The 72089-nt window shown below is 42.4% G+C and overlaps 1 protein-coding gene across 8 annotated transcripts; it reads right to left on the bottom strand.

Annotated features, from left to right (window-relative positions):
• Positions 1–19228: 19228 nt before the first annotated feature.
• Positions 19229–55848, bottom strand: SEMA6D (semaphorin 6D). Of its 8 annotated transcripts, none has more exons than XM_024200715.3 (19): positions 55601–55848; positions 34851–35006; positions 34387–34498; positions 33758–33818; positions 33612–33674; positions 33423–33524; positions 33088–33178; positions 32714–32833; positions 32118–32206; positions 31194–31411; positions 30951–31082; positions 30577–30732; positions 30315–30488; positions 29328–29468; positions 29153–29230; positions 28127–28218; positions 27725–27781; positions 25430–25597; positions 19229–22833 (listed from the first exon to the last, which is right to left on the bottom strand). In XM_024200715.3, exons 2-19 carry the CDS (start codon positions 34957–34959, stop codon positions 21530–21532), a joined length of 3267 nt encoding a protein of 1088 aa, XP_024056483.1. In that variant the 5' UTR covers positions 34960–35006; positions 55601–55848; the 3' UTR covers positions 19229–21529. The 8 variants fall into 8 exon arrangements, with proteins under 8 accessions (XP_024056483.1, XP_024056520.1, XP_024056545.1 ...); XM_024200752.3 differs by having other exon boundaries at positions 28127–28188; XM_024200777.3 differs by lacking the exon at positions 25430–25597.
• Positions 55849–72089: the final 16241 nt, after the last annotated feature.

The following is a 72089-nucleotide window of genomic DNA, read 5'->3' as shown; positions in this document are numbered from 1 at the left end:
CATGAAGGACAGAGGCCATAACAGGGACGCGCGGCAGTGCCGCGTGAAAATTAAGGAGCTAAGGCAAGCCTACCACAAAGTCAGAGACGCAAACGGAAGGTCCGGGGCAGAGCCGCAAACATGCCGCTACTACGCGGAGCTGCATGCCATTCTAGGGGGTGCAGCCACCACTAGCCCAAGCGTGTTCTATGAGTCCCTCTCTGCAAACGGGGAAGCGGGTTCGGCGGACGAGGAAGATGAGGATGGAGAGAACATAGATAGCTCACAGCAGCAAGGAAGCGGAGAAACCAGTTACCCCAACAGCCAGGATATGTTTGTCACCCTGGACCTGGAAACAGTAACCCCCGAACTGACCCAAGACCCTGAGGGCACACAGGGGACCTCTGGTGAGTGTACCTTTGTAAATATTACACATGGCTTAAAAACAAGCGTGTTTAATGATTAATGATTAATTTGCCCTGGCAATCGCGGCCAGTACAGCTACTGGAAAAGTCTGTTAACGTGTATGGGGATGGAGCGGAAATCCTCCAGGGACATCTCTAGAAAGCTCTCCTTCATGTAATCCCAAAGCCTTTGCAAAAGGTTTCTGGGGAGGGCTGCCTTATCCCGTCCGCCATGGTAGGACACTTTACCACGCCAGGCCAGTAGCACGTAGTCTGGAATCATTGCATAACAAAGCATGGCAGCGTATGGTCCCGGTGTTTGCTGGCATGCAGACAACATCCATTCCTTATCACTCTTTGTTATCCTCAGGAGAGTGATATCATTCACGGTCACCTGGTTAAAATGGGGCAATTTTATTAAGGGGACATTCAGAGGTGCCCCTTCCTGGTCTGCTGAACAGAAATATTCCCCGCTGTTAACCACGCGGTGGGGGGGAGGGTTGAAGTGACCATCCCAGAGAATTGGGTGTGAGGGGGAGGGGAGTTAGTTGGGTTTGTGCTGCATGTTAAACCTGAAATCGCAGCCCCTCCTTTTACATTGCAAACCCATTTTAAATGGCACGGGTGCTTGGTATGGGAAATGAGGGCAGAACTGTTTGAAACCATCCCCACATGTTAAGAAGGTTAAAAAAGCCCAAAGACTATATGTCTTACCATGGCTGCCTGCAAGCTGAAATCTGTGTCCTGGCACTGCGTGAGTGATCTCTCACACCAAACCAGGAGACTCTCAATATAAGAGGAAAAATGCGACCTTGTAACGAAAGCACATGTGCTGTGTGATGTTGTGAACAGCAAAATCTAACGTGAAAGAGTCTACCCATTGTTCTCTAAAATGTATCTTTTTTAACAACCTCTCCCTTCTCCACCAGCTGCAAATCTTACTCCTTCGCAGAGGCTAGTGAATATTCGAAGAAGGAAGCGAAGGACGCGTGACGAAATGTTTACTGAACTTCAGACTGCCTCCCACGCTGACAGAGCACAGCTGAATGCGTGGAGGCAGTCAATGACTGATTTTAAAAAAGCCCAATATGAGCGAGAGGAGAGGTGGCGTGCTGAATCGCGGGCTGAAGAGGAGAAGTTGCGTGCTGAAACGCGGGCTGAAGAGGAGAGGTGGCGTCAACTTGTAATCAGAAAGCAAGAGTCGATGCTCCGGCTGCTGGAGCATCAAAGTGATATGCTCCTGCGTATGGTTGAGCTGCAGGAAAGGCAGCAGGAGCAGAGACCGCCGCTACAGCCCCTCTGTAACCAGCAGCCATCCTCCCCAAGTCCCATTGCCTCCTCACCCAGACGCCCAAGAACACGGTGGGGGGGCCTTCGGCCACCCACTCACTCCACCCTAGATGATTTCCATAGCAATAAGTTTTAAAGTTTTAAATTGGAGTGTGTCCTTTTCCTTCCCTCCTCCCCCACCCATCCCGGGCTACCTTTCCAATTATCCCCCTAGTTGTGTGCTGAATTAATAAAGAATGCATGAATGTGAAGCAACAATGACTTTATTGCCTCTGCAAGTGGTGCTCGAAGGGGGGAGGGTAGTGGGGGAGGGTGGGGTGGTTGGTTTGCAGGGAAGTAGAGTTAACAGGGTGGTGGGGGAGGGGCAGAGGGTTCATCAAGGAGCAACAAACAGAAGTTTCACTCCGTAGCCTGGCCAGTCACAAAACTGGTTTTCAACGCTTCTCTGATGCGCACCGCGCCCTGCTGTGCTCCTCTAACCGCCCTGGTGTCTGGCTGCGCGTAATCAGCGGCCAGGCGATTTGCCTCAACCTCCCACCCCGCCATAAATGTCTCCCCCTTACTTTCACATATATTGTGGAGCGCACAGCAAGTAGCAATAACAATGGGGAGATTCTTTTCGTTAAGGTCTGAGCGAGTCAGTAAGCTGCGCCAGCGCGCTTTTAAACGGCCAAATGCACATTCCACCACCATTCGGCACTTGCTCAGCCTGTAGTTGAACAGGTCCTGACTGCTGTCCAGGCTGCCTGTGTATGGCTTCATGAGCCATGGCATTAAGGGGTAGGCTGGGTCCCCAAGGATCACGATAGGCATTTCAACATCCCCAACTGTTATTTTCTGGTCTGGGAAGAAAGTCCCTTCCTCCAGCTTTCGAAACAGAAGAGACTGCCTGAAGACGCGAGCATCATGTACTCTTCCCGGCCAGCCCACGTTGATGTCGGTGAAACGTCCCTTGTGATCCACCAGGGCTTGCAGCAGCATTGAAAAGTACCCCTTGCGGTTTATGTAGTCGGTGGCTTGGTGCGCCGGTGCCAAGATAGGGATATGGGTTCCGTCTATCGCCCCACCACAGTTTGGGAATCCCATTGCAGCAAAGCCATCCACTATGGTCTGCACGTTTCCCAGAGTCACTACCCTTGATATCACCAGGTCTCTCATTGCCCTGGCAACTTGGATCACAGCAGCCCCCACAGTAGATTTGCCCACTCCAAATTGATTCCCGACTGACCGGTAGCTGTCTGGCGTTGCAAGCTTCCACAGGGCTATCGCCACTCGCTTCTCCACTGTGAGGGCTGCTCTCATCCTGGTATTCTGGCGCTTCAGGGCAGGGGAAAGCAAGTCACAAAGTTCCATGAAAGTGCCCTTACGCATGCGAAAGTTTCGCAGCCACTGGGCATCGTCCCAGACCTGCAACACGATGCGGTCCCACCACTCTGTGCTTGTTTCCCGGGCCCAGAATCGGCGGTCCACGGCATGAACCTGCCCCAGTAACACCAAGATTTCCACATTGCTGGGGCCTGTGCCTTGTGAGAGGTCCATGTCAATTTCCTCATCACTATCGTCGCCGCGCTGCAATCGCCTCCTCCTCAGCTGGTCCTGGTTTGGCTTTGGCATGTCCAGGAGGCTCTGCATGTTTTCCAGGACAATGCGCGTGGTGTTCATAGTGCTCAGAATTGCCGCGGTGATCTGAGCGGGCTCCATGATCCCAGTGCTGGCTATGGCGTCTGGTCTGAAAAAAGGCGCGAAAGTAGTATCTGACGGACCAGGGGAAGAAGGGAGGGAGGGAGAGAGGGAGGGAGGGGCGAGTGACACCGCGTACAGGTACAGGGAATTAAAATCAAGAAAGGTGGCTTTGCATCAGGGAGAAACACAAACAACTGTCACACAGAATGCCCCCCCCCCAAAGATTGAACTCAAAAGCCTGGGTTTAGCAGGAGGGAGGGGGGAAGCAAATGAATGGAGAATAAATCTATTTTTTACATCTTAAGACGACGGCGCAGCATGACTGATAGCCCTTGGCATTTTCTGGGTGCTTGGCAGCAAATACTGGGCGCTTGGCAGTAAGCCTTCAGGTCTATTGCACGATCTGATGCCCACTGCAGTATGACAACGATGGATACCAGTCGTAATATACTATCTTCTGCCCAAAAGGCAAGGGGTTGCTGCTGTATAGCAATGTTGCCCCATCCTGCGAATAATACATCTGATAACCATCATCATCAAGGCAAGGGGGCTGGTGCAATGCAGCCCCACGGCTGCCAGCCCCATGTCTGCCAGCACCCAGATAGCCCTCGGCCTCTTCTGGGTGCTTAGCAGACAATATTGGGCACTTGGCAGAAAATAGCATACTACGACTGATAACCATCATTGTCTGCCCGGGTGCCCATGATCGACAGCCACTGCAGTACGATGACGACGGTTACCAGTTGTAATATACCATCTTCTACCAAAAGGCAAGGGGCTGGTGCAATGCAGCCCTACGGCTGCCAGCCCCACAGCTGCCAGCACCCAGATCGCCAATGAAGGCTACCAGTCATGCTGCACCGTCTACCGCCAAAAGGCAGTAAGCTGCTGCTGCTGTTTAGCAATGCAGTCCCACGTTTGCCGGCACCCGGAAGAGATATGGTGACGGTGAGCTGAGCTGAGCGGGCTCAATGCTTGGCGTGGTATGTTGTCTGCACAGGTAACCCAGGTAAAAAGGCGCGAATCTATTGTCTGCCGTTGCTGTGACGGCGGGGGAGGGGCCTGACGCAATGTACCCAGAACCCCTCGCGGCACTGCTTTGCATCATCCGGGCATTGCGATCTCAACCCATAATTCCAATGGGCGCCGGAGGCTCCGGGAACTGTGGGATAGGTACCATAGTGCAATGCGCCGGAAGTCGACGCTAGCCTCGGTACTGTGGACGCGGTCCGCCGACTTCATGCACTTAGAGCATTTTAGGTGGGGACACACACAATCGGCTGCATACAACCGGTTTCTATAAAACCGGCTTCTATAAATCCGACCTAATTCTGTAGTGTAGACATAGCCTTAGGCTGCAGCTGTCATTGTATCTATTCTCAGCCTCTCGTTACATGTTTGCAAATAGCATAGGCTGCAGTTTAGCTGCTTTTTAGTTTATTTCTCTTCCATATCTAGTCAAGAACATTTCATCTCCAGAACTCCTTGGCTCATTTCTTGTTCTTGCTTTCTAACCATCATAGCTTTATTATCCTATTTATATATGCTTATCAAGGTTACTCATCTGTTCCTTTTATAAATCCGGCTCTCTTTTACCCTAAAGCTCCTTAACTTGAGCCTTTTCATTACTTTTTTGACATGCAACACCAAACACAGGGCTAGATCTTGATGCTTTACACTTCATTTTCCACTATTCCAGTAGTTTCTCTAATATATATAGACTAGCTAATCGCCATTTAAATCCACCATATTAAAATTATATCATCCAGAGACATCCTCCTTAGGGGCTGTCTTACTTCTGCTGGTGTTTGGACTATGGTCCTTTGCATTACATTAGTAGGTTCACTGCGGCTGGAAAGAGAAGCACTGAGAACGTATAACCTGTTAGAATTCCCTTTTCTACGCTCTTCCATTTGCAGTTTCCTGTTCCTCTGTAAACATCATGAAAATTGCTTTATAATAGAATTTTTTGCCAGTTGCTGCTCTTTGCTTGGTGGTCCTTGATGCTAATGTTTCATCCACTAATCTACAGAGCACAGCCCTGTTTATGTTAGCCAAATTAAACAACAACACTTGCGCATTTCATTTTCTTGTTTTGCTTCTCATATGAAATGGAAAGTCAGAACTGGTGTGTTCCAGCAAGATAGCAGAATCATAGAATCATAGAAATGTAGGACTGGAAGGGATCTTGATAGTTCATTTAGTCCAGTCCCTTGCACTGAGGCAGGACTAAGTATTATTAGACCATCTCTGACAGGTGTTTGGGTATGTCTGTACTTACCTCCGGGTCCGGCGATAAGCAATCGATCTTCTGGGATCGATCCCGGAAGTGCTCGCCGTCGACGCCGGTACTCCTGCTCCGCGAGAGGAGTATGCGGAGTCGACGGGGGAGCCTGCCTGCCGCGTGTGGACCCACGGTAAGTTCAAACTAAGATAGTTCGACTTCAGCTACGTGAATAACGTAGCTGAAGTTGCGTTTCTTAGTTTGAAGTGGGGGGTTAGTGTGGACCAGCCCTTTGTCTAACCTGTTCTTAAGAATCTCCAATGACAGAGATTCTACAACCTCCTTAGTTAACTTGTTCCAGTGCTTAACTACCCTTCAGTTTAGAAGTTTTTCCTACGTCTAACCTAAATCTCCCTTGCTGCAATTTAAGTCCATTGCTTCTTGTCCTAAGGAGAGCAATTTATCACCCTCCTCTTTATAACAACCTTTTATTTACTTGAAAACTGTTATCATGTCCCCCCTTCACTCTTCTCCTCTCCAGATGAAACAAACCCAATTTTTTCAATCTTTCCTCATAGGTCATGTTTTCTAGACCTTGAATCATTTTTGTTGCTCTCCTCTGGACTTTCTCCAATTTGTCCACATCTTTCCCAAAGTGTGGTGCCCAGAACTACACACAGGACATGTCCTCTTTGGCCTGATTAAGAGAGAGATAACGAGATCATATAGAAATATATTTCACTGGCCTGGCTCAGCCATTGAACAAAAATATTGAAATAATTTCATTTTCCTTTGGCCCCATATATCCTAACAATGTGTCTCCAGCCTGTGTGCAGCTTTTGCAGGCGGAACTGGACTTGTTCATCATGCACATATTGGAGCAGTTAAGTTGAAATAAGCTCTCGCTGTCTTGGCAGAAGTCCCTACATTTGGATATAGGGGGATTGATGAAAGGGCATTTTCAGTGGATGGCCCATAACTCTGGAATTCACTCCTCCCCCACCCACCCTCCGCCAAGCATATTGCAACGCCCATCTCTGTGCTCAGCTGTTTGCTTGCTGCTGTGGCATATTTGTTATATTTATGGCTTAATTTGGAGGATATGTCTGTTTAATTTTTATATTGGTCAGTTTATTTTGTATTGTTCTTTAGACCTTCTCTAGGGGCCTGATCCAAAGCTTATTAAATTTGGGCCAGTGAGAGAATTAGAATGACTCTATATCCCAATGGTTAGGGTGCTCTCCTGGGTGGTGAGAGACTCACGTTCAAATCCCTGCTCCATTCAGGCATAAAGGGGAACTGAACCTGTCTCCCACATCCTGGGTGAGTTCTCTAAGCACTGCACTAATGGTTATAACAGGGGGCTCCTTCTCTAGCTGTTTTAGGTGTGCTCAAAACCCGAGGCTGCTCTAGACAATCTGCTGCCCCGTCCTCATAGGCCTGGGGTGGCAGGTGTGGCCCGGCTACCAAGTAGCTGGTTGTAAGCAAGGTTTGGGCTATCTTTTAAAGATTGGGTGGGATTTTTACCTACTTGTACCTACCTCAGGCTTTTTGCTTATCTCGGTGCTTTTTTTTTTTTCTTGGACCAGACCTTGCCCCCCGACCAATATGATGGTGCTGGGATGCAAACCCCACCCCACGTGATTGGATGGCTTTTTTAGACCAATCAAGCTATTTTCTTTGAAATTTAGTGGCTGCTGGGCCTCTCTCATGATGCTATGAACATGCCCGGCAGCAGACATTTAGGTGGCTTGTGGACCTTAATAGCGGAACGTACATGCCTAGGAACTTTAGATGACTGCAGGGGTTTTGTGAGTGCTGGTGGCAAGTTGGCAACTAAATGTTGGACCTAGGTGCCTAAGATAGCAGTTAGATTCCTAAATCGCCCTTGTGAATCCAGCCCTAAATGCCTATGGCACTTTTAAAAAGATAGGCTCCCAAGTCATCGAGGTGCTTTTAAAAATGCTACCCATTGTGTTTAAGGCACATACTAGTGATCTGAGCTGCAGATCTCAGGAAGAATTAGGTCTGAAGTACTGTAGGTTTTTTCAGCTATATAAGGAACAGCACATTTCACATGTAAATAAGACCCCAAACTCTCCCACTCAACCACTGAGCTTTTCAACTCTTTTGAAATTATAAACACTGCTGGAACAAGCTGCCGTCATGTACACAATGCTTAGATGGCAAGGAAATGCAGTTCATGCAGTATTTATATTACCCCAGTAAACAAAGACAAGTAAAATGTTTTACTTGTTAACATCAGTTCCAAAGAAAAGCAATGACTATTACAGCACTTGCTGTAATCATGTTAGCAGTTCTGAACATGTCTGTGGTTTTGTCACTTTTTCTAAGACCATTTTATAAGATGTTTCTTATGTTTAATGGCACGTAACTCTGACTCTGGTTTTGAGACCATAGCACGCAACGTTGTTTCATGATTTATTTTTTTAAAGGGCCAGATTCTCTGTGGGTATAAATGGCTCCTCGGTGGTTTTATCTAGAAAGGGTTTTACAGCTACTACATAAGAAACAATGGGAGGAATGCTAAAAAACATTTAGCCCTGACATAGATGATTTGCGGACCGTTGTCTCATCATCTGAATTCTAAACAGTGGTCAGGTTAACAGGGATAATCTTTGTAATAAGTTGAAGGCCCTAGGCCAAATTCAACCCTGGTGTAACTCCACTGAAGCCATCAGTTAAGTCAAAACTGTTAATGTTAATCATATAAAATGCACTTGCATTGACATTGATACGTGCGGATTTGGCTTATGGAGAAACTTTAGAAACAGTGAGACTCTTTAACAAAACCCTTTACATGAGACAAAAGCTACTTCTAGGAGTTAGTGATTATTAAGAAGGTATTTAAAGATAGCTTACAAACATAAGGAACATTAACTTATTACCTGAGGGAGTAAGCATCGTTGTATAGTGACTAGAGCACAGAACTAGGAATTGAGTCCTTGGTTCCATTCCCAGCTCTACCACTCACTCACTCAACCTCTCTGTGCCCCAGTTACCCCATCTGAAAAATGGGGAGAGTGTTTGCCTACATTATGGGAGTGTTGTGAAGCTGAGTTAATCTCTGAGGAAAGGAGATGTGGAAATCCATGCTGAGGGTGTCGTATAAAACATACAGTTCTGCTACACTGCTGCACATAACACTGTGTAGCATATAATTTACTGGGGATCAAGTTCATTTCACATACAAAAGGCCCCTGGTTGACTATATAGTGTAAGGCCTTCAGGACATGGATCATGCCTTCATATGCATTTATACAGTACATAATACAGTGGTGCCCTAATCTTGATTGAGCCCTTTAAGCATTGCTGCAATTTGCATAATATAAATAATCACTTAATCTGTTTCACCTGTATACTATTAAGTGGAACACAAGCAACTCATAATAGAAAATAATAAACAGACTCTTGTGTATGCGTAGGTATACCATTTCATACAAATACACATGCAGAAGACAAGGCAGAACAAAACAGCCCTGCATAAAACTAGGCATTCACTTAAGGAAAGAAAAATGTCACTGAAAGCTGCAAGATTATTAGCTTTATTATGCATGAGGAGTAGGCAAGGAAGATGTTACAAGAAGAACAGAGACATTATTCAAATGTCTTGGAAGACAGACCATCATTGCAGGTGGAGCGAGAAAAGGCTTCCAGAGGACTAGAGTAGCATCTCAAACATTAAATTATAAGGGGACTGAAGCTTTAACTTTAAAAAGTATGTTAGAGTTTGGTTCTAGCCCACAAAAGCTTATGCCCAAATAAATTTGTTAGTCTCTAAGGTGCCACAAGGACGCCTTGTTGTTAGAGTTCCTGTGTTGTTTATTAATGGAGATTGCCTTTCCCCCAAATACTTAGATTCTATATAGTTCATATGGAACTCAACCATCCTTCAGACACTTCAAGGTTCTTCAGGAATTAGAGGGAAACAGAGACAGCCCTAGGTTTTGTGGGGTCTTTGTGTGAAGTGAGATATGCTGTGCCCCAGGCAGACACTGATACCTGAAGCCACTGAAGCCACATTGGGCCGGAGGGGAGTTTTGACAGCTGAGTTGGTTTTAGAAATGTGTTAGTAGAAGAATGTGGGAGAGTTCTGTGAGGGCGATCAGGGCACTGTCACTATGGAACTCAGAAGGTTTGGATCTAAGATTCATTATTATTATTACTATTATTTATTTATTTATTATTGTTGCAGCAGCACCTAGGACCCCTAGTCATGCATCAGGACCCCGTTGTGCTAGGCAATATACAAACACAGAACAAAAAGATGGTCATGCCATACAAAGCTTACAGTCTAAGACGGGGTCGGCAATGTTTGGCATGCGGCTCGCCAGGGTAAGCACATCACTCGCCCGCGCCGCTTCTCGCCGCCCCCATTGGCCGGGGACGGCGAACCGCGGCCAGTGGGGGCCGCGATCGGCCGAACCTGCCGCGTCAGCAGGTAAATAAAACTGGCCCGGCCCGCCAGGGTGCTTACCCTGGTGAGCCGCGTGCCGAACGTTGCCGACCCCTGGTCTAAGACCTTGTCTACACTCCCTGCCTTCAAGTGTAGATACAGTTTATATCAGAAAAAAAATAAATTCTGGTGTAGCTTATACCAGATCCCCAAGCGAAGTAAGCCATACTGCTAAAAGAACTTTTTTGCCAGTCTACACTAGGAGTTTTACCGGCATAGCTATGTCACCAAAAAATAAAATAAAAAAATCACCCGCTAGCCCTCTCCCTGCCACCAACAAAGCTGTGCTGCCAAAACATTTAAGTATAGACCAAGCCTAAACAGTTAATCATAGTGGACCAGCAGTTGGGGGTTTGTGTGTGTGTGCGCGCGCGCAGGTGGTTTCATGCTGTAATGGGACATTGATAGAGGTGGGGCCTCCAAAAGCACAGGGCCCTGTACATTGTCCAACTGGTCCATTCCTGTGGCCAAACTGGGGGTGAGCTTAAACAGAAAGCAGAGGTGTTTCCATTTCAGACAAGGAGTTAGCACACTAGGAGAGAGGATGGTTGTGTAGTTAAAGGGTGTAGGGTTCTGTTCCTGCCTCTCCTGAGCAGAAATTCCAGTTGAAAATGTCCAACTTGTTCCAATAGCCCAACTAGATTATGGAATCAAGCAGAATATTTATTTGGTCTACTGGTTCCTCAGGCAAGTGAAACTAGTACAAAGCAAAAGAAACTATTTGAAAGATTCTAACAGAGGGTACATAGCAAATGAAGATATGATTGTAGCGTGGGTAGGCTAGCTTGTGCTGAAGTCCATGCGGCCATGTCTTCACTGCTGTTGTTACCTGGACTAGTGAGATTAAAGCCAGTATGGGTATGCCTACCGATGCTACAATCACAGTTTAATTTATTGTGCAGGCATACCCTGAATCTACTGGACTTTACACTAGGGCTGCCACAATCCTGCTGAATCTTGGGCGAGTCACTTAATCGCTCTCTACCTCAGAGCAATTTTTCTCCATCTGTAAAGTGGGGTTAAGGAGACTTCCCAGGTATACAGGGGTCTTAATTAGTTCATATTGCCAAGGGATCTGAGATCCTGTGACGGAAGGTGCTGTTAAAATCCAAAATAGTATCACAGTATATTGTATGTAGTATTAAAAAAGAGCAATTAGTGGACTTGTATTTTAATTTTTTTCTGAATATGAAAGTTTAAATATTTAACCAGGTGACCCAGAGTCCATTGGTATTAATTATTTGTTAAGAGTTTAAACTGACATTTAGTAAGTATGTTAATTGATATTGCACTAACTGAGGAAGATACCTGTAGTAAGTGCCAATTATCTGCTTCAACATTCCTGGCAATTTGAGTTTGTTAGTAAGAATCTAATTACACTAGTTTATTGCTGATGGAATTACAGGAGGAGTAGATTTCTCTCTTACATACTTAGTAGACCTCAATAAGTGATCCTTAGCAGTCTGTTGCTATTCAATTAACAAGTAATAACTTCCTTAATGAATCTAATTGAAATGCTCATCTGAGTCCAGTACCTAATATAAAGTGCTCAGGGTACTTTTCAGTGTGCTAGTCTTGTTTACTTAACAAGAACAAAATGTGGCCACTAAGGATAAGGTGGCTATCACGATGAGAACTCAGGCGGTGTTAATAAATCCCTGCCTAACATGATCAGGAACAATTTGCCAGGTTAGTTCTAGGCTGTTTAAATATCTGGGGAATAAACCAAGATATTTGTGCCTGAGGATTTAAACTCACAGAAGGGATTCTGCAGCATGAAATTCTCTTTCTAGCACATTAGCTCTGCCTCTTGCGGGCACAGTGGATATAAAAACACTTGGTGCTCCACTGGGATGGAGCTCTGTAGCTAAACCCTTTGCGATGCTTTGAATATTTTACTTTTAAGTTCTTGTTTTAGTTTGAGTCTTTTAAATAGTTATCCCCTCCCTCCCCGCTGTGTCATGATTCTGCACATTTGTTTTAAGTGACTGTTAGGAATGTGATGCTGGATGTATTTAATGACCTTAAACAATGACTACAGTAAAAGGTAAAAAGTGGAGATAAGCAGGGGTTTATAGACTTCCATGTATGTATCCAGGAGACCATTTTACCAGTGATGTAGGGAGAGTTATACTTAATCATCTTGAATTCAGTCTCAGTCCACAAGCATAACCCCAATGTGTATGCATTCAGTGAAACCTGTCTTATGTGGCCAACAACAATTGGTTTCTAAGCAGAGAGAGCTTTATAATAAAGGTGGAGAATAATTGTATGCTGTATGTTTGGGAATATTTTGGGGTGGTCTCTTAGACTAGGACTTTCCTTTATAGGGGTAATCTCTTCTATGGTTTTATTATACATAAAATAAAAACAGGCTTGGCCACTGTCATATGTAGGGTGGGACGTGGGAGAAAAAGCTGGTTTCAAAAGCTGTTTTAGGGGTTCAGAAGCAAAAGGTCTTTGTTCTTTAAAATGGGAGTTAGCAGGTGATTGGTCTTTGTGGCTAGTAAATTGTCCCTCCAGAAAACTAACAATTTAGTGCATTTGGAAAATTGACTGTGTGGGCAGTAACCTTTTCTCAAGAATTTTTAGTAGATAGTGTTAGTGTCACAATAACATGATAGACTGCAATAGCTTCAGCAGGCTGTCATGTCTGTTAGCTACATGCCAATGAGTCCTTCATTACTCACTGAGTCAAAAGACCTTAATGATCCCTTTGCAGCTTTGCTGGTTATTGGAGCAAAAATATGTACATCTTGAAGAAGACTGGGAAATTACACATTAAAAATACTTTGACTTTCATGAACTTCCATTGAACTTCCAAGGTTTAACACACATTGTATAAAATTAATGCTTTGGGCCTCGCACAAACTTAAGAAATCTGAAGAAATCAGAGTTCAGGCCAGAGTTCTCAGTGCCAATTTTTGAAACATGTTTAGGTTTGAACAACCACAGCAACAACAAACTGCATAAACTTATTAATATTTAAAAATCTCACCCCTTCCAAAAACCGCACCCTCCACAACCAGAATAAACGAAAAACCTCTCAGAACGATCCACAGCTTTGAAAAATTCAAACATTTTTTTAAACGCACAGGATTTTGTAGGTTGTTGGTTCAAAGCGATCCCTTATCTCTATGCAATGGCTGTTTGGCCTCTGTGATTTTCTTTGGCTAAGGGGTGGTTCAGTCAGCTTTCCGTAGGTGGCATGGTTCTTTCCTGTTGCTGGTGGATTGGTGGTTCTCACCACAACTGGCATCCTGATTGATGGTCTCAGTGGAAAGGCCAAGGGTTAAATGGCCGAATGACCGAGGGGATTTTCAGACACACAAATGGCAGATAGGTGCCCAGCTCCTATTGATGGGATGGGCTGCCCCACACTGGACCAAGGAAGGAAAGATTTAACAGTCTGTCCTTTAGGCAGGGCTCATACCAGCTCCACCTTGCAACAGTTACCAGAAATATCAAGCTTGGAAGGAGGGTATAAAAATGGAGAAATCAGGCTTCTAAGGGGGGCTGCCCTGAGAGAGGGACCTTTGGTCTGAGGCAAAGAGGACAGGGTGAAGACTGAGCTGCCACAAGCTATTGGCCTTAGGAGCAGCCATGCAGAGGAGAAGGCTTGGACTTTATCTTGTTCATTTGTTTGTTAATAAAGTCAAACCACAAAAAGGGTGTTAGTGTTGACCAGGGCATGCTGAACTGTGGTTTAGAGCAGACGGGAAAGTCTATATAAAAGCTAGTAATATGCCTGGATTTCAGTATAAACTGCTGACCTTGTTTGCCAGTGTGGCATTTGCTGCAAGATTTCTTTAGAAGCCAACATCATGAAGCTGTCTACTCTGTCAGCCAATTTCAGATCAAACAATTCTCCCCACCTCAAACTCACATGAGTGGTTTCTAAGTGGTTTTATTCTGAAATGTGACAAACAATATATTTTTGGCAATTGATTGTACTTTGTGGCTTATGTAATTCTGACTCTTAGAACTGAGACTGTTTACGGTGGGCACAGATAAGGACTTTCGAGGTGCATTCTCCTCCTTGATGTATACGCATAAATCTCAATGGAATTAAAGGGAATTATTTGTTCCTAGGAAGGAGAAAATCCACCTTTGACTAAACATTCCAGCAATGCATATACATAATCAGGAACCTGCAAGGTGTCGTAACACAGAGCAGACACTCGGGATAGTGGAAATGTAATTTTTGAGCTCTTTCCAGACTATCAGCCCCAATTATGGAGCAGCTCTGAAATTACATGTGACTTCTTCACAGCTTGTTGTACTTTACATAACCTAGATTTTGATCATGTCACTTTATGTGCAGGACTCACATGGAGTTGCATTTTAAGATTGGCTTATGCCCTTTGGGAACTGAACAATGTAGTTCTCTTACGGATGCACACTTCATGCATGTTAAAGAGAATTATTGCCTATTGTTGTAAAACTAATAGTCTATTTCCAAACTTCCCTCAGCCTGGGGAAGAATGGTTCAAAGTAAGTCCTGAAGATGAAGACTTAAACTTTTATGAGAAAAAAAGAACTATTCAATATAAAAGATCTCTCATAAAAATTGGTAAAGCTGACTGATGATTACATTAAACTTTATTCCAATTAAAGTTCAAAAATGAAAATTTCATGAATGCTCAGGGATTTTTGATATTTTCCAAAAAGCCTTCAAAGTTCTTAAACTATTAATTTTTGCAAAGAGGAAATTTTGAAAGGTTTTAAAGGTTAAGAGCAGTAATATAATATATGAAGTTGTAGTTAATAGAACTGAAGTCCTCTGCAAAATATTGTACTAAAGATGACCCTGATTCCACAAACATTTCTTTTTATGTTTAACTTTACTTGCCTGAGTAATCTCACTGAGTTCATGTGTATAAAGTTACGTGCATGTGGGATTGGGGCCCAAGCTGTCAATTCAATATATCTTGTTTCTCATAGTATGAGCTTTCATACTGAATTTAAAAGTTATGCAAACTTACAGCCATATTCTCTGAGAATGCATAAGCTCTCACAAAAACAATTCTCACAGATGGAAGTGCTTGTAAATTCACCCAAAAATGGAACAGCAACCGTACCATGTGACTGTTCGTTATTACACAACATAGCTTGAATTTAAAATAGTCAGTCAAGCCTTAACAAAAAATGTGAAGATATTCCTTGACTACATTTGACCAACAAGTACTTTTGAGGAAATAATGATCTCCTGGCTATTCCATGCACAGAAAGGGAAGTTACATTCATCGAATATATTGGTTGTTGTGGCTCAAGCACTCAGCTTTACTCTCAATAATTTTACCATATGTGATCAGTAATGTGAGTTAGAGTTGGGAAATGAGTGTGGTCCAAGTGACCCACTTAAAAACAAAACCCATCCCTACTTGTCTTGTTAGGAAACTGTTCCATTTCTGTCAGAGGTTGTATACGCTCTAAGAACTGTCATGCAGGTACAGGAACAGAACAATGATCAATTTTGTTTGGTGTCCTGTTTCTGACCATGGTTAAACTGAAATTCTGGAGGTGGTTTTAAACCCTTTAATGCTTCTAAGCCTGATCCTACAAAACAATCCACTGGTCTGACCCTTTATACCTTTGCACAGTCTATTGATGTCAGTGGGTCTCTGCCCTGGCTTAAGGGTCTGTGCTAGCAGTTACTTTTGCAGGATTGGGACCGTAAGAATGTGCAGTATTTCTTGCTGTTTAAATTTCCCCCCCAGTAAACCTCTCTCCTTGCTGAGCGATAGGGCCATTTCTGACAATAGCCAGGAAGATTTTTTGCCTCGCCTTCTCCTCCTCAAAGTATTACACAAGATAGAGCAACAAAGTATATACAGCTCTCCATGGCTGACATCAGGAGCAGATGTGCCAATCTGTTGGGAAAAATTCAGTACCACCCTAGGAGCCTAGGGGTTTCTCTGACTACACCTGGAGGGCCTCATACAATAGCATGTATGTTTTGTTGAGCTACGTTAGCTGGATAGCACAATTATCTGGATCCACTTTCCATTTCAAGAAAGAGTTCACAAAGCATGTCTGACTGTAGGAAAAAGCAAGCGATCAGGCCATAAATCAGGTCATCGTATGAATTCAGAACGCACTAGTAAAATCAGAGCTTCCAATAAATTTCATTTCAGGCAGAGTAGAAACATCCATCAGTATATAGTTCAGGACAGATTATAATTTCAGATGTGTAAAAGCACAATGCAGTATGTCTCAAAAAATTCACAAAGGCGTTTGCATGCAGGCAGCAATGTGTGGCAGACAGTGAAAATACACTCTGGCCCCCCCAGGCTGGCAGGTGTTCATGATTTTTGAGAGTAAAAATCCACCTAGTAAAGTGCAAGCCAACAAAAAGCAGTTCAAGGGTTTTTAGACTTTTGTTTTCTTTCTTCCTTTTTTAATATGAATTTTGAACTGCACAAACAAACTTAGTTACTCTTCTGGCAATACCTCTTATACTTACAGCTCACATGCCAGTTGAACACCAGATGCTGTGTTTATGAGGCTAGTGGGTCTTGATTAATTTAAAAATATTTTTCCCTCCCATGTAATTTGTATATACTTGGGGAACTACCACATATCCCTCCCAGGTCCCCCTAACCAAGGAAAGTGCCCTTCAGTGGGATTTCCTTTTCCCTTTATATACTTGCAAGAAGTAAATAAGGCCTGCAGGGCCCAGAATGGGAGGTGGAGGAAAAAGTAAAATTCCATAATGGGAAAACTTGATTCAAATACAGAAACTTAACGTACTCAATATGATACTTTGATCTGAGGATCTCAAACCATGATGTAAACATTAAACTGATTATGCCCACTTGTCCAAGGTCGCAGAGTGAATCAGTGGCAAATATGGGATTAGGACAGATGAATCCTGACTCTCCATCACCTACCCTAACTCTAAACCACATTATATGAATGGTTTTTTATAAGACATAATTTTCTGACAGCCTTAAAATTGCACTGAATTTTGCTGAACGTAGTTGCTTAGTATTTTCACAAATTGTCTCTCTCTTCCAACCATACCATTGTCATGTGAACGCAGTCTTATTCTTCTGCATTTGATTTTTTTTAAACCTACGTTTTTCTTTTATTCTGAACACTTGGAAAGAGGGACATAAAAGCGAGCAGGACCCTTTTTCTTTCCCTATTGCTCCCATATGAAGGAAGATGGATAAACTTGCTGGGCCTCTCCTTCGCACTGAGCCCCTAGATTAAACTTTTAATACTTGGACACATGCTTCCCTCAGTCAGTGCCAAATCCACCTAGTTCATTTTCTGAGCAAAACATCTTTTGCCTTTCAGTTTCAATACCTACATGTATAATTTTTATTTCAAGTCAAATTACACTCTAGACACTTAAGGCCCCCCCCCCCCAAAACAAAACAAAACAAAAACAAACATTCAAGGTCAAGATAACCCCTCCTGGTTATTCAATTCCCTTCCAGGATAGAGAACCTATCTACAACTGCTTTGTCTTCACTGCTAAAGTAACTGAATTGGAATCGGCAGCTGCAGCAACAGTATACTTTGATCTGGCTATGATGTGCTGGATTCTCTTTTGATAGGGGGACTTTTTCCTTTAATGATCAAGTTTTGAAAGGATCTTTTTCTTGTATCCCAATTTTCTAATTTCAGTGCTGAATTAAAGCATTTTCACAGGCTTGTATGGTGGGTTGCGTCAGTTATGGCATCTAGGACAGAGTGTCCATACTGATGAAATACTGTATAATATACTACCAAATGACATATTACTCTGGGAAATGTGGAAAGGTTCAATATAAAAAAAAATGTGGAATATGGTGATGGAAGGCTTGGGGCTAGAATAAACAAAACTTTTTTGGGAAGAAAAACATCCCACTGTGTGGAACTAAATGTATTTTACATGCTGAGTCAATAATTCTTTGTAATCTTATACCATTATTGTCTGAGAATTATTCAGTTTCAAAAGGTGTTATGCTTACATGTAAGGAACAAGTTTGAATATATTTACTGTCATTTTCGTCTTGAGTGTAGGTTGTTTTTATAATGGAAAAATGTAGTTACTTTGAGCAAATGAGGAAAATGAAGTTATATATCAAATACGGATTTTAAATGTGCATCAGCTAAACCAGTCCACAAAGCTAAATTGGTTTTTGGTCTAGAAAACATACATTGGTTATCAGATTTTCATCCTGTATTTTTTTTTTAGCCAATGTGTTTAAAATTTTTTTAAATGCTTTTAGTAAAACTACTTTTAGGTGCCACTCTCTTGGTATAACTTGTAAAGTAATTTCAGGTTATTAATGATTTGAAAAAGAAAATTATTGTAAACCATTTTTATCACTTAAAAGCAAATTTTATTAAAAGAATGCTGAACATTTGCTTTATGAAATTGCCGTTTATTTTTAAATTAACCATGATGTTGGCACATATTAACTATACTCAATTGTATCGTTTAAAATATGTGCATTGTATATAGTTCTGCTATGTTTTATTACCAGTCCAAAATCCAAACAGCAGCAAAAACTGCACTTTTTAAGCATCAGTTACTTAGGGAAGTGCCAATACTTGATTTAGTTTAAGTTTAAAAATAGCGTTGCTGGAAATTGTGAACATTAATTATCTATATTATGGAGGAGAAAACTGTCCACCTTAATAGTGTGCTGTATTTGCATAACGAATGGAACAGAGAAGGGTTACTAGACACTAGAGAGATTTCCAGGAAGCAAATCTGCCAACTGTAAGCCTGAAATCAAGTTACAGTACAGATTTCAGAGGGGAGTGTTGCACGTTTTTTAAATTAAAATGCATCTGTGTAATGAATCATATGGACTAATCTGACACAGTATTACATTTTCCCTCTATGCCAGTTATTTTGATGTTTTATTTTTAACTCAGGAGTCTAACAGTTGTCTGCACAAGCCTCTCAAGAGCCTTCGTGTCAGCATTAGACTGTTATGAAAACGGAAATACACTTGTGTGCCATGCTATTGGTCTTTTGCAATCTGCATGACACCCAGTACTGCTGATGAGGGGATGTGTCAGTGGTTTCTTAATGAACCTGTTAAAAGCAAGCAGAGTTTTTCCTTCTTTTTAATCCATAGGACAATACATTTTATAAATATAGTCAATAACAAAAAAGTCAGACATTCAGTAGATTTGAATATTTTATTTTGACTTTACATGCGGTGTTAAAAACCCAAAGAACGTATTATTTACACATCCACAATACAAGTTTACAAGATATCTATACATGTTAAAGTACTCTGTGGTATAGAGCAGCTTCATTTTTAGGGTTACTTTTTATGCCGTACCATTAAAAAAGATACAATCTGCGTTTACCTTTGCACAAATGGATAAAGCATCTTTTGTATTATTAAATTAACTAGGTTGAATGTTAGAAATTTCAACATAAATACTGATAGAACTCACATTACCATCTACAAGGCAGCACAATGTTACAGAACGTTATCAGGGTTCATATCAGGGTTCACATACATTTATGTTTTGGTTTCACACAAGTCTGTATTAATTAATATTTGTGAAGTGAATTCAAATCAGTTTTTGTCATTTGCTGACTGAGTAGATTTTGTTTTTTAATTGTTATTAATCTGTAGTGTTTTAGTTACGAGACTGAAACATTTAAGAAAAGAGATCACAGGATTTTGGATCCAGAGGTCTAAGGAAACAAAAGTTCCTTACAGCCTTAAAGCAAAGAGGAAAATAAAAAAGGAATAATTTCTATCCTTTATTCTATGTTCTGTAACAGTGATCTAGTTTTCAGACTAATCTTTTCTCCTCCTCCGATATGTAATATAAATCTTCATTGTCTCAGAAACCAACTAAAGTTATTTGTCCTACTAATTGAGTATTCCTTTGCCATGGTTATTTCTACGGTTATGTTCAATAAACAATGTGGTAGTGTGTAGTTTGCAAGCTAAAACAGCCATCTGTGTTGAACATCAGCTGCAAGTGGATACTGTAAAACCTACTAAATGGCTTGCACAACTTTAGCAGGTGTTCCATTACCCTAGAAACCTTATTTGATTTCACATTATAACTGATCAGTGGAATGTTTATCATGGCAAGGTGATTTAATATTGCTGTCTTCTTGAATTGCAGGCTGCCTTTATTTACCACTAATTACTCTTGCTTTTTATCTTTTTTTGGGTGCTTGTTAAAAGAATTACAACTGGCACTGAGGAAATATGTGCTATATGGAGGACACTTGACAGATTCTTAGTACTTTTATCATTCGCATGAATAAGGCACAAAATGCACAGATTCAGGTAAACTCACACATAATATTTACAGAATATCGTCATTACCTGCATGACTTTGGAGAAAATACTTACATTACACAACATAAACAAATTGATTGCACTACAGTTGACTTTTCACAGACTGCTTCTGCCAGGCCAATTAGCGATTCCTCCTTGATATTGACAAAGGTCTATCAGAGTGTAGGATGTTATTAAATGCAACAAAAAGGTAACTTTATTACACAGGCATTGCCTAGTGTGTTTTAGATTATTAGCTGCCCTCAATGAAAACTACGGGGGATCAAATTCACAGTGGCCAGGTATTGAATGGAGGAACTGTGGAAGTACAGTGAGATTCTCCACATCCCACCACAAAACACTAGATTTGAAATGTACAGATCTGAATCGATAGCAGCATAATAAAGTTATTTTAGAATTAACACACTTGTACTCTTTCATTGGATTACTAATTCAGCAGTGTATATAATCTGGAACGCTGACTGAGATGGACAGTTCCTCTCTAGCTGTCTCCAAACTGAACCCAATGGACTGCAGAAGGAAGAGAGTCATTTGTTTGTTCAGTCATGCTCAATGTAAACAATTCCACAGCAGAAAAGATGCGATGACAATCTACGTACAACCTAGTGTGTACAATACACACACACATACACACACACACACACACACAGCTTTATCTGTGGCATAAACAAAATGCCAAACATGGAAACAAACAATGCTACTGTTGGGCCAGAGACTGAATTTCAGCAAATTGCTTATTAACCCAGATATTCATTGAGACATTACCATTTTCTGACATTTGTGCAAGAGGCAAGGTGAATGCATACATACTAAAATGTTCACATTTAATGGGAAGACCACACATATCGGCAGTCTAAAATGGAACCCATTTTCAAGTAATTGCTTACAGATTTTTCCAAGTACTTTATCAGCTAGTTAGAACAGTAAAGTAGCCCCCATTCCCATTGTGCTACATGTCTCCTTAGCTCCAAACAAAAGAAATGTAATGACCAGCACCTTCCTTTGTTTATTTTAGCAAGTCTTGCTGTAGCAATGTGTGGCAAGACATAGATGTTGCTGAAGTAAAGACAGTTTCTTTGGCCACTTTGTTCTCTTTAATTACAAGCAAGTCTCTGTCTTATGTCTCTCCCACAACATCCTCCCACAACCTGTACAGGTCCATGCCACACTCTAATAGAATATACAAGTCCTAGTAGCTGTATTTGTTCAGTGGTCTGACTGAAGTTGTTTGAGGAACGAATGAGGGTTTTGGTGGCACGTCAGGTTTTATGGATGGTGTCCTCTTTATTCCTGTACGAGGAAGGGTTCCATTGCTTGTGTAACTGCTTTGTCTGGATAAAGAAGGCTGTAGGTGAACGCTGACCGGCGTCCCTTGCATGTAGTCCATCTTTGTGCCTGTAGCAGGAGGCATGTATCCCCCGCGGGTAATACTAGGCTGTCTGGATAACAAAACACCATTTGGTGAGTTTAAGTTTTTAGGCAGGGCAGATATTGAATGCCTTTGTGAAGAATTTTTGTGATAGCCCCTTTGTCTGTCTAAAGAAGTCATTGGTACTGCTGGGGTAGTAGGGACATCCACTCGTTTTGTTGGACTATTTCTTGGAAGAGTAGATGGAGGAGAGTATAAAGATGCCTCCCTGTTAGGAACTTTAGGTGGAATCTCAGACATATTTCCCATTGGATCCAGCATTAAAGTCTGGTGAGCCACTTGAATGTCTCCCATTATTGATTTGGGATTATTAGGAGTTTCATTTAAATGTTTCAGAAAATCATTCAGGGTGTTCCTGGAATCAACAGATCGCCTGTGGTCTCTTTTGCTTGATGGTTTTGTAAGTGGGTGATCAATATTTTGCATCTTTTTGTCTGCTTTATGTGCATTAGAATTTGAGAAAGATGTGTTGTAGTCATGGGTAGCGTTGGGAAGAACAATAGCACTGGGAATATGTCCATGACTTAACGGAGAATGGGGTGGGGGACTAGAAGGAAAAAATTGAGGGCTTTTTAGAGGGGTTTCTTTTCTTGACGCATTGAGGTTGCTGTGTGCCTTGTCTGACTGACTCTTCATCACCTGCAGTGTCTTTTGCTGCAGTACTGGTGTGGATTCAGGAGTAGGAAGTGCAGCTAATTCTGGAGGCTGGCCTCTGTGGTCCATTATCATGGATTTTGTATCACCATTCGGCGGCAGTTCTTTTCTGCTACTCAACAGATTTGTGTACAGTTTAGGCGAATCAATGTTTTGCTGATATTCCTTGACGGGACTATCAAATAACCCATTCAGTTTAGCAAAACTTCCACTGGAGTCTGTACAGGACTGAGCTGATTCTGCATCTTTGTGTATTTTTCTGGATTTCCGTACAAATATATCTCGGTAACAGTAAACGGCCACTCCTGCAAGGAAGGCTCCCAGGACAAAGGCAGCAAAGACACAAGTGATCAGGACGTTCATGTGTACCATTTGGTTGGAATCTCCTGACTGTACTTCCCACCTTACACCTGCAACAAACATATGTGATACATTAAAATAACAAAGGTCACACACACAGTCCAAAACCAAGGCTGCCTGCCTTGGTGAAGGACAAGGATATATAATTAGATGAGTGTTTAAGATAGACGAGTGTTAACGTAATTTGTCTGGATTCTATCCTCCATCACATTGCAGAGTGTAAATTTTTAAAATAAAAATTACACTGCTAGTATTGAGCAGCACAAACGTAGACTCTGCATTTCATTTGCGAATGAGAAAAGCTTGCTAGTGTTCCATTACCCAAATTACATTTAGTTATATACTGTCCTGGTCTAGTGTCTATCCTTGTCCCCAAATATTTTTTAAGGCTCACAAATAGTGGTTTGTATGTTATTAATATTAACAATTTCTGCTGGAAAATTGGGGTTAAAAGGTGCTACTCTGCCAGACTGCAATTAATAACTCATGGAGGAATTTTTCTCTCAATTTCCTGCCCAACTCATAAATCAAAAGAGAGACAGGATTATGCAAATGTTATGTAAAACTGAATAATGTACATATTGTGGTGTTATAAACATGTTAATACTGTGCAAAATACATGAACTAATACATTCATACTCTGCTATCCTTAGAGTACCATACTCTGCATGATTATTTACTTATATTTTTTACAATTCAAGATTACACTATTTTATACAGGTATTTTACTTTCTTTTCTTATTTACTCAATAATGAGCATTCCAGACTGCGTATCATTTAAAATACATGGTTAATAAAAAGTATTAGAGTTTGTTAAAATCTAGAAGAAGAATGAATATTGGATTAGTTTGTAATTCACATATTATCACAGTGTCTCTTAGTTTTTTGGGTTTTTGTTTTTAAAGCAACCACAGACATCTTGCAATTAAGACAATGTTAGTTTTTAAAAGTAATTCTGTTAACTATACCAGGAGAAGTCAAAATAAAGAAGAGTTGAGATTATAGGAATATATTGATTTTTGTTAGAGGCAAGGCCTTTGAACATTGTTAATGTTCAGGGTTATAGGTTTTAATGGGTGTTGTGTAGAAGAGGAAAGGAAAGAGGAGTAAAGGTTCACTAATAGAAATGTCACAGAATGTGAATAAAAAATAAGAGCAAATTAGGACAAAAACGTATTGACTTAAAGCAAATAAAACTGAAAAAGCTGAAACAAATTAAAATAATAAATGCACTTTTATAATGGCTGATAGGAAACCTGATATATTTTGGTGACTTGTAGAACTGAGGCTTGTGACTTTCATTAAATACAGAATTGTGCAAACATGTCTGTCACCAGGATAATTTAGAGAATTTTTTCACTTCAAGGTCCCAGAAACAAAGACAAGGTTTTCATCTTGAGGCCAAAAGACCAAAAACATCAAGACACTTGATCACGGCCTTGGATAGACCAAGAGACTACTGACACTTGACCAGAGCTCGGAGAGCCAAGATATGTACCAATAAAAGTCTCTCATGAAGTTTTGGCTGTTGTTGATTGTAATATTGTTTTGCCAATATTTGTTTCTGTAACAGCCTATGCAATGTTTCACTTGATTGAAAGGAGGAAAGGCAACAGAAGATGAATTGTATGTAATCTATAAAATCAGACTTCACATTTTTTTAGTTTTCAGATAAGCCGGGCGTGTGTATTGGGAGACTCTACACAGCTGTCTGAGTGCAAGCGCCCATGCTCTTCTCTCCAAAGTATAATTTCAGTGGATTGAATCTCAAACCTGACCCTGCAGTTCCTTGCAAACCCACTGAACTGAATGGGAGTTTTGGGTGTTCAATGAGTACAACATTGGACCTCATCTGAGCGGTTTTGTCCACATACCCATGGGCTGTTACTTTGCACTTTAGACTTTGTCTTTAAACATTAGCTAATACACCAAGGCACTATCTGTTTGGCTGAGAGGACCAGCAGTCTCATTCAGGCTCTAGAACTACTGCTGTTCTGTAACCCATAGAGAAGGGTTCACTGGCCATTCTAAAATTGTTTTGAGAATGTTTGTCAAAATTTTTGGAAAACCAAAAGGTAAAAGAAAAAAATGTGTTGTTTTGGGTTTAGTTTAGTTTAGTTTAAGCATTTTAAAACACTTTTAATCATTTTAAAAATACACAAAGTAAATTTTGCAGCAAAAAGTTGTTTCAAACTGAAAAATCAAAATGTTTCATTTCAAAAATGTTGAAACAAAAGTTTTGCCTTTTTCAGATTTTTTTGTTTTATTTAACCACAACAATTCAGTGAAAACAATGTGTATTTGTAAAATATTTCGGGTGACCTGAATCTGCTGCTTTTAGCAAAAGTTTCAGCTGAAAAATTTCACTTGGCTCTAGTAACCAACTGCCTGAAGGGCAGGTGAGGATTGTAAGGCTTGAATTTACATTGGCTATGCATCCAGAATTCCTGCTGACATCAGCTGAAGTTTTGCAAACTATGAACATCACTTTGCACACACACGCCAAATGGGGAAGAGAACCATGATTGCACCTTCTGTATATTCACAGGAAAAAGTATAAACATACCAGTCCCAGCATTTTCAAAATTCTAATTGTACCTATCAGGTTTCCATTTAGCTGTAATGTATTTCCTGGTAAGGCCTTACCCTTTGGGACACCTGATAATGGATCAGAATAATCAGAAGTGTTTGGGTCATCTTGAACTACAAATTTCCGAGAGCCAGTCACTTTAGGTTTCCAGGAACCAATCACTTTAGGTGATATAACTGGGATACTTGCCATTGTGGTAATGGAAGCTGAGGATAACTCCATGTCTGTGGTGGCAAACAGATTTTTATTAATGTGTATTACAAACAGGCTTTCCTCACTGTTTTGTGGTATTTCTAAATTATAGCTGGAGAAGGCATTTAATGGGAGTTACATGTCAGGGCAATATATGACCTACACTTCACAGACGTACATAGGGCTGCCAAAAATCAGATTAAAAGTACAAATTATACATTAAATAACATTACAGCTATTATTCAAGAACCAGAAAAGTCAAATGGAAGGCAGTGTGGAAGTTATCATAAGCAACTGAAGGAGGGGGAAAGCACAACTTATTCTACTTTATTGATGTATTGTTTCCTTTTATACAAGCTGTTTCAGCATATTTCACTGTCTTTTAAAAATCTCTAAAAAGCTGTTTATTAGTGACCTTGTAAGAGGCCAAAATACTAAATATCCCTGAGAGACCAGCTCAGCTCTGTTAGAACTGTAGTTAGGCACCGTTGGGAGACAAGACACATATTTTTACCCCTTATGTTGTAATGGTTCCTAAGGAACTATGCTGCTAGATCCTTCTTAGAAATGAATTGAGTGTATAAAGTCATTATGGCCTATGTGGTAATGCCCATGAGCAGCAAACCTATTGAACCTAATAGTCTACACTGAGCCTACTTTTCAGGTGCAAATCCCTGATTTGTTTGCACGGGACCAGATAGATTTATAGCCATGTGTGCTTGCAACTGGGGATTTGCCTGAGTAAAGTAAGCACTCAAATATGTGTTAATTCAGGGCTCAAAAATCAGGTTCATTATGTGTGTGTCCTAAAAAAAAATCAGACTGAAAGTTGAATCGATTAAGTGAACGTTCATGCAAGTAAGGCAGCACTTTCAAGTAATATGGCTGTCATTTCCCCCCCCCCCAAATTTACACCCTAAGTTATATTATGGGCAAATAAATCTGCAAAGTATTTGTTTGTGTATCAAACACAGCCCCCTTGTTGAGATACAGAAGTGCAAATACCAGCCCCACAACTTCCAGTGGTTCCCAAACTTGTTCCGCCGCTTGTGCAGGGAAAGCCCCTGGCGGGCCGGGCCAGTTTGTGTACCTGCCACATCCGCAGGTTCGGACGATCGCAGCTCCCAGTGACCGCAGTTCGCTGCTCTAAGCCAATGGGAGCTGCTGGAAGTGGTGGCCAGTACGTCCCTCGGCATGCGCCGCTTCCAGCAGCTCCCATTGGCCCGGAGCAGCAAACCACGGCCACTGGGAGCCGCGATCAGCCGAACCTGCGGACACGGCAGGTACACAAACCGGCCCGGCCCGCCAGGGGCTTTCCCTGCACAAGTGGCGGAACAAGTTTGGGAACCACTGATTAAACAGCCCAACAGATTTCCTTCAGATTTGGCAAACAGGAATGTCCCCAAGGGCTGAAACCCAGAGACCAAGTTTCAGTCTGGACTGAACTCTAGAAAATAAGGGCTTGATCATGCTCCTGTTGAACTCGATAAAAGTTTTACTATTGAGTTCAACAGAGTAACATTGGCACCTATATTCCTGAAAAATAGGGATTTGCAATGAAAATGCTGTGAAAAAATGTTGAAAGGAGTAAAGGGTCTGAAGGCCCTAGGACAACACTGCACCAAAGTTCTCTAGTCCAGCATCAGTTTACTAGAGCCTGTGTTCTGCTATACCGTGGGTGAGATTAAATGATTAACATTAGCATAACTATTGAAACATTTCCAAACCACAGAAATACACATTTTAGAAAATGTGTATTTGCTTGATAAGACTGGTGGTGAGGGGGAGAGGAAGGAGAAAAAAAAGGAAGATGATGAGATTTTTGCCATCCATCTATTAGAGATGACCAAGAAGGGCATTCACAAATGCATGGGGACGCGGGGGGGTAAAGCTGAGTGGACTTCCGTGCAGTGAAGATGTCATCTATGTTAATCAGGCTCTTTAATAAAGGATGTGGCTCAATAAACAATGAGCTGTTAACATGCAGCTACACAGGGTGAAGAGCTGAGTCCAGCTAGCTTTACTATCAGTGGGAACATGAGTAAAAGCACAAAAATGAAGGCTTGCCACCTGCGCAGAAGGAAGGGGAAAAAGGGCTGAAAATGCTGAACTGAAGGAAAGAAAAGGTCATTAATTCAAAAAAATTAAAAAAAACTAACCAGATGTTGGGTCGCCAAATATTTTGTAATCTGGTGTAGTTGTAGTAGGCAAAATTTCTAAAAGAATTAAAGGAACAAGTAATCAGTGAAAAGTAACCAAAAGAAAGCAAAAGAGTTTAAGACCTGAGTAACTGAAAATAAAAAAGAAAATACGATCTGTTACCAAAAAAGGGAAATTGTTCGATACCTTACAGCTCTCTGGAGTCAATAGCAAAGTGAGGGAAGGAGAGCGGGAGAGGTAAAACATCTCTGCCACCCCCCGCCGGAGTAGCTCAGCTTTGTGACTGGTCGTGGTAACACTAGGTGGTGCGTGCAGGGTGTCACTGAATGGCTCATCATAAATTTAACATCCACAAACTACTGTTGACACATTATAAATTAGCAGCAGTGACTGTGTCTTACCATGGCAGTCCCCAAGCTGTCCTGTATTGCCGTATTCTACATCTTGCTCATATCCTCCAGTGCTGTGGTTGTATGAAACAAACAAAGAGAACCTGCAATTAATAGCATTAATAGGGAAACAAATGATTTTCTTCTGAAAGCATAAACCAGACACACATTTGTTCAGCAAACTTATGGGAAAGGGGAGTTGTACAGTATAGGATAGCAGAAAGACTGTATATTAAATATAAAAATTATGTAAAGGCTTTAAATTTTTAAGCACTTACACCAAGAAATAAATCAAGTTCTCACACTAATCAATTTATGTATCGTGCAACCACTCTTGTTTGCTGGTATATCCATGCAGCTCCAACTAGATCAACTGGCGTTGTGCATGCCTATCTGAGGGTAATATTGGACCCATTATAAATATCACATTTAACATCACAACTGCTAATGCAATGTGCTCCATGAGACTGCTTCTTCAAAATACCCTTGGAAAGGTACAGATTGGGTGTGGAAAAGTCTTACATGTTTTCTGCTATAAAATGTATTTTTTCACCTTTGTAAAAATCAAGTGAGCAAATTTCACTTAAACAGTCCAAAAAGTTGAGACAAACAGAAAATTTAGGCTGTAGGAGACTTTTCCCCATGTAGTTATGAGCCTGTGAAAATGAGAAAGGAAATAATCCAAGTCTAAAACGCATTCTTAAGTGTTGTGGTCTCCTGGGAGTGAGTAACTAGAATATTGTAATCTCTTTGCTAAACTGATGATGCTTATGGTCAGTAATTTGTCTGCATCATGCTCCAGGTAGCCCTCCCTATAGGTCTGATTGTCCTTACGCAGGTAAAACGTACATTGAAATCAAAGTCTTCCCTAAGTAAAGACTATAGAATTGGACCAGAATTTAGCATTCTGTTTTTTTACATATACTAAGAGAAACGTAGTATTTTTAGAGCATTAAAAAGGGAGATTTAGTGAATGAGTGCATGCACATATATAACCTACTGTAGATACATTGGGCTGATTTTAAAAATAACACTTACAACATGCCAGGTTTCACTCTTCCGCACGCCCCCTGGTCTAGCCAGCCACAATAGGGGTCTCGTGAAGCAATACAAGACCTGTGCAAGATCAAACCAGAGAAAATAATGTCTTTCATCCATCACCAGAGATTTCTGTGCCTTTATTTTATGGGAAAGTTGAGGAATGTAGGCTTACTTTTTACATGATCCATGACGCTCACAGCGACTGAGGGGAATTCTAACAACACAACTGGAGAATGCCACAAATACAACATGGTGTTCTTTATCCAACTGAAGGGAAATGACTTTTCTGTCCTCTTCACTCTCTGCATTACACCTGTTTGGTAAAAGTCATTTGAAACAGTTATTGATATAAACCAAAGTATCTTGTGTAAAGCTTACACTGGCAACATTTTTGATTTGGCAGTCAATTACAGCTGTGTAGGAACTGAAAACTGTATGCTCAACAATTACTATTGCTTGGACATTGCAATGATGAATGCTGTAGAAATGCTTACACATCAGTGTAATTTAATCTACTTTTAGGGTGATCCCCATACAACCTAAGGATTACCAGAGCTGTTTTTTTGGCCCCAGATCTGCAGCTGGGTGACAAGTTCTGTGATCCAGGTAGGAAAACTCCAAACCCACTAGCTTTGTGATCTCACTGTGTCTCATACACCTGTCATAGAGCAGACTCTAAAAATCTGCGCTGGGTCTATTTGGATTTTAAATGGAACACTTCACATGGCCCTACCCAAATTCTTTGCTTACAGAACAAACAATCTTTATTTCATTAGTGATTATTTTATTTATCACTGAACATTTCGAAATTCTTTAAAGGAATTCCTTAGCTAAGGTAATAGTGTATAAATACTGGTGTTTGGTATCTAGAAGAGATTGCATCAATGACTTAACAGGCGTGGAATTAAAATGCTCTCTGCTACCCAAAAAATGTATGTACTAAAATATTTTCAGGTTATTCAGCAGCATATCTCCTCCATAAACAGTGGGAAATGACAAAGAACGAGGAAATTGGTGAGAAAGCATTTACAAAAAAAAAAAAAAAAGTAAAGAAAAAACACCACTGCTTGTTAGGCCACGAGAAGAAAATGACTAGGTGAGAAACACACTGGAATATTTTTGGTATTCTGGAGAGCAGTACTTGTAAAATAATACCTACTTTGCATGATTATAAGCATCAATCTCTTCCAGTAATACGCTGTCATTCAAAGAAAAGGGTCTGGTCTTTGCCAAGATCTTAAGTACCACTCCTGCTTCAGAGCCAACAAATATGATTGTGTAGTTTTGGTAGGGTCCAGCGGAATGGTCTACAGCAACTGCAGTCAACCTATATCTACCAAAAACCGAAACGCACATAGTTATTCAGAAGAATATTTCTTTTTTGATGTACAGATGTGACTTACTTCACAAAGATTCCATACCTGACCCGTGTCTTTGTGAACCAGGGCTCCTCGATGACTGATGGAACGGCAGAATCCATCAATGGATGGGATTTGATGAAGGATAAAGTTTCATCCGGGAAATCAATGGAGGTTTTGTAAGCCTCTGCTAGACCATGTTTTGCACAGCAACCAGGTCTGAAAGGAAAGCAACATTTTTTCTTTCTCAATATTTTAGTTAATGAGAAAGGGTAAGCATCCTGAAAGAGCATGGCAGGCTGCAGATGAGAATACTTATGGTCCAAGTGAAAGCCACTGCTTCAATTTTACATGAGTAGATTCTCCAATGTGTCACTGATTTAAAGGTAGCAGTTTACAGGAATAACATTATTGTGTCATGAGCAAGAATCTTTTACCTTGGCTTTGGTACTTTGTCTTCGGGTACAGCTGTCCAAACAGAATCGGGAGTCTTTTGTTCTTTAAATCTTCCTTTGAATACTTTCTCAATGTCATCCATGCTGAAAGCACACACGGCTGAACCAGGGATGCTGTAAAATAAAAAAAAAACGGGTGCTATTGTAGTCTGAATTCTTGCAACAATCTTAGTTGTAACAGGGAACTGGAGAGCTTCTTTTGATGTTAGGTTGCTCATCTCTCACCTGTTAAGCTGTGTGGTGAATACACCGACAACAGTAGGGACTCCATTGATTTCTATTATGTCTGTGATCGACTGCAGAACATCAAAGTAGAAAAATGAATCCCCAGGAACAGAACAGTTGAGACGAGCTTTTAGGAATGAAGTCCAGTGTTTTTCCAGCACTCTCTGGGAGCCACCCATGTCATTTTTGCATATGCGTGCCACACGGGAATACACAGCCTGTACAGGGGACAAAAGGCAGAGATTGGCTTATGAAACGCTATAAAAAATACCCCCCATTTTCCAAGGATAATTTTGTTAACAGGAACATTGCGGCTCTATAGCTGCTTTTCTGAGTCTGTGTAGAAAGGAAGAAAGCAAACAACGTTTAGCTGCTAGTGCATAAGCATTTTAATGCATCATTGAGCCAACACACTACTCCCAGCCTTGCCTCCATCTTTTTTCAAAATCATATTGTTAGTAAGATTGAAAGTCTTCAATTAACCACGTGTAAATGGTTTAGTAATTTACTATAGAATATCCTTCCATGGTGAAGCAGAAGTATCATATTCTGCATTAGTATTACAGATATTCATTAGCCAGAGGCATTAGGGAGCCACCTTTTGAACCCCCCCCCCCGTTTTTTTTTTTAAACAGTAGGCAAAAACAGAATATCTGCTAATTTCCTGAGTTAAGGAAATGGCAAAGCTAAAAGATACCTGTGGAGGACTTTGTTAACAAGACAGGGCAAATGCAAAAAGCTTTAAGGCTCAAGATACCTGACAATTATAAGGATGAAAAAACTGTATCAACTTTATACCATTAATACAATATGATGTAAACTATATTTGTTGCTGAGGCTATTTTCTATGACAACCATATCTCACCCTGATAGGATTTTTGATACTTCACAGCCGATTGTGACACACTGACTTTATATACCTACCTTGCCTAAATTATTATGCTCTACAGCAATTTCTCGAAAGAAGAAATAAACATAGTTGCCATATTCTATGGCATGGAGGAAATGTGGTTCTGCAAGAAAGAATGAAGAGAAAGCTGTTTACCTAAAAGAACCATTCAATAAGTATAAGACACTGCCTGCTCTGCATGACTTAAAGGCTTTCCCTTGGTTACATACCAACTAAAGGGAACTCCAATATTCAAGACACTTTAGGAAGTCCAAATATGGGTGCATTCAAGCTTAAATGAACTTGTAGTCTTTAATGTCAGCTAATGGACTGTAAAAAGGCCTCAAAGGAATTGTATTACAGTGAAGGTCTTTGTTACTACAAATTCATTCATTAACCTATTTAACTGTGAGTGGGGGGTGAGGGGGGGGAACCCTTACATTTTAAACAAAGATTGTGCTTTATCAGCACAAAGTTGCTTTCTTATCAATTTGATCTTGCTATACCAAACATTGCATGTACGTTAACACAGTGTTGATATAAAAACATACTGGCTATGATACACTTCATCCTCAAGGTCAATAAAATTATATCTGTCACATACACAGGAAAGTAATTTTTTCAAAATTACCTTTTATCCATTTGGAATCATATTTTATTGTTCTTAGGGCAGATCCATCGCCCATGCTGCGGTAAATAACAGCATCGCTTGCCAGAAAATCTGCTACTGTTGCTGAATACAATTTCCCATCTAAAACAATAGTCAAAATGTGGTATTAATGGGCCATTAATAATACATAGAATTCTTACTAGTCTGTAATCTCTCTTTGTACTGCCACTCTCCCCAAAATTACTCTAACCTATATTTTAACAATTTAGCTTCTAATCCTTTTGAGACCCTTTAGTGTAATCTTAGAATCTGAGGCACCGTGACACCTGCAGCTTCTCTGTGCTTTCTTTTAAAGCCCTCTGGCACCTTCTGCATCATTAATCAAAAGTTCTTACCAGCAAAGAGGGCAACGTTGGTTTGTCTGGCATCAAATGGGCATCTTGCCAATCCGCTAATTTCCTCTCCGTCATACTCTAAGGTATTCAGCTAGAGAAGAAAAATAAATTGGTGGTGGTGGTCCTCTCTGTTCTACATACCAGCATGAAGGGGTAACCCTACTTTTACATATACCTTAACTCTAAATGATGGTTTCTGTCCATTTTTATCTAATATTCCATGACACTCGGGAAAAGAAGCATTCTGCAGTTGTACCAAAAAGCTTAACTATCATAACACAATTATTTTGCAAACCTATAAAACAACAGATGAATGGTTTATTTAACGTGCTTACCCAGTAGTATCTGCACATGGGGTTAAATGCATTTGTACCACAAACAAACACCATCTCATCATTTCTGGGAACAAAGACTTTAATAAAGTTATGGCATTCGTCCTGAAAGAAGAAAAACTTGTATTAAGAACAGATTTCACGCCCGCACTTAGTAGTAGTATTTTGCTGCTCTGTATATGATAAACATACTTTGTGTTTGCCTTTCATGGCACAGTTCTCTCTGTCCTGCTGTCTTGATCTCCAGGTTAATTTCTGTTTAAATCAAATAAGAAAGTTTACTTCTTGACCTGAAAATTCTTTAAAAAAATCAAATCAATTTCCTTACATCTACTCACTTTGCTTGGAGTAACTTCTGCCTTGGGAACTTCATTTAAGTTTACAGTATAAACTTGGTCCCTATTGGAAACAAGGGCATAAGACGCATCAAGTGAATGCATGAATATGTTGGCTGTATGGATAGTTTTTATTATAGATCTACTTTTTAGGAGACTCGATAGACAAAGAATATATTTTGAAGCCTTTATGGATTTTCTGAGTCAACACTGAACATTTTTGGTTCCCAATACAGTAATGGTTTTAGATAGCATCTGTGTTTTTCAGCTATTCAGTTCTTATCTATCACATATTGTCCAAGCCCAGCTCAGTGTGTCAACATGCGAAAGTTTTAGACTCTTTTCCTATATCCCTGAAGTGTCATTCCATGTTTAAAGTGACCAGGATACGTTTGAATCAGGGCTGTAATGTAAAAGGAGGAAAATGGTTTAGCATAACGCAGCAGCATATTGCTGCTTCTGGCCTTCAAATCCAATTTTTATACATGGGGCATAGATACTGTTTATTTCTCTGGGAGGCTCCCCCCCCCATTCCAATTCTGCAGATTATTTTTTTAATAAATTGCCCACATTAACGCATACCTAGGAGAAAAAATAATTTAAATCTAATAAACGGACTACAGGAAAATTACCTGCCAGCGATATAAAGTGTGTCTCGAATTTTCAACATCAGTTGAAAGTCCAGCCTGTGTTGAGATTCATTGCCTGAAGGGCGTCCTTTAAATACTGGATATTGCCTTGAATCTGCAAGTAAAAATGGGCTACACCATCACTCAGGATTATAGAGCTAAAGAATCAATATACAGCATTGATTAGCTGTATATACTAGGTGTAGAAGGGTTTACACTAAATTCCTCAAGTAATGTCTTGAATATGAATGAATAAAAGCTAGCCAATGTCAGCAAATGTTCTTTTTACTCAAATTAGCGCAGTATTTCTGATTGCTTTTTTTAAACGAGTAAGAGCCAGTAAATAAATGTGGTGAATTGCATAAGAATAAATATTTTTACTTGTCTACATATTAATTAATTAAAATTTCAATTAACCAAAACAATCATCTAGTGTTTTAAAGGCAAGCAATTTGCAGATTACTTACAATGGTAGTCAACAACATTAATAGGGTCATCGTCTTCAGGAAAGCTGACAGCTAGGCACCGGGACACAGTCAATAGCATCACACAAGCACAAAGCAGACGCAGCCTCATGGCTGGCGAAAAATAGCACCAGCTTCTTGGTAATACTGTTTAACTACCTGTAAAACAGAAAGGTGGCAATGAGGTTTCAATACTACAAGACAATAAAAGTGACTTCTTATTGCAGAGCGAGGGTTTTTTTATTTTAATGTTAGCAGTGGTGGAGTAAACTAGCGTTTATGAAAGGCCCCTTTGTGTATGTTGACGGAAAATTACTATGTGACAATGCTGACTAAAGCTTTTCTGAACCGTATTGATGTTTGCTAATTTTTAGTTGCATTTAGAGGTATTTTAGAGGCAGCCGATGAATGTTATCCTAGCTAAATCACAAAGATACATTTAGGCTGCTGACTTAGTGAGAACATTGTTAAAGTTGGGATTAGAATTTTAATTAAACTGCTATCTCTTTCCCTTCCCCCATTACCAAATGTCAGCCAACAAAATCCTATCCCATAAACTGCCTAAATCTTATCTACTAACATCAAGACACACATTGTTTGTGTATGCCTCAAGCCAGCGTTTAGATTTAAGCTTGTTTTAAATCTAAGTCTAATATTCTTAGGGCTATAGAGTCGCAAAAGGACTCAGGTGCCTAATTACCACTTTAGGCACTTAAATCCCAGAATCAGGCCCCACTGAGATTCACAAAACCCCCACTCAACCCCTATAGGCACTTAAACTCCACCGGCGCCTAAAGTTTTGCAATAAAAGCTCCCTAGGTCCTTTATGTTTCTTCCTCTGAGTATGCGCACAGCAGCTCCACACCAGGTGTCCAGACGCATAAGCCCCAGGGCGATGCACGAACCAGGGGAAGATAAGCAGAGGCACACCTAACTCACTGGTGGGCCTGATCCAGTAAGCGTGCTCAGACCTTGCCAGTGGATTGGGCCCTATGGGAGTCTGGAGGAGGCGCTCCCTCATAACGTTGAGTCCAATAATTAGGTACTTACCTAGGATGTGGGAGACCCCTGGTTCAAGTCCGCCTGAGGGGGAGAAGTAATTTGAATTGGATTCGCCATCTCTTAGGTGAGTGCCCTACCCTCTGCACTATGGGATAGTCTAATGTGGAGTGCTCTCACTGGGCTATGTATTCCTGAGGGCATTCTGCACCTAAAAATTAAACATTCTTCACACAATATTTTAAAATTCTGCCAGTTTTATTTGCCAATAAATAAATGCAGAGGCTCCAGCATGGCAGCAGGGAGCACAGGCCACTGGCTGCATGCAGGTCGGAGATCATCCTGCAGCCCCCCGCCCCAGGACACAGACTCAGCGGTGCGGCTTTACCCAACCCTGATACAGCACAATGCCTGGACCTGTTCCAGAAACACCCTAGGGCCCTGCCCCTCTGCACCAGGTATGAGGCAGGCTGGTTCAACCAGGCAGGATCCAAGCGTGGAGGAGCTCAATGTAGGGGATCCAGATGTGGGGTGAGAGGATTATGTGTGGGACAGTCTGGGTGCAGACAGCTCAGTGGTGGGGGGATCCAGGTGTGGGGGGATCTGGATGCACAGAGGCTTGAGGGGGGGGGTTCCAGGTGCAGGGGCAATGGGACTCTCCAGGTGCAGGTGGTTGGGGCTCAGCAGAGGAGTCTAGGTGTGGGGGGGGCTCAGCAGGGGGGGTGTCTGGGTGCTGGGGGAGTGGGGCTTGGTGGGATGGGGGTCTGGGTGCAGCTAGTTGGGGTCAGTGGTGTGGGGGTCTGGATGTGGGGGCTTGAGGTGGGGCATCAGGGTGGGAGTTTGAGTGCAGGGAGCTCAGTGGGCAGTGGGCTGGGTGCAGGGGTGGGTGCCTGGAGGCAGGGGATCAGGTATGGAGGGCTAGAGGCGTTCTGGGTGTACGAAGTGAGGCTTGTCAGGGGTGTCTGGATGCATGGGGGTTGGGTAAATGGGGAAGCTGCTCCCCATACAGTGATTCCTCCCCCCACAGCTGAGGAGCAATGGGGCAGGAAGCAGGGGAGGTTTTCGGGGGGGGGGGGGAAAGATGGTCTGATATAGTCCCAGCCACTCCTTGCAGGGGAAGAGGAAGTCCCGTCCTCTCCTGCCTCCAGCCCAGACGGGACTAGGAGCTCATCCCAGCTCAGGGTAGGAGCCACTAGCTGGGGTGTCCCCAGCTCGGTGGTGAGTTACCTCTCCGTCAGCTGCTCTGAGTTCCTGAAATGATGTACCTGCACAGCTAGAGAGTGGCGCATGACTGCTCTTGCAGCGTCCCTTTGCTTCCCTGTCAGAAAGTCATTTTTCTATGGGGAAGCAACGAAATCTGCGGGGGACATGAATTCTGCGCAAGTGCAGTGGCGCAGAATTCCCCCAGGAGTAGCTATGGGATAATCTAATGTGGAGTGCTCTCACTGTCTCCAGTTAAAACTGTTCCACTGTGCCTAAATCAAGTCAGGGTGCATAAATCAAGGGAGACTGGACCCTGTGTCTCCTATGTGAGTGCTGTGACCACCATACTATAGAATAATTCTCATGCACTCTCTCTGGCCCCAGTGATTCTTTCATTATTTATCCACAGTGGAACAGCTTCACTGAGGGAGTCCCATATCAGAATATTGCATAGCTCCATGGCTGGAGCACTCATGTGAAAGGTGGCAGATCTCAATTCAAATCCCTTCTACCCACAGTTGAGGGGGGATTTGAATCACGGGGGGTCCTCACCTATCCCCTGGGAGCAGCCTAACCACATAGCTAAAAGTTATGAGGAGTGCCTCCTCCCATTGCCTGGCTTTTTGCAGAAATGGCATAGGCACCTAACAGCAAAGGAGGGTTTGCTGCTGAGAATTCCAAGTGTCTGGAAGCACTTCCCTGCAGTCTGGACTTAGGTGCCTATCTGCGAGAGAGGGGTGGGGTTTAGCATACAACCCTTGCTTTGGCACCTCCTACCACGTGGGTTTTTGTGAATCCCGTTCTCAGGCATCTATCTCTCCCCATGCATTGTATAGCGAGCCTAATTCAGGCTTTGTGACTCCAGTGGTTTTCTAGGCACCTAAAAGTTAGGCATGGTGACGCTGACTGACCACACCTAGGTTTCTTTGTGACTCTAGCCCTCAATACCTGACATTCTATTCCCTTGTCCCTTGTACAGTGATTTACACATGTGCAAGGGGAGCATAAAATGGTAGTGTTTGTCACCCACGCTGCACTTCCTTCGCATTGGTGTGCAAAGTGCAGAGCAATGGAGAGAATCAGTCCCTGAGAATGTATTTCCCCCACCTAATGCTATAACTAACTAAATAATGCGGATAATTATGTATAGACTTGACAGCATTCAACTTTTATTTTTATAAGGCCCATGTATAATATCATTTTTTATTTTTTTCAATGTTTTCAATTTAAGTTTTCACAGCTGTGGGAAATTCGGGGGGGAGGGTCAGACAATAATTATTTAATGGCAGTAGATGCTAAGATTCAAAAAGTTTAAAGCTTTATAACCATTAAAACACAAAATGTGAACATGTCAAAATACACAAAGTAAATTATTTAAATCAAACTCTACAAGTTCTCAAGAAGCATTTTCCTTACTGTGTCTCTCTGTAAATTTTGATTATCATCCCTGGAAATATTTTTTCATTGGTTTGTTGTGTCTAACAAAACTGATCTTTCCAATATTTACTGATTAAAAATCTAATCTTTCCAAATCCAATTATGTAGCACCTTGTTTAGTCTGAGGCCACCCAAATGATTGTATAGTATGTGTTGAGATCACGACATACGCCATGGAAATGCAGTAGTAGCACTATACAACAATGCTTTTAGGGGGCAAGTGAAATGTAATTTGGGCAAGATGCAAGAAAACATTTCTCAAGGATTTTTAATGACCACACGTAGTCTGGGCATAGGTTTTATTTCACATTAGAAACATGGCAACTGCAATACCATACCTCATAGCAACTTTCCAAAGCATTAGTTCAGTTTTGAGTTGCAGGTACAAATCTCTATTGATTTAATCATAAACACTATGTTCTGCAGTTGTTGAAATCACTTATTCTAGTAAATTATTTGTCTTAGGAAAATAATCAGATCTCCTGATTCCTAATATTTCTGAGACCCAGTTAAAATGTGCTTAAGTGCTACTGAAAGTTAGGATGCTTAGGATGAAAAAGTTGGTCTCACTCCCAGGGTTGGTTCTGTGCAAGGATTGTCCAAGTTCCTATGGCAGCTCATGAGTGAGCTCATGCTGGACTAGGTGAGACCAGCATAGATGGCGGTAGTATTTGGCAATGGAAGGTATATATGAGGTCCTATCCATTACAGACTGACCTGAAAAAGATGCATTTTTAACTGTTAATGATGCTTCTGCATCTCAAGTCCACCAGCCAAGAACTGATGGGTTGCACTCTTAGGCAAGACTGATAAGCAGCAGTGACTAATAAACACTAACGATTCCTGACACCGTCCTTGGCTTGACACAGCCTCCTCAGATGACGCATCTAGCATTAAATTAATAGTGAATGCACTTAAACAGAATGGAATTAATAATGTTAGTCAAGTTAGTTCCTTCTTGTTCAAGTATACATCAGAGTGGGATACTGCAGCTTGGTGGCTCTGAGATACATTCTTCTTTCTGCAAACAGAACTCTGGCTCTTACAAGCTTTGAATACCAATCCTATTCTCAAGACTAGGAAAAGAATGAAGCGAGGCATCAAAGACCTCAAGATGTAGTAGGTCAAACACAACCGATACAAAGGCAAAATGGCTGGTAAAGAACCTTGTAGAATTCCTCTCCTGAAGCCTCCGTCAAGCCAGGAGGAGGCCTAGGGTAAGTGGAAGGGCCATCAATTCTAACTGACCAAAGAGCTCTTTTGGCCTGGTAGGATTTAGAAATACACGAGCTCGATGGATCAGTAGATGCATCAATTCCATGTGCCTCACACCATGATTTTTTGGAGCCCTTGCCCCTTCCACAAAATAAACACATTCTGAAATTTCAATTCCCAATCTACCATGGAGACATTTCTGAGATTGTGGGTATATTAGACACAGGAAGGATTTCCTCCTCCCAGCCCCCCAACCCAAAACGATCAGGGAAAACATCTGAATAAAGGTCACATGAAATCTTGATGTAACATCTGTCACAAAGAAGAGTACTTGAAACAGGGCCTTATTTTTACTTGAGCAAAATTAAAACAAAATGGCAGTCAAGAACAAAGGGTAGCTACATGTGTGCTGGTCAAAAATTACAGTGACATAAAAAATAACTTTGCTAAAATGAAGAGCCCCCCCACCCCCCCTCAAAAAAAAATTAAAGAGCAAACAAAGTGAGAATCAGTCTTCTCAATAACACATTTTAATCCAGGAGTTAAAGAGCAGTGTAATGCTAGTGGACGAGTCCCCACAGAGAAATTTTCCAGGACAAACATGGACAAACCCACATTTAAAACTTCCTTGAGCGGAGAGGATTGAAATCCCTTCTAACCCAACCTCGCCTCTCACAAACCCTTATCAGAGAAAGATAAGAAAGGCCATACTGAGTCAAACCAAAGATCCATCTAGCCCAGTAATCTGTTTTCCGACAGTGGCCAATGTCAGGTGCTTCAGAGGGAATGAAAAGAGCAAGTAATCCCCTACATCTACTTCTATGTGAAGGTCTTTGTCATGAAGAGGGAGAAGATCCAACAGGGAAAGCTAGCCTCAGTCACCTGTGATTGTAGAGGTAAAGGTTTCTTTATTATTCGGTATATTAAAAGCATTGAAAGAAAATGAGTATCAACTCGCACTGCCAATATGTGTAGGAGGGAAAGGGCAGCCACTTTGTGAAGGTATTTGGATCTACTATCAGACCTTTGGCAGCCTTGACACAAACAGATTGAGATCAGGACTGCCAGGAAGGAATAAAACCTGAAGATAGACTGTTCCTGGGATGAACAGAAAATTTACTCAACCTGGCCACTAGAACACAGGCTTTGCCAGACCAGGTAAATACTTCTGTTGCACACAGATATGCTATTGTGAAACACATACATAATTCTTACCTCATTCAACCCTGTTAATGGAGGTCTGCAGGGGACTATACAAATAGAAACGCTGAGGTATTTGTTTCACCAGAATCACCTGATTATGAATTATTGGAAATATGTGCCCAGAAGAAAATTTAGAGCTCAATTACGCTCCCTGGGTCTGATTCTTTTCAGCCAGGCTTCAAACTGGTCTTTGATGAATTTTGCCTACAAATTGCAGCACCAACGTTTTTGCTACTGTAGGTGCAAATATTGGCAGCAAAAGTATTCCTAGCCCCGTTTCACAGAGGGGGAGTTGAAGCAGTGACAGATAAAAGCCAGAATTTTCATAAAGGCTCAGCAGCTACAACTAGAGGCAGATTTTTCAAAGACCTCAGCAGCCAATAAGCCCCTCTGAGAACAATGGGAGCTACTAGGTTTTACAGTAAGATTTTCCAAAGAGGTCAGGTGACTTGTCCAAGGTCAATACATACATAAAGGCTGTGGAAGAGATGGGAATTCAATCTAGATCTTCTGGACTCCAGTTCAGTGCCTTAACGAGATTTTGCAGGTACTAAAATACAAGGATAGTTGTCTGATGGTGCAAACTTTCACCTGTAAAAAGGAAACTGGCCTGGGTGAAAATCCTCACTGGCTATTTCACAGCAAATAAAGGGCTGGCTGTGCAAAAAGCAAGAAGTTGCCCCAAATCTTTAGCTGCCTATTTGTGGCTAGTTCCTGTCATTCTTTGATGAGAATGCCACCTTTCAATTCTTGATTGGTGGAATCCAATATCACACTTAATAGGGAAAAGGTCAGTGTTCCTTATCCATTCATCGACCCAAAACTTTGTCAATTTATGTGTGACATTCCATTAATCATTGTTGCATGTTTCTGCCATGTAAAAGGAAATGGGGGAAGGGAAAGTGAGCCAGCTGCAGAGAAGAAATAATTAAATAAAATAGATTAAAACCAATTTCCCCTCTGAAAATCATAGCCAAATTACTTTATACTACCAATATTTCATAAATTACCAAGCACAGACTGCGATATGTGGGGTGGGGGGCAGGTAAATACAAAGAGCACTTCGGGCCAGGTTAGAATGAAACAAACCTAGCTACTAATCAGCCTTAAATGTCCTCTAGGAGGGAAAAATGAAACTAAGTAATAAATTAAACTTGGGGGTTAAAAAAGCTACTATAATGAAAAATATTAAATGAGGCTTTGTCAAATTTTGCCATTTTCTTTCTGCACTTAGCACAGAACAAAGCCAGGTGTTATGAGGGCAGCAAAGGGATTTCTTTGGGAGAAATGGTGTCTCTTTGAAATGGGGCACCATATTACCAGATTACTGCCACTTCAATACTAGGTTCTAGTTTGTCAAAGTCATCAGGGTTTTTGGGGTTTTTTTTACTATCCCCTGACGTTTTGAGACTCACTTCTGTATAAATCTGGAATTTGCCTGCTGGTTCAAAGTTTGAGAAGCACCAAGATTGAAAATAAGGGTGCCCTGAGAAACTAACAAGTACACATGACTATACCTGGGAGTAAAAATAGGTATGTGCATGCCATTGAGTGCACAGGTGCTTTTCTGCAGTCCTGATGCATGCTAGTACGCTTGAGGGTGCACCTTTTGAAAAGAGCTTTAAACTTGTTCATTCCAATAACAGTGCAAATGTAAAGGTCTGCTCCAGGTCCAATTCTCCTCTGTCACTGCTGGCTCATGCATGCTCACCAAGTTTCCTGGGCTCCACAACTGTGAATGCTGCTCCCCATTCCAAAGGGGAAGGGACACTCTTTCTAGACGTCTGAGTATGCCTAACGCAGCATTCTGCCGCCACTTCTGTGGCACTTCAGTATGGTAATCAGGCTCTTGACAATGGTATTGAGGGGACTTGCTGAGCATATTCCTGAATGGCCTTTTGGGGGATGAGTTTTTGTGTGGAAGACAATGAGTGAAATCCTGGCCCGAGTGAAGTCAATGGTACTTTTGCCAGATTTCAGTGGGGCCAGGATTTCTCACTATATGTTCAACCTATGGGTGATAAATGGCCTCTGGTGAGATGGCAGAAGGGCTTGAGAAGCTGAAGTAGCAGGATGCAGGGGAGAAGAGGTGCAGCTCACTCCCAAAGAGTAAGGTGGGTTTTTTGTTTGGGGTTGCTGGGAGTTTTTTGTTGCCTTCTATGGCAGGCCATCCTTCTCAGGGACTTTGGAAACTTTTTACTAGATCCAGGTCCTAACAGATAACGCCAAACATGTTAAAGTTAAACCTCATTCTCTGTTGCCCAGCACCTTGTGAAGTAGTTATCTATACCTGGGTGAAGTGGGTGTTCCGTGTTACTAAATCAGAATAGTTGAGTTTTATACCCCCTGTGGCAGGTGTAAATGACTAACACGGTCCAGGCTAATGGGGAATCAGGCCCAACATATCGGTAGATGAACTTTGAAAACACTGTATTCTCTATATTCCAAATTAAAAGACAAAAACAGTGCAGTCTAGCGGCCTGAGCACAGGACTTGGGGGTAGGAATTCCTGAGTTCTAATCCTGGGTGTGCCACTGTGTTGTTGTGGCCTTGGTTATTCTCTCAAAGTCTCGATTTCCTGTTTTGTGAAATGGGGGTGATAATGTTTACTTCCTATACCACAGGAGCAGTGTAAATATTCAGTAGTTTTTATGCAAGGCTCTTTAAATGTACACATCTCTGTAAGTACTAACTATGGTTAATTTTATAATCAAGGGGTCAAATTTTGATCTTAGGCCTAGTCTGACCACAGATTTTTGTACTGGAATGACTATGCCTGCTGGGGAGGTGATTCCCCCCCATAAAGTTATACCAGTACAAAGAAATCCCATTCAAGACACCAACTTGTCATACAGGAAGGGGAATCAGCGATACCAATATAAGGCATCTTTTTACTAGTATAAGTTTGCCCACACTTATACTAGGGGGAATGGGGGGGAGGGTTGTACTCATTTAACTATACTGGTATAGTTCAGGTATAGTTACTGAAGGTAGACAAAAGTTGGTTTCTTCCATGGGATTTCTCTCATGTGTATTCCTTTTAATATGGATTGACTTCAGTGATTCTGGATGCATGTTACTGAGGGCAACATTTGGCACAGGGTGCATTTAGGTCTCACACGCTGGCTGTGCTATGGTAAATCCATATTTAAAAGCTTGATAATGTTAGCCCATTTTGGCTAATTATCAAATAAAGAGTAGAGAAGGAGAATATTCTGGCCTTACAATACGAAGTCACATACTTACACTATTCTTGTGGCCCCTGAGCTTACTCGAAGACTGCATAGAATTAAACACATCAGTCATAAAATGAACTGAAGAAAATGTGTTTATGGACCATATAAATGCACACTTTTGATATGATGGCTCCTCCATTTTATCCTGCAATATACACACATTCATACTTTTTTATGGGGACAATTTTTATAAAATTTCTGGAGAAATTTAGTATTTGGAGCCATGATACTAACTGATTCTGAAACAGCAAATAGAAGATCTGTCTCTTTAAGATATTGCCTGACTTGTTTAAAGATGTCTGCATCAACACTTCTTGAGCTATGTCAAAGTAAAAAATTGTTTAATATTAAAGTGATGAAACCATAGTACTGAATATCACAGGTTTGATCTTAATTGGCTTATAGTACTGTTAGTTACACTTCAGTAACATTACAGAGAGAGCACACCTCCCTTTCCTCTAGAAGAAAATGATAGAATGGTTGCTAAATGGCTAGGGCAGTGGTTCTCAACCAGGGATACGCGTACCCTTGGGGGAACACAGAAGTCTTTCAAGGGGTACTCAACTCATCTGGATATTTGTCTACTTTTGCAACAGACTACGTAAAATTCACTAGCAAAGTCAGAACTAAAATTTCATACAATGACTTGTTTATACTGCTCTATATAGTATACACTGAAATGTAAGTACAATATTTATATTCCAATTGATTTATTTTGTAATTATATGGTAAAAATGAGAAAGCAGTTTTTCAGTAATATATTCAGTAATAATTTTCAGTGCTGTGACACTTTTGTCTTTTTATGTCCGATTTTGTAAGCAAGTAGTTTTTAAGCGAAGTGAAATGTGCGATACACAAGACAGATCAGATTCCTGAAAGGGGTACAGTAGTCTGGAAAGGTTGAGAGCCACTGGGCTAGGGTGACTTATAGTGATGCAAAAGTTCAGTGGTTGATTAGACACACTTTGAGGACTGAACTCTCTTGTGATCAAAAACTAACTCGAACAAAGCAGTTTCAGCACGAAATGAAATAAGATGTAGACCAAAACATACGTGATCCCTTCAATTATCGTTCTTTACGCTGGTTTTTGACTTGTTACTCCATTTTCTGTCCTTTGCCAGGGCATTACACATGCTCTACAGTTGAAAGCGAACTTTGTTTTGAAGCTGTATCTGCTGCCAGAGCTGTTATATAGCTCCTGTGGGACTTACTCCCTTTGACAGTTTGCCAGAGCCTGAGCTTGGTGACAAAGTGCAAGGTACATTTGCTTATGCAGTATTCTAATTAACCATCTTAACAGACCTACATTTTACTAATGTAAACTGCTTGCCTTGGACTGGGACTGCTCTATGATATGATGAATTTACTGGTTACAGCACCCAAGCAGTATGATATGAAAATGAAGAGTGGATTTTGGTGTGTAGCTGCTTTGTTTTTAGAAAAGTGCCATAGTGCCAGCCCTGGAGATGTAAGTCTTCCATTTATTCCCAGAACAGGTGCAGCACAGACAGCAATAATGCAAGCTTCTACTCAGTGCTCTGGCCCAGACCTGCAGGGACCAATCTTACCAGCAAGATAATAGTTTAGGGTCCATCGATACTCAGGTATTTTTCTTTTTTCTGTTTTTTTCTCAGCTCATGAACCTGTGTTTCATGAGACCCATTAAGAGTTAACTTCCATGTTCCTGTGATTTTTAAATGGATGTCAAAGTTGCCCAGTGTTTTCCATGGGTGCCTGCCTTTTGGTGTGCAGTTTCTTTGAGACTGAAATCTAAAGCGTTTCCACGCTCTCTAATGATGATGCAAATATTTATATGATTAGATATAGGCTTTAATATAGACTCAGAAACAAACAAAAAGACTGAAGCCAAAGTGAACTGATACTTTCATGGCTGGAGACTTAACTTTCAAATGTGGATGGGAGTCACAAGTGAAATAAATAACTGTTTTTATACAAGACCTACAGTGCTTGATTTTATATTGCAACACCACCATTCATTTCAGCTTGGTTAGTAGTCCTTGATAAGGAGAGCTATGGGACAGGTATAAACCAGTGCGTGCAAGTGAGGATATAATGTAGACCTAAGGTGTAATTTATTCAGCTACAGAATCATCAGTTTCTCTCTTTCATGAGCACTACCATCTTTCAACACTGGAGAAAATGGCCCCTCACATGAACAGCCCTCCCTAGGACTCCTAACCAAAGCATCAGCACTGTCCACTAGCACCTCGGGCCAGCACATGAGGGACAAGAGAGTGAGGGTTGGGTATGCCTGCAGGAGAAGAAGGCTGAGATGTTCTGAAATGGAAAGGAGGGTATTTGAAGAGGCCCTTAGTGCCCTCGAGAGTAGGATGCTGAGGAGTGAGAGAATTGCACTGTGGAGGGGGCATATCTGTTGTCTAACAGCCAGTGGCCCAGACAATGTAGCGCTGAATCTTGCTTCAGGAAGAATATCCTCCTCCACACCTCCTCCCCATCCCAAACCTCTTGCATTATGTTGCGGGGGGTGGTGCTGATGGACAATACTGCAGCTGCTGGATGTCAGTGCAAGGTCGTGGGGTGGCTGCTGGCTAGAAGGGTGCTGGTTGGGAATGCTGCTTTGGGAGGAGGGGTTTACAGGAGTGCCAGCACTTCAAAGAGGAAGTAAATGGCTGGTAGAAAAGATGAAGGGAAAGAGAACAACAAACAGGTCACAGCCTCCTAAGCATCTTGGGAGCAGGGTTACTAGTATACACATTGAAGGCTGAATTTTTAGCCAGCCTCAAATTTTGCCCACACACTTGATTTAGCCTGTAAAAATGGGTGAACAACTGTTTTGAATATATGTTGGCCTCTTCTATGGACTAATCTAGTAGTTGGTCACTAAACTGACCCATTGGGATATGCAAAACATGTATTCTGCCACTTTTGTCAGACCAGTCAACTGCATGTGCAAATGCAGGTGTGAAAAAAGTATACAAAGCTGGAGCTCAAACTTAACTCTTAAGATTATCTTGTTGAGTGTTAAAGATTAACTACAACAGGGAAAGAATGTTGTCCAGAATGTTTCTCTTGTGCCAGAGAAGAGAATGCACTGTGGATTATATTCTTCTCTCTCATGGGTTATTTAAACTTTTGTGTAATTGTTTACCCTGTTGCTTTTATTTACTCTATGACATCAAAAAGCATTAATTTACCATGTGACATTTCATATTTAGCATTTGCGACACAGTGCATCGAAATCTGATGAAGGCAAACCAATTTTATAACATGCACTGTGCAATTGTTTTGCAGCATTGCCCTCAAGTGTAAAGTCTCTTACATTTTTTAAATTGTCTAATCAAATGCAGACTCTGTTCCAGTCACGCTAGATTTTCACATAATGGCAGATATTTCTTTTTAGCCTAGCATTGAACACTTGGATCACATTATTACATTTGCTACTTTTGTTGTTTGTGAGTGTATATTTGCAAATGTATCATATACATGCACATGCACACACTCTGCGAGGGAGGGGAATTCATTATTGTGCTGTGACCCACTGGGGGATATTCCTGGTGCAAAAGGCCATCTGTGGGAGCTGCAAAGCTGGCTCTACTCCCCACCCTAATAAGAGGCACCTGCAGTGGGAGCAGGTGGGGTTTCAGAGACTGAAGGAGGAATGGTAGGTGTTCTTGCACCACTGTAATGTCTCTTTGCAACAGGGGCACCATTTAGGGCAGCTGTAGCCTGTACATGGGGCCAGCATGCACCAGCTGTCTTAGACTCTTATATCTATCACCCACATCATTGTAGTATCTGAGCATCTCCAAATCTTAAATGTATGTATCCTCACAACATATTGTGAAGTAGGGAGAAACTTATACCCATTGGGAAACTTAGGTGCAGAGAGGATAATTGATTTGCGCAAGGTCACACTGGAAGCCTGTAGCAGAGAAGGAAATTGGATCTAGGTCTTCTAAGTTCCCAGCTAGCACCCTGACCACTATACCATCCTTCCTCTCATACAAGCTCCCAGCGGACCGTGAATAGGGGGGCACAAACCACTCCCCTCAGCTGTTGTGTTACAAATAGCACCAGCACAGAGATGAATTTGGCCCTGTGTGAATGAACAAGTATATCTGACCCAAACAAAATACACATGTGCATGCGTATATATCTATCTCTACAACTGCATGAAACAACTATACGTATGCTGCAAAAAATGAAATAAATATATGGCCATAGTTTTTCCATGCCAGGCCACTGCTCTATCAAGTCCAGTATACTGTCTTTGGCAGGGAGCAAAGCCTGATGCTTCAGGGGAAGGAAAACACCATCGACTGCGCACCTTGAAAAATCTTGTATAGTTGTATAAAGAGCAAAAATTTCTATCCTACTCTCTGCAGGGAATCAGATTAATCCCTGAAGCATGTGATTTGATTATCCTTGTCCTAGGTTATCATTAAATCAAAAAATGTATTGCTAAAAATATCTGCACAGCATTTACATCATGAAAGTATATGATTTAGTCAGCAAAAACAAATGACTAGCCTTTCAAGTGTCTTAATCTTTGATACACATGTGCTGGATTTAAGGAACAGTCATGGAGAAGCAGATCTTTGCAAACTGAACTAAACCATTCAACTCTGTAAGATGATGTTTTTCTTATTACTCCTTTCATGAGGCGCCTGGGGACATTGTTCTCTCACTGTTGACAACTTTCACACTCTTATCCCTACCCCCTCACCTCAGCGCCCTTTCTCCAGGTGGTAATACACAGAATAGCTATATTTGCAAAAAAGCTGGCTCTTAGCCAACTGCAGGGACTGGAGAGTGATTCTGTACTGGTTTGCTGATTATCTGATCCTAGACACTGAATGCATTACTTCTGTAAATTACGAAGCCTGCTCTAGCCAGGGTGGTAGTAAGATCTGACGCCCATCCATTTAATTGTGTGCTATTCAACTGTGGAGACATGCACTGCAGATGTGTCCCTTTAAAAAAATTTTAAAATACAGCCTACAATAATGGGCAGAGTAATGGCTACTTTACTAACACTTTAATGTTTTCAAAACACCAGCTAAGGTTTTAAACCATCCTGAAGTTTACCTCTTATATGTATGCTTAGGATCTTATTCTGGCATTTGAAATTTAAATACATATATACTTCTTTTCTCCTCTGCAGCCTCCAAAGCACACACAGGCACACTGGTGCCTGGGTAGTGTTTGACTGAAGGATTGAAGGAGGATTTCAAATATGAGTACAAGAATTTTCTTCTGACTCTATGTGTGTGTCACAGTACATAGTGGAGTAGCAGCAACACAGTCTGTCCATGTGGTGATATTCCTAGGGCCTGAATAACACTGGTGCCAATAAACATCCTTGGGAAAAGGGACCAGAGCACACTATGGATCTTCGCATGCCAATATGGGGGAGGTGAAGCTCAATAAGGCTCTAATGCAGAGATGCTTTTAGAAAAGTGAGATAAGTACCATTTGTTTTAATGACACTGTAAACTCTGAGGGGAATCCTACCAATGGGAGGGCCTGGGACATGATCTTGCACATTACTACTACTCAAGATACTACAAGAGGGATGTTGTCTCAGTTATTTCATCTGAAGAAAAGAGATGAACTGTATGGCTTGTGTTTACGAAAAACCTGTACAGAAATGGCAGAAAATAATATTATTCAGTAATTAGCCATTATTCAAGAAAAATATATGTTTGTAAACATGACCTCTGTAATATTACCAGGGTCAGACAGACCAAGGGCAATCTGCTGTGTAAGTGTATAAATCAAAGCTGTCTAGGGACTGATTTAATTTACAATGTTCTTCAACATTCTGGACAGAAAAATGTCACTCGCTTGCTTAAATCCTGTGCTCCTCCCCTTTTTCCACTTTCTCCCTCCCTCCCCCCATTTTTTGATAACACTTCTTGACCTCCCTACTTCTTGAAAGTCATGGATTTCCACCAAGAGACAACGTGTTAGACCAGGGGTCGGCAACGTTCGGCACGCGGCTCGCCAGGGTAAGCACCCTGGCGGGCCGGGCCAGTTTTATTTACCTGCTGACACGGCAGGTTCGGCCGATCGCAGCCCCCACTGGCCGCGGTTCGCCGTCCCGGGCCAATGGGGGCGGCGAGAAGCTGCGGCCAGCACATTGCTCACCTGCGCCGCTTCTCGCCGCCCCCATTGGCCTGGGACGGCGAACCGCAGCCAGTGGGGGCCACAATCGGCCGAACCTGCCGCGTCAGCAGGTAAATAAAACTGGCCCGGCCCGCCAGGGTGCTTACCCTGGCGAGCCGCGTGCCGAACGTTGCCGACCCCTGTGTTAGACCAACTTGTTTGAATTATGCTAACACCCCAACAAGTAAGATTACAATAGAGCCCTGACTGTATTCACTTGCTGGTTACCTGGCTTTCTTAGCACAATTCAGGAGTAAAGCAATAAATACTGGAATTTATGTAGTTCTTTTATATTAAGTATCTAAATCTGCAAAACAAACTGAGAAAAGCATCTGTTGAAACTATTAGATTCTGGGCACTAATTCTGCTAAATCACATGTTTCCCGTTGTGGAAGGAAAAGAGCTTTTGCAATAACATGTAGAATACATGGAATAATTCTTCTCTTTCTTTCTGTGCTCTTTGGCAGTTTGACTGGCTGAGTCAAAGCAAGTTCTGTTCCTTTATCTTTTTTCAAAATATGCCATAATCTCCAAATTGAAACCAAGTAGGATTTGAATAAAATGTTCTCACTCAAGTAATAATTGAATTAATAATCACCCTCTAAGCAACAGATTGCGATCCTGAAGCCAGATTTTTTAAAATTGTCCATTGGTGCCTTCTCTTTCAAGCGACCATTTTGTGACTTTTCTGCAGGTGTGGCCACTGAGCTGCCTCAGGGCAAGGCCAAACCTGCCAAACAAAAGAAACTTCATGTTCTGGATGTTAACTTTAGTTACCATAGCCAGACAATGCTGCCAGTGGTATGGAAGACAAAATTGCTGTAGCCAGCTGTGCTGTTCACAGTCGGATGGTTTCTGTGTAGCTCCAAATGGTTATGAAGGCAGTAGTCTGTTGTGGCCAAGGACAGAATGATGGATGATCTACACACAGTACCCAAGTAGAAAGAATGGCAGAAGTTCACTTCAGGGTTGTTAAAATGCTAATCTAGGTTAGTTAACAAAAGCCTAATGGAACAGAAAAGTTAGGGAAATAAACACACCTCATATGTTACATATGTACACTCCAGATTTGATCTCTCTAGTTAGACAAACATTTGCCTTTGGAAGTTAGACAATTTAACAGTTTTGAATAAACTGAATCAACTTTTGTTATTAGCTGTACTATAATTACTGTCAAGGCATGACAAGGGAAAGTGGACTAAGGCAGACAACACACTCAGCTATTGAAAACAGCATCATAAGGCTAGCAATATGATTTTCACTGAACATTTCTTTCATGTGACATGAGAACTTGAACTTGAAGCTGGCAGCTATTCACAGAACAAGTAACAAACTGCAGCAAGCTTATCTGATGCATAAAAAGAGATAATCTGTTCTAACAGCAGTTTTGATTAGATCAACATTTGAACCGTTTTAATTACACGGCTTGTATTACCCAATGCAAATATTATGCCTTCCATCTTTTCCTTAACTGTTCCTGGAACAAATTTTTAATTTATCCAATAGCAGGATATATGTTTACATTTCTTACTAGAATTATAGTATGTGATCACCCTCTTATTTTCTTATTTAGTTGCTAAGCAAGAAATAGGGCAGCCCCCCGCCCAAATCTCCTGTATTTATTAATCAAAGCAAAAAACCAAAAATGTTTGTTGGACAATATTAGGGACCAGCTGTGCAATAAACAAATAATGCAAGTATTTCCTTGGTCTTACGAGGCAAAGACAAAAATTGAAGCAAAGCTACTTTTTATCATTTTACTCACTATAACATGCATGGTAAGAACTGGCCATATCCACATATGCTCTTCATGTGATTTCTTGCTGGAGATTTTTTGTTTGTTTTTCAGAAAGAAGAGTAACCAAGCCATTTTCAATATGTCTATAAAAGGGGGCCTTAGCCTACTTCTATTGAAGCCAATGGCAAAACTCCTATTGCCTTCAATGTGAGCAAGACCCATTCCTGTGTTAAGTGCAGTAATTTAAAACATGTATGTAATCAGACCAGCAGTTGTGACAATTAGTCATATCTACATGGAGCCTTGTAGTTTAAGATTTTTAAGTGATTTTTTACTACTATTTCTTTACCATCCTGTATCTCATTTGATGGTACATATCTGAGCTCGAACCTATTTAGACACAGTGAATTGGACACATAATTAAGCATTCTCTCTAAATGTGTGAACTTCATAAGACTAGATCGAAGTTCTAGCAGTTCCAAGGGCTAAAGTGTTTGCTGCCACACTCATAACAAATCAGCCATACAAAACAGGCAGAAATGTTAGATGGTCCAGCTAAAAGGGCATCAATGATTGAAACAAATGCAGCCACACAGCTGGCTTGTGGAGCTGTGACAAGGCTGGTCACTGTATTCCTAGCACACCCTCCTGCATCACACAAAGCATGTTTAGATGATGATGATATCTTTGTTGCGTCCCTAGCAGAAATGAACAGAGATAGTGACAGACTGCAGGATATGAAGGAGAATGGTAGTTCAATGTAACTAAAGATGCAGATGAAAGTGAGCAGCCTGTTAAATAACCCAATTTAAAGCCTCTGGGTTACAGTTTTGGCTATCCTTTGAAAACAAATTCAATCTACTTAATTTAAAAATGATAGTAAATTCCTAATGCAAACTCTTTCTTTCCATTTTTAAAACAGCTGAGTATATTAGTTCCTATAAAAAGTGTTAAAGTTTATGATTATATAGAGAAAAAAATCACAGGGCTCATCTGGCAATTTCTATTTGTCCAAGCCAGAGTAAATGTTTATACAATATCTGCCAACATAACAGAATATGCCTGTCACTCACTACATTAAACATGATTGTATACAGCTTAATTTACTGAATTAGATATATACACATTTGAGGTGGATAGATTTTTATAGCATGAATAAAGCCGAATAAAAGCCTTTTGCCACTACAGAGCTAGTACAGCCTCATAGTGAGCTTCCAGACTTCTCAAGAATATAAAGAAGGAATCTTGGAAAAATCCTCTATAAAAGGATTTTCATGAGAGTGATACACAAGTATTAAAAAGCCTCTGAAGAATTAGGAAGAAATTCCACCAAGACAACAACACTTAGAAGAAGGAAGAATTAATGCCATTACTAAAAGACTTTTATGCTTCTTTGGAACACTAATAACTTAATGCAGAGCTAAAGTTATTCTAGTACCGACATGTTTCCCCCCTGAAAATAACTAAGCAAAATGTCATGGATTTTACGTAAGTCAAAGATGATTAATTTTTCAGTGACAGTTCTTTGCTGCAAATTCTCTATATTGTTCGCTGGGATTGTGTGGGGCGTACATATAAACTAGAATACAGATTGCATAGTAAGTACTACATCTGTATACATTACCAACAGTCACATTACTGCTGACACATGCCTGAGTAAGTACATTCGTCTGCATATATGTGCGTGTGTATGTAGCTATTTTATACACTGAGGTCCAAATTTTGCTTGGGGGTTTCTCATAGACCTAAACTAGCAGAATTTGACCAACACTATTAAACAATTTGGAGACCAGAGAACCTCTATGTCCTCTACTTTACTGAAGTGCTATATTCATGCTACACACTTGGAACTATAGTGTTTTGAATTAATGAAATTCAGAAGCTTAAAGCATTTAATTGCATTTTCCAGTCATATGATATGTTTATATAGAAGAGACATAAAATACAAAACACGACAGGGCATTTGAAAAAGATCCCTTTCAAAACACAGGAATAATCTCCACCTAGAAATAGCTGTGCACCCTTTCATTTCTATCCAGGTTTTATAAATAATAAAGGCAGCTGCAACCCATTTCTAATTACTCTGTATAAGCTGCGGTACCAGTTGCTGCGGAGCCGAAACAAAGTTTCGCCACTTTACACTTAAACAAAACATTGCTGTCATCAGGCGAGCAGGGTGAAAGGGTTAAGATATTCCTGCCATTGCAAAGGGATAATGCAGAATTGACTCTCTTATTTGTTTCCATCCATAATTGATGGTAGCTTGAAATATAGCTCCCTCTGGCTCCCAACGCGTGACTAGTACCGACTACTGGAGGAACCACGACGGTTCGGCCAAGATTATCCAATAAATGATTTCTAACGGGGGACAGAGGGGCCTGATCCGGCTCCGGCGGGAGCAGCAGACGGGAGCTGCCACGCAGAGGAATTTCCCAGGCTGGCAGCACGTTCAGGGCTCACTGGCGCTGCATGCCCCATTCAGTCAGGAAGCTCGCAGCCTGCTCGCCCAGGCGTGGCAAGCGCTCTCCCATAGGTGCTGGAACTAGGGGTGGTGGGTGCTCCTGCACCCCCTGGCTTGACGTGGGTTCCATTATCTCCGGGGTTTACAGGTTGGTTCAATGGCTCTCAGCACCCCCCCCCCCACCCCCATACACATTGTTCTGCACCCCGTGCTCTCCTGAATTCAAGAGCGGCTGGTTAATTCACATGAAACCTCAAAGCCACTTAAAGTGCCCAGGGAGGGGAGCAGGAGCGGCGGCGCCAGGGGCAGCGCAGGCTGCCTGGCATTGGCAGGACACGCGAGGTAGTGCTGGGGAGCGGTGGGGGAACCATGCAGCGGGGCACCGCGGCAGGAGTAACAGGTAGTTCCTATTTCTGCCCCCGTCCCAGCGCGCTGCTCCCCCCCGTGGCTGTGCAGCGGGCGAGGCTGGGACTATGGGCAGCTGGAGCCGGGGAGCTCCAGGGTCCCCACGGCAGGATGGCTGCTAAGGGCTCTCCCTGGCCGGTGCCTCCTGCCAGGCTTCCCCATCCCACTAGGCGCAGCGCGGGCTGGCACAGCCGGGGGAGGCGTTCAAAACAAACCCTCCCCAGCACACCCCGCAGCTGTCCGGAGGGCCCCGCTGTTACAGCCCAGCCCTGATCAGTTCCAATGGCCTCTAGACGGCACCTCCCCGCCGGCCTCGGACCCACCTACCTTTGCCCAAAATAAACACCAGTAGGCTCCTGAGACCAACTTGCGCGTCGCAGCCCGGGGATGCAGCCTCTAACGCAAATGCAATCACCGTGCAAACGGGGAAGGGATCGGCACCGTCCCTGCAAACGCTGGGAAGTTTGTACCCTCTCTCCTGTCTCCTCCTCGCCCCCTTCCTCCTCCCCGGTCACGCAGAGTCGGCAACAAGCAAGTAAAAATAACCTTTGCTCAGACTATTTTTGTCCCTTACACGCCAGCCTGGCAATGCGCACTGCAAAACTAGCCTGGGCACTGTGCAGCCAGCCAAGGCACTAGATGCGGCTGCTGCCGCGACTCAGCCTCAGGTCTGCCAGCGCTAAGGGTTGCAAATGAAGCTCTTACCTCATAAGGGAAGGAGGAAAGCAAGCCTGGGAGAGCGCTACAGCAAAACCCAAATCCGGAGGCTAGCTTCGGGCTGCTCCAGCGTAATCCTGAAACTCGCCAGCTCTAGGAGCGCCGGGACAAACCGGGAGCAAAACAAACGCGAGCACAGCAAATGGTGTAATTCGATCCATCTCCAGTCAATCCATCAAGAGAGGCTCCTTCCCTCCCAACAATCAGGCGGCTGGAGCCTAGGGTCCCACCCCCCTAGGCTCGGAGAGGCAGGCAGGCTTGGGCTGATCGCCCTCACTGGCTGCTGTTGCTGAGGCCCCCAGCGCTGGGTGACCCTTCAGTGGCCTCTCCTCCTCCTCAGCCTCCCACCTCCCAGGAGCTGCTACACCAGCTCCAAGCACCTCAGCCACACTGGCTAGCTGTGTGCAGCGGTCATGAAGGAGCCTGCTCTCTCCCGCTCCCCCCCCCCCGCCTTTATTATGCAGGGCTTATTTCAGACATCCTGAGGACAAACAACTGCTGCCAAAAGGATCTGCATGCACAGTCTTTCAGCAAAGTTCAGCCTTAGTTTTTCTTGGTCAGGCAATTTCTTGCCTCCCCATCACACCACCACTTTAGAACCTCTAAGGGAAACAGCTGGGAAGAGGCAATCAAACAGCATTTTATCTTTGTGTGTGTGTACACACAGGCACTCTTATGTCTACTTTGAAGGAAAGCCATTCAGTCCAGTATAATTTTGCAGACTAATGAAAGTCAGTTTTACAGTGAAAGAGGAGGAGAAAGGGAGAAAAAAAGAGATGTCCTTGAAGTGACATCATTTTAAGTAGCCCATCATCAGCAGAAAAAATGTCATATATTCAGAAACAAAGGTTTTAATCTTAGAAATTAATTCCAGGAGTCAGCTATTATTTATTAATTTTCAGATGGACTATGAATCACTTAAAGCCTAAAATGGCATGAAAGACTTTGGGGGCTCCTTGGGAAAAAAAGAAAGAAAAGAAAAAAAATGATTGCACACCAAACTTTATCATCTGTGCTTTCTTTTATGGTGGGAAAACAGAATTTCATCTTTAAAATAATTCACAGCTTGTCACTGGGAAAGCATTCGAGTTACTCAAGCTTTAGAACCTGCTCCTGTATTTTTCACTTCATGAATCTGATGAAGTGGGTTCTAGCCCACGAAAGCTTATGCCCAAATAAATTTGTTAGTCTCTAAGGTGCCACAAGGACTCCTCGTTGTTTTTGCTGATACAGACTAACACGGCTGTGACGGGTTGGATCACAGAAACCCCCTTGGGAGCTGCCAACTGATGTGCCAAGATTACCCCTGCTACTATTTTCCTTGCCAGCTCAAGACTCCAGCACCCTGACTTGCTGAGCCAGACACTCCCGTCTGCTCCAACACAGATCCAGGGTCGGAATTACTTGCCCCAAAGCTGCAGGTTTACCCAGGGCCAGCTCCAGGCACCAGGCACCCAAGCTGGTGCTTGGGGCGGGACCTGGAGGGGGGCGGCGCGGCGCTCCGGCCGCCGGGGAGAGCGGGGCCACAGCCGGGCTCGCCACCCTCCCCCCGGCGCTCTGGCCACCGGGGGAGGGAGAGCCGAGCCCCCGCCGGGGCTCGCCGCCCTGCCCCCGGCGCTCTGGCCGCCTGGGTGGGGGGGAGAGCCGAGCCCCCGCCGGGGCTCTCCCCACCACCCAGGCGGCCAGAGCACCGGGGGCAGGGCAGCGAGCCCCAGCTGGGGCTTGCCGCCGGGGGGGGGGAGAGCCAAGCCCCCGCCGGGGCTCACCGCCCTCCTCCCAGGGCTCCGGCCGCCCTCCCCCCGGCCCCCGCAAAAAAGCCTCCGGCCGCCCCCCCCCCCCCCCCCCCCCGGCTCCGGCCGGAGGCTTTTTTGCCTGGGGCGGCAAAAAAGCCAGAGCCGGCCCTGGGTTTACCTGAAAACAGCTCACAGAAGTGTGTTTGTCTTTAGCACTCAGATGCCCAATTCCCAATGGGGTCTAAACCCAGATGAATCCATTTTACCCTGTATAAATCTTATGCAGAGTAAACTCATAAATTGTTCGCCCTCTATAACACTGATAGAGAGATATGCACAGTTGTTTGCTCCCACAGGTATTAATACATACTCTGAGTTCATTACTAAGTAAAAAGTGATTTTATTAAATACAGAAGGTAGGATTTAAGTGGTTCCAAGTAGTAACAGACAGAACAAAGTAAGTCACACAAGCAAAATAAAATGAAATGCACAAATCTATGTCTAATCAAACACTGAATACAGATAAGATCCTCACCAGTTCCAGAATGCTCCCTTTTACAGGCTAATCTCCTTTTAGCCTGGGTCCAGCAATCACTCACACCCCCTGTAGTTACTGTCCTTTTTTTCCAGTTTCCGTCCAGTATTCTGGGGGGTGCAGAGGCTCCTTCTTTAGCCAGCTGAAGACCAAATGGAGGGCTCTCCCACAGATTTAAATAGACTTTCTCTTGTGGGTGGAGACCCCCCCCCTCCTCACTCCTATGCAAAGTCCAGCTCCAAGATGGAGTTCCTGAGTCACCTAGGCAAGTCACATGTCCCTGCATGACTCAGTCTTTACAGGCCGAAGCCATTGTCCACATGGTATCTTGTATGTCTCCAGGAAGACTTCTTATGTGGATTGGAGCATTCCAAGATGCATTGTTCCCCAAGTGCTTCCTGATCAGGTACTTAGCCTTGCGAATTCCTTCCTAAAGAAGCTGACCAAATGTCTCACAAAGCTTACATAGGCCTTGGCTACACTTGCAGATGTACAGCACTGTGAGTTAAACCTGACTTCGTGCAGCTGAGTAGGGAAAGCACTGCAGTCTGTCCACACTGACAGCTGCCCAGCGCACTGTCGTGGCCACATTTGCGGCAATTGCAGCGCTATTGGGAGCACTGCATTATGGGCAGCTATCCCACAGAGCACCTCTTCCCATTCTGGCGCCGTGGGTTGTGGGAAGGGGGCGTGGGTGCGGGGGATTCTGGGTCCTGTTCCAACGCCCCGTGATGCATCGCTTCACATCCCAGAAATCCCTTTGTTTCCGTCCACCTTTGGCGCCATCTTTCAACGGTTTCTGTGCAGCGCGCTCTGTCTGCGGGAAATGGAGCCGTAACTGCTGAGGCATATGCTGACGAGTCTCGCCAGCACGTCACATTTGGCTGTCAAACTATTCCTTAAGATCCAAAGTGAAAGTGAGAGTGAGGAGTCCGACGATGCTATCGAGCCGGGTAACGCGTACGACATGAAATTGCTTGTGGCATTCATGGACATGCTCAGCACCGTGGAATGCCGCTTTTGGGCTCGGAAAACAAGCACCGAGTGGTGGGATCACATCGTCATGGAAGTCTGGGATGACGAGCAGTGGCTGCAGAACTTTCGGATGAGAAAAGCCACTTTCATGGGACTGTGTGAGGAGCTCGCTCCCACCCTGCGGCGCAAGGACACGAGATTGAGAGCTGCCCTGACAGTGGAGAAGCGGGTGGCTATTGCAATCTGGAAGCTGGCAACTCCAGACAGCTACCGGTCGGTCGCAAACCAGTTTGGAGTGGGAAAGTCGACCGTTGGAATCGTGTTGATGCAAGTTTGTAAGGCCATTAATCGCATCCTACTCAGAAGAACCGTGACTCTGGGTAACGTGCAGGAAATAGTTGATGGCTTTGCACAAATGGGGTTCCCTAACTGTGGAGGGGCGATAGATGGGATGCACATTCCTATTCTGGCACCACGCCACCTAGGATCCGAGTACGTTAATCAGAAGGGGTATTTCTCTATGGTTCTCCAGGCGCTTGTGGATCACCGTGGGCATTTCATTGACATTAACACAGACTGGCCCGGAAAGGTGCATGACGCACGCATCTTTCAGAACACTTGGCTGTTCAGGAAGATGCAGGCCGGGACTTTTTTCCCAGAGCGGAAGATCACGGTAGGGGAAGTTGAAATGCCCATTGTGATCCTTGGAGATCCTGCTTACCCGTTAATGCCGTGGCTCATGAAACCCTACACAGGGAGCCTTGACAGCAGCAAGGAACGGTTCAACTACAGGCTGAGCCGGTGCCGAATGACTGTGGAGTGTGCCTTTGGCCGTTTAAAGGCCCGCTGGCGATCTCTGTATGGGAAGCTGGACTTGGCCGAAAACAGCATCCCCGCGGTTATATCCGCGTGCTGTGCCCTCCATAATATTTGTGAAGGGAAGGGTGAAAGCTTCACTCAGGCATGGACCTCTGAGGTTCAACACGTAGAGGCTGAATTTGCACAGCCAGAGAGCAGGGCTATTACAGGGGCCCAGCGCGGGGCTGCAAGGATTAGGGATGCCTTGAGGGAGCAATTTGAGGCTGAAAATCAGCAGTGCTATCTGGTGCCCTGCACAGAAGTGAAGTGCAGTAGTTCCAATCTTTAGGAATCAGTGTTTGCTAAGCAGACAAGCAGACTTGCAGTGCCTGTTTATTTCCTGGGCTAAGGAGTCTTTTACTTTATGCAATAATAAAGAATGTTTTCAAAGCCAAAAAATCCATTTATTGAAAAGAAAAAAAAATTATTTATTGAAAAGAAACAAGGGGGTGGAGTGGGAAACGGTACAATCACAGATTCGCGTATGTCCTGTCTGGTGTGCTGTGCAGTGAGTGCTGCACTTCAGGATAGCTATACTGCATGGTGATGGGGGTTGAGTGCAGAGAGTAAGGGTCGTGGTTTTCAGGGCTGGGTGGTGAAGATACTGGTGTTGGAGGCAGCGGGTGGCGTGAAGAACACGGAAGTTGGGGAAAGTGGGTTGGAGGTGACAGTGGGGCACAACGGAAAGAGTTTTGGGACAAGGGCTGTGGGGGGGGGTGGCGTTTGCGTTTGCGGTACTGCTCCTCTTTCTGCATGGCTACGAGCTCCGGGATAGCATCTGCTTGGTGCTCCAGGATGCTTATGAGCCGATCCGTGCTTTGCTGCTGGTGCTCGGTGCTTTGCCGCCGGTGCGCTGCATTTTCCTGGCAGATCCTGCTTTCTCTCTCCCTCCAGTTCTGTGCTTTCTCATTCTCTTTAATAGATTGCCGCATCACTTCTTGCAGCATGTCTTCTTTGCTTTTTCGCGGTCTCTTCCTGTGTCTTTGCAGTCCCTGAGCAGGTGATAAGAGGGACGGCTGAGGTCTCAAGGTTGATGGAGCTGTATAGGCAAAATGCAACATTTAACAGAGGCAGCATTGTTTATACCAGACAGAGTACTGATTCCCCCCGCACTTAAGGAGTAGAAAACACACAGGGTCTACACAATAGCATAATTTTCCCGTCCGAAACAGAGCACACATATCCCACGGGAGCCTCAAAATGGTGAGTAAGGGGGACTGATTTTCAGGGCTGCACTGTCCTCTGGGTTTCTGTGCCTTGGGGAGAGCCAACAGCTTCAGGGGGCACCTACACTGAACACTGTCCCAACATTTTCCACAGGAGTTCATCCTGGACGATATCTCGCTGCTGAGGGTGACCTGGGAAGCAAGGGAGGGTCTTCTACTGCAATGCGGCTTCCGCCCTGGCCCATATGCAGCTTGCCTGTGTGCAGCAATGGTCCCCCCGCCCCTCGCAGCACAGTGGCGTGGACACGTTAGCCTGGCTGGGACAAGGACCACGGTGGCTCTCCCGATAAACCTGCGCAAGCGCATTGCACACGTTCTGGATGAGACATTTGAGGAGATTACTGAGGCCGATTACCGCGATGTGATAAACCACATCAATGCACTATTCCGCATCTAGGCATGCATGTCTAACCCTCCTCTCCCAAAGAGCCCGCACCGAAAAAATTCCTTCCCAAAAAAAAACCGCTTACCGGGAACCTGCTCTTCTGTTTGTCCTCCACCAAGTACCGGCCGCTGCAACTGGCTACCTTCCTCCTGGCTCGAGAAGAGCTCCTGGCTGCATGGCTCCAGGGATTCCGGGGTGTCTCCATCCGGCCCACCACCATCACTCCTGTTTTCCTCCTCCTCCTCCCCCACACTGGCTCTGAAGTGTCCATGGTGGTGCTCGGAGTGGAGGTGGGGTTAACCCCAAGTATCGCATCCAGCTGTTTGTAGAATCGGCAGGTCGCGGGGGGAGCACCTGAGCGGCCGTTTGCGTCGCGGGCTTTGCGGTAGGCACTCCGCAGCTCCTTCACTTTAATCCTGCACTGCGGGGCGTCCCGGTCATGGCCCCTTTCCATCATGTCCTTTGATACCTTCCCGAAGGTATCGTAATTTCTACAGCTGGAGTGCAGCTGGGACTGTACAGCTTCCTCCCCCCAAACACTGATGAGGTCCAGCAACTCGCCATTGCTCCATGCTGGGGCTCGCTTGGCACGTGGAGGCATGGTCACCTGGAAAGATTCGCTGATAGCACTCCACACCACGCCGGGCTGAGCAAACAGGAAGGGGATTTTTAAAATTCCCGGGGAATGTAAAGGGTGGGTCACATGGTTGGTTACCTGAGGCCAGGGCAGTAGAGTTTGAACTGATGACCAGAGTGGCTAGAACAGGCATTGTGGGATACTGCCGAATAATTCTGGAGGCCATTCACAGCGCATTGGGTGGCCACAGTGGCGCTGCAGCACTGCAGCAGCAGCGCAATACTCGCTATTCCTCTCGGGGAGGTGGAGTACATGCAGCGCTGCAACCACGGAGATACAGCGCTGCAAATGCCTTGCCAGTGTGGACGGGGAGTGAGTTACAGTGCTGGGGGCTGCTTTACAGTGCTGTAACTCACAAGTGTAGCCAAGGCCTTAGAAACCAAGCAAGTATACAGCCCACATTCTTAACCTCAAGTAGAAAATGATATATGTGTACAAATAGGATGAATAGATATAGTAGACCATAACCTTTACAGAGATATGTTACATGGCACAGGCAGCACAAAACATATTCCAGTTATGTCATACATACATTTATAAGCACCCCTCCCATAAAGCCTTATGGGGTACACCGTCACAACGGCTACCACTCTGAAACCCATACCCCAATTGGTGCACCTAAACTTGTGAAACTGAACAACAGTAAATACCCTGCGGGTTGTTGCTGAACTGCCCTTCCCCTAATTTTTTTTCCCTCACAGAACTTGTGAGTAGGTGCTATTTACAATGAAGAAATATGCTGGACTGATCCTGCAAGTCTGTACTCAGCCAAAACTCACATTGCCTTCACAGTGGGAGTTTTGCATGTTGAGAACCAAGTAAATTAAGTAAAGACTATAGGATTTGGCCCACAGTAAATTCTCTTCAGTGACTGTTCCAAAAAACTCTCAGTCATGGGAATAGGACATTTCTGGCAAATCAATCCTTTGTCTGTTTCACTCTGATGTTCTCTGGTGGCGACAGGCTGAGAGCTACATCATTGCAGGCTTCTTTACAGCAGACATTCAGCATAGCTATTTTGTTACCCAGAAGCTTTTGCCTGTTTAGAGGTGTAAGGACATGCTTTATTTTCTGCTTTGAGGGAACAACTCTATGCTGCAGGCATTAAAATTTTCACACTGACTGAAGGTGCTGGGATGGTGACTGTTGGCTTGATTAGGAATCAAATTGCAAACCTGAGGGCAGAGAAAGCTTATAGTGTGCAATGTGACTGCATCACGGAGAAGGATTCAGTTCACTAAATATCTCTGCAGTCTTTATACTCAGAAGCATATACTCTGCACAGAGCCTCTATTCTCTCATTTTACAGAACTTTCATACTCCTATATGCAGGCTGCCCATGCCAAAAAAATAAAACTGGGCATGGGGTAAGTCTGCCTGTTCTCTGCATGTCCTACAGCAGTTCTTACTAGTAAAACTGCAGTCCATGAGGGCATACCAGTATTTTCATACTGAACCTCATTCTTCAAGGGTTTTGTAATTGATCCTTAAAAATTTACCTAGCACTGAAATTTAGGATTACCGCAGCAGTAGGTTCCATGGGAAGTCTAGCACACCCACCAACACTAGCCTTGTGCTGTCTGCATGCTCCCCATCTCAGGTGAGCAAAGGGGGAGGAAGCCTCCTTGTGATCTGTTTCCCCACTCACAATCTGGCCCTTAACATTCCAGATATCAGCATGGGAGACCAATCAGAGAATGCTCATATAATTTTAAAAGAGATTTCAGTTTAACACATGGCATTTTGGAGGATTTTGGTACACAATGTAGACTAGAATCTTAGGTTTATTTTAAAATATTAAATACAGTGCTTTATTAAAGTTTGAAACCTGCTGTTGTGCATGCGTAGTAACCACTTTAAATAAGGATTTTAACTATGCACATTTATTGTAAATGCACAATTCAGTAAGGGAATTATACAGTGATTGGTTTTAACACAAACATATGCAGGATCCTATTGACATGATAAACCATCAGTAACATGTGCAGAAAAGCTCCTTAAATCCTCATTGACACAACAGATCACTATTGTGTCAATAGTGTGCGTAATAAAAGGAGCATTGTCAAGATATCTAGTCCTTAACTTTGCTTTATCCTAATACTTGTTCCTCATTGTAACTCTGAACCTTTGGATTCTGCCAACATATTTCTTTTTGCAAATACATTAATGGAATTAAAAGAAACAAGACTTTTAGGTGTTAATTACCTCTAGAATGATTGAGTTGTAAAAGAAACACATTAGTGGAATCTGGTAGTAAAGAGATACAATCAAATGGTCTGAAAACAGGACTGAGAGCCAGGGATGCCTGAATTCTAAACCTAGGCCTGACAGTGATTTCCACTCAGATCCTGAAGAAGTGAGTTAGGCCCAGATCCTCAAAGGTATTAGATGCTTAACTTCCACTGGATCTGGGCCTTAATCTCTTTGACTTAGTTTCCCTAGCTACAAAATGGAAATAATAGTGTTCACTCATATTATCTCACAGGGGCATCTTGCAGATTCATAGTTTTATGTCTTCTAAAGCACTTTTCATCATCAAAGTGCTTTATAGAGATAAGCATCATCACTATCGTTATACAATTTATAAAGTATGTTAAATTTGGGGCCAAAATATCCATAGTGTGTATGCTGATATAACAATGACATTCTATTATAGCAATGTTTGGCAAATTGAGCTTTTTGCGTCATTAAAATACTATTAATACAAAGATATTTTTTGTTAAACTAACTATGTTAAATTAATTTAAATTGTTATGTTGAGTCCCAGATGTTCCATTTAATGCTAACTGAGGAAGAAAAAGCAGAAGTCAGGTTCCACTCCACTCTGGTGACGTCAGTGGGCTCACAACCAGAGATGAATTTGTGTATAATTCATTAAAACGGGATCTAAAATTCGATATGGAAATCGCTACTGCAACATATTGGTGGCTGGTTAGAAAGTGGAACTGTACATCATTCTTGCTAATTTGTATATTTGGGATACCAATCTCAGAGCTCATAAGCTTAGCAAGGTTTGCTTGAAAGGTGCGACGCTAAGGAACACCTGCATACTGTGGGAAATGGTGTGGGTAATTCAGGAGGTGTCACTCTACCACAGTGCTGAACCAGCATCGCAGCACATTGCCACAGCAAGATGATGTCCTTTGGATAAGACGTAAAACTGGTGTTTGATGTCTTGTGCTCATTTAAGGACCAATTGCGTTTTCTGTAAGAATAGGGGTGTCACTTATGGTGCCATGGTCAAATCACAATAATGTTACGATTTGATAATGGTTAAATCATCACAGTCACTATGTTTTAACAAAAATATTTACCATGTTTTCTATTATTTTCCTTCAATAAACTCTCCTAATCCAATGCATTTCAAAGGAGTTAGAAGGCATCTCCCTACTGTACAGAACTATTAGAGATGTAATTAATTACCGTGAAGATGTGCACAGTTCTTATTGTATTAACTGCCTTTGAATCATCCTTGCAAAATGAACAGATACATTATGACTTACACTACTATAATAAACAAAGATAAAAAAATGAAATAGATTGTAGTTATTATGACTGCTTGTAATTAGGGCTGACAATTTTAGATTTAAGGTGATATTTAGTGACTAATTCCCAAACCCCCAAAGCAGCGGTAAATAATAGTTTGTACTGATATTAGTTTATACTGATATCCACAAAACATTATTTTCATGCAGCTCTTGGTTTCATGCAGCATTAGCCCCAGTCAATATCACACTGGGGAGCGGTACTAGGGGGCAGGGCTGATAGTCACAGACATGTATATTGAGCACCACATGAATACATGCAGAGCTCTTCAAGGAAAAATGGGTTTTTCATCTGCACTGATTATTAAAGAACCCTCTTCTTGAAGCCTTTCTCTGGATTTTTAAAAGAATACATGCTGAAAATAGGAAGCCCAAACGGTGATATTTCTTCTCTCATCATTGGTACAGGGGTATGGACCTACAGCCTGTAGCTGATAATTACCGGGTGTTCAAGTCCTACCATTTCCTTATACAAAATTAAAAGAGGTTTAATATGCCTGATGGATACTTGAGGAACCTTTCGGTTCCCTTGCTTTAGCCTCCTGTCCCTGTGAATCCACATCACAGCCACCATCCTATTAGTGGCTGACTGTTCAGACCTCCCTTTGGAACACATTAACACCAGGCTTTAATCTGCCAGAGTGGAGCTGCTCTATGCTCAGACTTGAGTGTGCTGCCTATTCAGTGCTCCCAGCTCCTGTTGGATTGGGGAATTTAAGACATGGATTCAAATTCCTCTGCTTGACAGGCAGAGCATTACAAGTTGGCCAGCCACTTTTGTTCCTTGAGTCCTGGATTTCCAATAATGTAAGTCATAAGAGGACTACTTCCAGTTGTGATTTACAGCAATAAACTAGACACACAAATTGCTATTATAAGACTTCTGGGTTATATGGATGCTGGGAAACAAGTATTTATAACAAGTACAGCACCAACAGACAGCAAGCATAAAGGTAGAGATCACAGTTGTATCGCTAAATAGTATCCAATCCACATTGTACATTACCATAGTTCTCCACAACATTAAAAATGGTATTTCCTCACATTTTCTGTAATAACTCCCAGTGTACTACTGCTCAAGAAAAATTATGGGAGAGATTTTTAAGCAATTACAGTTTTCTAAAATATGCCTAATAGACATGTAACATTTTTAGCACCTTCATGATGGTTGTGTTGAAAGTTTTTCTTAAAATGCTTCTGACTGTCAAACTCTCACTTTAAAATCATTGTTCTCCTGTTTTCTATTTTTCTAGCCTGCCTTGTGTCTCCAGATGTGTGGCAGCCTTAGGTGACATACCTGTCATCTCAAAGACATGGGGATAATTTTCTGCTAACATGGATGGGATTTCTGCCATCACCCCCAGCTTGGCAACTGTATTGCATCAATGTCTGAATACACTTACACTATCTAGAAATATAAATAACAAAAGTGCAACAGGGGCTCCAATCTCACATTCCTTACACACCCAAAACAGCCACTGAAAGCTTGGAGTGTGTGCGGCATGCAGGAGAGCCTTATATTGGGATTTTAAAATGATAATCTTGAAATCCACTCTCAGCCTCCAATCTGTCTCTACATCCCCAATCCACTCGATGCAGGCAGATGCAATGTAGTAGTAAGTGTCACAGACTGGAGCCGATGCTGCTGCTGGGGGAGATGAGGCAGGACACAGAGCCCTCGGCGGACAGGATGTCCTGGGGCAGGATGACGGGCTTGCTGTCTCTGGGCTACTCTGTTGGGTATTCGCTTGCTCAGCCTTGCATCTGTCTCTACACCCCCAATCCACTCAATGGGGGCAGATGCAATGTGGAAGTAACAATTAATATAATAAAAGAGAACCACAAATATTTGGTGTTGCACCTGGCCTATTTTCTGTCCTACTCCCCTGCTCAGTCAGTGACTAACAAGAAGGATTCTGCTACTTGCTGGGTGGTGCAGGGCAAGGAATTTCTAGGACCCTCATAGCTGTCTGCAGAGTGAAGATTGCCTCAGTAAAGATGGAGTAAGGCACTGGTCTGTTGTTTGTAAATTCTTTGTATTGTATATTTTAATTATTGCCAAGTGCCTAAAGTGAAGTCTGGGTGCTTAGAAGTCAAAGAGAATAAAATCAATTCAAACAGTGAACATAGCAAGGCCCTAGCATACCCCAGCACTAGTCACAACATTGAGCTTTTTAAAAAAAGTGTATAGAAGCTGGCAAAATAGCTTTTACAAACACCTTTTCCCCTTGAACTTTTTGATTTTAAATGAAGTGCAAAGCAAACATTCTTTCAAGAAATTTTCTGTCTTGGCATTCCCTTGCAAAGAAAGCTGCAGTGGTAAAAACGACATAATTCCTAATCATTTAAAAAGAACCACCCTGTAAATAAACCAAGTGTGACAGGATGTATAGGCCCCATCCAGTGGCTGGCAGAGAGAGGGTTTACTCTCTCCATGAGGAAAGAAGTCCAGCTGCATGCTCTCAGTGCAGGCACTGTCAGGGACCCAGCTGAATGAAGTGCGGCCAGCTCCAGCTGTGGTGAATTATATCATTCTCTTCATGCTCCAAGAACAGCCCTTGAAGTCAACATTGACGCTCCCATTTATTTGAATGAGCAGAATCAGGCCCTGTAAGAAGCAGCTCCAAGGGCTTTGAAGTAGCCACACCCTTGCGGGTCAGGCTCAACAACAATGGTGATAGATGTAGTAAGAGAACCTAAACAGAATAGAATATGGTATGGGCAGACTAAGTGGGAAGAAATCCACTCTGTTAAGATCCTGAACTTTGGCTGCAACAGAGTAATCATTTATTAATTTTTAAAGAGATCTGGGCCACTGGAAGCCTTTTTTGAACTCTCAGTTTAAGTACATGGGTAGGGGAAGCCTTTATTGTTTGCTTCTTTTGACAGGTCTTTGTAAGACCTGAGTTAACCCCTGACTGTAGCTCACATGACCTGTCTCAGAGGGTGTTAGTGTCCAATTCATCTTTTTTTTAGTTTTTGAAATAAATGGAAATAACTAAGAGAATGATTAAATATCATGCACTGAGAATGATAGGTATTTCTGAATGTTTTAGCTGTGCTGTTAGTGGCAGACTTCACAAGGCTCACTATAATGCAATGTCTACAAGAAACATGAAAATAAAGCGGAAAATCTCTTTAATTTTATAGTGATTAGCTTCTTAGTTTGGTACATAACATTGCCTATCATTTGACAGAGAGAGTTTGTTTCAAACATTTAGGGCAAAAACAGTGGAATACATTAATTAAATGTAATGGCATGTTTCCAAGACTAATGGAAAGTCTTCAGCAACATCTGCAATTTTACTTTTCTAATTTTCATTTGTCATACAGATATAAAGTACACACTTGCAGTCACCAACATTCGTCTACAGTTTCCCCCGTTGGTAGTAAAATTGGACATAGTTGGATGAAAAGAAATCTTTGTACTAGATTTATATTTGTGGTGTGTATCTGCAAACAAAATTACAAGGAGTATAACAGGATACATTTAATTACATGTAGCAACATCTGCATTACACAAAATGACTTTTCTCTCCAAAAGCCATGATCCTGCAACTGATTCTGTGTGGCCGGACCCTCTGCCATTGCATGGAGGCCTGCAACTCCAATGGCCGGATTGGCACTGAAAACATTTCATTATTCCTTTTTGTTTATGGTTAAATTAAAAGAAAATAAAACATGGGGATGAACTATAATTTTACCATGTTTTGACTTCATCAGCATCACACTTCAATGCTTTATATACTGTCTCAAAAGATACATTGCTACCTATCAGTAAAAATCTTCAAAGGTGAGATATTTACTATATTGACATTTATAGTGTTGATTTTTCTTTAAGGTAGATCAAATATTCTCTTAGAACTTTAGCAGTAACACAAGTTTCATAGATAGTACTAAACAGCTCAACAATGTATGTCCCTCGGCCCGCGCCACTTCCAGCAGCTCCCATTGGCCTGGAGCAGCGAACTGCGGCCAGTGGGAGCCGCAATCGGCCGGACCTGCGGACACAGCAGGTAAACAAACCGGCCCGGCCGCCAGGGGCTTTCCCTACACAAGTGGCGTCCCAAGTTTGGGAAACACTGCTGTAGATAATGGATGAGGCAACTGCTCACTGGTTGCTCAGTGTATCTGTGGAATAGTATCATATTACTCATGCCAGAGTCCACAAAATCCAACATGAATCAGCTTGGCTTCATATAACAATTTTCAAATCCCATACAAAGGTGAATCCACTGACAACAGCTGATGGTATTGTATAGTATTTGGAGGGTTTTTTTAGCATTACATTAAAAAGAGTCGAGTTTTTTATGTGTGTGCAAACCTTATATAACTCCCTATGCATCAAGGGCAGTAAATACCACAAATTTGATAACATTTGATGTGTGTAGTATACCTAAAAAATTGCTGACTAAAGACAGAAGAATAAACTGTGTGTTAGTTTATATCTGTTTAAACTCTAAGAAAAAGATTTTCCATGTTCCTCCAGGTATTCCTGACCAACTGAGTTTAGACACTTCGCTAAACCTATCACTCTAGGTGTAGCTTTGGACATAGATGATCAAGATGATATTTATTCTTATCCCTGCAACACATAATAACGTTTATAGCACACATGTAATCAGTAATGACATGAGATTTTGCCTTTGGCAATATTCACTTGAGTTCACATTTAGTATTATGCCCCTTAACATGTCAATATCAGACCTTAGCCTATAGCATTTTATTTTGGGAATATAGGTGGATCCTCTTAATTATTTTTCAACACTGCTGGTCTTATCTGACATGCCACTTTGCTTGAAAAAATATTTCTGGTTTTGAGTGAACATCAGTGTTCTCTTTGGTGTATTTCAATATTCGCCTGCAAAAATCTTTCCATTGAATAGCCACAGTGGAACTATCCATGAAAGATTTAATTTTCTCTATTCTGTGCTCTTCAAGTTAATATGAGTCCAGGATAAAAATTTCCACTTACAGAAGGTGAATTAATACACACAATATAAACCACACACTTAAGCCCTGGCATCAGTATTATACTGACAGTGTATCATCTAGGAGGCAAACACAAAGGCAACCTTGAGTTTTGGCACTGCCAGACTCCTGCTCCTTTAATTGCACAAGTTTGCTTCATCTTCTGCAGCTCCTTCTCTCCTGTCTTCACTCAATATCATAGAAATGTAGGGCTGAAAGAGATCCTGAGAAGTCATCTAGTCCATCCCCCTGCGCTGAGGCAGGGCCAAGTATACCTAGACCACCCCGACCGATGTTCCACTAATCTGATCTTAAAACCTCGAGTGATGGGGATTCCACAACCTCCCTTGGTAACTTGTTCCAGTACTTAACTATCTTTATGGTTAGAAAGCTGTTCCTAATATCTAACCTGAAGACCCTAACAAGTGCAAAAGGAAGTGATCCTTCTTAATTGTGGGTCCAAACTTGCCCTTATTGTAGTCAATGGGATTTTTGCTATTGATTCAATAGAAGCAGGGTTGGGTCTTTTGTGTTGCTTGCTACCAGTGTTCCCATTTCAAAAATAGCCTATTGAAGGAAGAAGTGTCAGTTGCTGCCTTGAAGAGGCTGCTTTTCTAAACCCGTTAGAAGGCCCATACTCCAAATGAAAACTACCATATCAGTGGGCAAATTACCACTCTAACACATGAACAAGAGGGTAGGCATGTCAGAGAACCAGTCTGTGTATTAGCCTTGAGTAAAAGGAACTGGATTCCCATCCAAGAACATCAAAATGTCAGGTAATGAAGCGCATCCGTGTTTGTGGTAGAGTACAGGGCTCTGCTATTTCTGCTGACGGTATAGGTAAAGCTACTCTCACAGATGTTTACGGTAACTGTTTAGGCCTTGGTAAACTAGGATTTGTGTGCCATGAGGGCAAGGGAGTGATATAATGAAGTCTCCACCCTTCAGCAGTTCTCCTATAGCTATATATCTTGGCAAAATGCCTACAGGTTAGTCTTGGCGTCCTACTGAAAACCCAGCTCAAGTGTTGAGGCTTTATCGGGGTCTTTCTACAGCTTTCATGTATTCTATCTGCTAGAGAGGGGCCCCAAATTAATGTATGTAAAATATATCCATACTTTTTAAAAATTCACCCTGTATATCCTTGTGCAGCTATTAGTTTAGCAATCGCTAGGTATTAAAATTTAAAAGGGTCACTAAATGCATATTGCTAGAAGGAAACAACATTAGTTACACATTACCAGAACAAAACTAAATTAAGAAACAGCTCATTTCCTCTGTACCATCAATATTTTACTCAGCCATAGCCTGGATGCTTGTACTCACAAAAGAATTAATCATTCATGTGCTAATGTACATCCATTATTTTTAAATTATCACTTAAGTAATCATTTTTGTGTGTGCTCAGATGTGTGATGTCTGCTTATAAAAGTGCAGCAAAAATCAATACAAATTAAATAAAATTTAAAAGGTTGATATCTGTGAAATAGATGCAGGAAAGTCCTCCATGCAATGAAATTGTAATCGAATTAATGTAAAAACTCAGTTATTGAGTCATAACCTGGAAAAGATACTGGGCTAATTCTGCATTGATTTATACCTCAAGCTA

This window comes from Terrapene carolina, unplaced genomic scaffold (assembly GCF_002925995.2).
Source record: "Terrapene carolina triunguis isolate 2854851 unplaced genomic scaffold, T_m_triunguis-2.0 Scaffold67, whole genome shotgun sequence".
Classification (NCBI taxonomy): Eukaryota; Metazoa; Chordata; order Testudines; family Emydidae; genus Terrapene; species Terrapene triunguis.
The sequence above is the reverse complement of the archived record's forward strand: the minus strand, read 5'-3'. Positions and strand labels throughout refer to the sequence as shown.

What these genes read in the sequence shown, in the direction of transcription:
- SEMA6D (XM_024200715.3), bottom strand. Translation starts at nt 34,959, where the DNA reads ATGAGGCTGCGTCTGCTTTGTGCTTGTGTGATGCTATTGACTGTGTCC. An exon ending in CAACGTTGCCCTCTTTGCTG is followed by an intron (nt 32,834 to 33,087) that starts GTAAGAACTTTT and finishes CTATTGTTTTAG; the next exon opens with ATGGGAAATTGTATTCAGCA. An exon ending in TGATTCCAAATGGATAAAAG is followed by an intron (nt 32,207 to 32,713) that starts GTAATTTTGAAA and finishes TCTTTCTTGCAG; the next exon opens with AACCACATTTCCTCCATGCC.